Source organism: Magallana gigas, chromosome 5 (assembly GCF_963853765.1).
Source record: "Magallana gigas chromosome 5, xbMagGiga1.1, whole genome shotgun sequence".
NCBI classification, from domain to species: domain Eukaryota; kingdom Metazoa; phylum Mollusca; class Bivalvia; order Ostreida; family Ostreidae; genus Magallana; species Magallana gigas.
The window spans coordinates 53026978-53099066 of NC_088857.1; the positions used below are offsets into that span (position 1 = coordinate 53026978).

Consider the following 72089-nt stretch of genomic DNA (forward strand, 5'->3'; position numbering starts at 1 on the left):
GATTAGATAAAGATAATATCAATGAAATCAAATACAAGTCTGGCCCAAATATACCCAGTCACATAATTATCTTCTTCACCAAAAAAAAAAGGTTGCAAAGACATGTATAACAAACTCATTAAGGAGAAAAGAGAACCAATTACATCTGTAAATAAATGGCTAGAAAAGGGCTTTATTTTTAACAACAAAGAATGCAAAAAAAAATATTTGAACTTCCTTTTAAAACTACTACAGAGTCAAAACTACATTGGCTACAATTTCAAATTTTACACAGAACAATACCAACAAATGATTTTCTTCACAAGATAAAGGTTAAAGAATCCCCAGTCTGCTCCTTTTGTAAAAGAGTTAATGAGACTATTGAACACTTATTTGTAGATTGCTATTGTGTAAAAAAAAACTTTGGGAACTATGCGAGGAGTGGTTGTTAAGGAAATTGGAAATGCAAGTAACATTTGACAAAAAATCAATTCTATTAGGAAAAAATAAAGAGAGAAATTTGTATAAAGTACATAATCTTTTAATTCTAATAATCAAACAATACATATTTGTAAGTAGATATAAAGACGTTCCAAAGCTGAATTTTGGTGCACTCAAAAATATAATGAAAAACAGAGTATCCGTGGAGAAATATATTTTGCTTAAAAATTGTAGATTCTCAGAGTTTGAAAGGCACTGGCAAAAAATATGTGACTTACTATTATGATATACTAGCTATATTTATCAGACTCAATAGGTTATATAATGTACTACCCCCCCCCCCCCCAACCCGCACACAAACACTCTTCTTTCATCTTATTCTCACTTCCTATGTATCTTTTTCTGCTGTCTTTGTCTTTGTTAATAAATCTTGTAAAAAAAAAAGAAAGAAAAAAAAAGAAACCAAGTTCTTTGAAAATGCAATTAATATAATGTGCCTTACAAACAAAGACAATGTTGTTACTTGCCTTATCAACAGGGAGCAGTACATACTGATCGTGCAATCTATTTAGTTCTTCTCTCATTTCTGCTTTATTGAAAACAGAAGGAAAATTGGTTTTAATTTGACCTCTCGGACGTTTAATACGAGATTTTTATATACATCTGATGCTTTTAACCCACTCTGGCAAGGTATCAATGTCTTCTTTTTCAGATTTTGCCCATCGCTTGGCGTAATCTTCAACAGAATTCATGATATGTATAAAATTACAACGCAATGTGAAGGATCTCGGACCCCTAAATTTTTATCCTTTCATAATAATGAAATATGGGTACCCCGGGCCCAAAGTCAAAATAAGACCCTAGATTCCAGGAGAAGAGAGTGGGTCTATTTTCCTTTTTGTCATCTTTCATCTGACAACTGCATATCCAGTCAGTATTTGAAACTTTTCTATCTTACCTCCTAAAATATGATTTTAAAAGTTATTGAGCTAAATCAACTGACATGTAATTATCTAATCTAAATAGGTATTTCTGGTCTCAAGAGCTCTTGACAATAAACAGGTACGTATACATTCTTTATACTAAGAAAACGTCACTGCAGCAAATCCATCCTGTTGCTGCAATGTACATAATTGTAAAGAGCTGAATTTTTTTCTCTTCAAATATGCAATTACCGACTCACAAAAATTTACGTGTACACTTTAAACGTAGTCTTTAAAGCGCAAAACAGAAAGTGACTAGGTGACTAGGCATACACATAGATATGCTCGATTCGACGTTCCTCTGACCCAGTATTTTATCACATGTAAGCAATAAATGGTCTTACCTGCAAGTTTTTCCATCACTTAAACACTTTGTTTAGGAATGAATATGGATCTAGACGCATTGAAAGAGAAATTCCACGAACGATCTATTAAACCGGGCTACAGGTCTGATCACTCCATTGTTTTGCTTGAGTTAAAATTTAATCCTTTCACCAAAGGACGTGGGCTTTGGAAGTTTAATAATACTCTTTTGTCGGACAAAGAATATGTGGTAAAAGTAAAAGATATTATTCAGTCAGTCAGTAGCCAATATCTAGACAATGTAGAGAGTGGTAATTTTCAATGTAAAAGTGGTATTGACGAAAGTCTTTTCTTTGAGGTGTTAATGATGGAAATAAGGGGGGCAACTATTTCTTATTCAACATATAGAAAAAAGGTCAGAAACAACACTGAAGAAAAGCTTATTCAGGAGATAGAGTATATTGAATCAAATTCTACTGTTGATATTAATACTTTGGATGAAAAAAAAAGTGCTTTGGAAAAACTACGCAAGGAAAAGTTACTTGGGCATATGGTTAGGTCTCGTGCCCAATGGTTGGAGGAAGGCGAAAAACCTTCAAAATATTTTTGCAATTTGGAATCTAGAAATTATTTAAATAAAACAATAAAAAAAATTGAAGCTGAGGATATTGGAACGCTACATGAACAAGGAGAAATACTAGATTATGTTAAGAAGTACTATGAAAAATTATATGCAAGTGTGGATACAAATTTGGTAAAGATTGATTTAGATAATATTATTTCTAATTACAATTCACCCAAGTTAGAAAAGGAGTTGTCAAATGGTTTAGAAGAGGCTTTCTTAGAAAAAGAGGTATTGAATGTCATAAAACATATGAAGAACAACAAATCTCCTGGAAGTGATGGGTACACTGCTGAATTTTTTAATTTTTTTTGGAAAGATATTAAAAATTTTGTTGTACGAGCCATTAACTGTATATTTCTGAGGAAGGAACTCCCCATCTCACAGAGGCTTGGAATTATTTCATGCTTGCCTAAAGGTGATAAACCTAGACAGTTTTTAAAAAACTGGCGACCAATCACTCTTTTGAATGTTTTGTATAAGATTATTTCAGGGTGTGTTAGTTTCAGAATCAGGAAAGTTTTGGATTATTTAATATCTGATACACAGTCTGGATTTATCAAGGGAAGGTACATTGGAGAGAATACTAGATTTATATTTGACCTTTTATCTTATACTGAGTTCAAAAACATACCTGGTCTTTTAGTACTTATAGATTTTGAAAAGGCGTTTGATTCTATGTCGTGGTCATTCATATACCAAGTCCTTAAATATTTTGGCTTCGGGGAGAATATTATTCAGTGGATTAAGATTTTAAATACAAACTTCCATGCTGCTATTTTACAGTGCGGCCATTTATCACAACAGTTTGTTGTACAAAGGGGATGTAGGCAAGGAGACCCTGTTGCTCCATATTTATTCATCATGTGTGCAGAAATCCTAGCAATAATGATTAAACAAAACAAAGACATTAAAGGTTTATTTATTAACGATAATGAACATAAGATATCACAATATGCAGATGACACTTCACTAGCCCTTGATGGTTCACCCAAATCTCTTTTTGCAGCTTTAGAAACCATAGAATTTTTTTCTAGTTTTTCTGGTCTTAAAATAAATACATCTAAGACAAAGATTATTTGGATTGGATAAAAAAAAATTTCAGATCAGGTCTATCATCACACAAGATGGAAATTGGATTGGGGGTCAACAACATTTAACGCTTTAGGAATTCAGTTCTCGGTAGATCTTCATAATATTGTCGATATTAATTATAATTTACTAATTCCAAAAATTATAGCTATGGTCCAGCAATGGAAACGACGAGTTCTTACTCCCATTGGTAGAATTACTGTTATTAAAAGTTTGCTCATTCCAAAACTAAATCATTTATTTATATCACTACCAAATCCAAAGAAAGAAACAATTTCATACCTTAACAAAACTATTTTTGAATTTTTGTGGAAATCTAAGATTGATAAAGTTAAGAGGTCAGTCATTACTCAGGACTATTCGTCAGGAGGGTTAAAAATGGTTGACATTAACAATTTTATAACATCTCTTAAGTGTTCTTGGATTAAAAGGCTTACAAAAGCACACAAACCTTGGATGGATTTTTTATTTACCATTTATGGAAATGATTTATTACAGAAATTGTTTGATTTTGGTGATAGTTTTGTAATTGAATGCTTACACAAGGTAAACAATGTTTTTTGGAAAGATGTGTTAAATTCATGGTTATGTTTTATTACTACCTATAAGAATCACCCAAAGGTAAAAGATAATTTTTTAAATACTCCAGTGTGGTATAACTCAAATATACACATAGCAAATAAATATGGTTTTATTAAAGCCTGGTACAAGACCGGTGTAAAGGTTATTCAAGATTTTTATGATGAAAATTGTAATTTTTTAGATATTGAGGAATTTAAATGTAAATACAGTCTCAAAGTTATATGTACAATGCAATATAATAGTGTAAAAACAGCAATTTTTAAGTTTTTCAAAATGTCTAATATTGACAGGACTTCTGTTAAAAGAAATCCTAATCCATGTACACCATTTTTTTTTCCAAACAGTTATACCCCATGAAAAGTGTACAAAAATTATTTATAATGTTTTGAATGAAAATGTAGTTGTTCCAATTGCTGTAACCAAATGGAAAACAGATCTAACGGACTATAATGTTGAAGATCTTACTATATGTGACATTTTTAAGATTTGTTTTAATACTACCAAAGATTCTTCTGTACAATGGCTTCAATTTAGAATTTTACACAAAATTCTTCCAGTTGGCTTCTACCTTAAAAAAATTAATGTCAAAACTACTGACATATATGGGTTCTGTAAAAGTAATGTTGAAACTATTATACATGTTTTTATTTCTTGTGAGAAAATACATACCCTGTGGAGTGAACTTAGTTTATACATTTACAGAAAGACCTCTGAAAGAGTCGGATTTAATGTGTCTAATATTATACTTGGCCAACTTCCATTGTCGTTTCATAACAAAGTCATTAATTTTATAATTCTTTATATGAAACAATATATATTTTGTTGTCTTATGTCAAATAAGATTCCATGTTTAATTGGTTTCCTTTGTCATTTAAAACTAAAATACAATATTGAAAGATATGCTGCAGTACAAACTTGTAAATTACAATATTTTGAAAAATTATGGGATAGTTGGAAATGTATCTTTGATGCTGACATCTAATCTATTTTCATTATGACTATTTTTTCTATTTCTGTTTTGTCACTTAAACTTTTTTTTTTTCTTTTTTCTTTTCATGTAGGCAAGTAACCACTAAATAATACATTTAGGTGTTTTTTCATAAGTGTGGGTGTGTATGTGTGTGTGACTGAATGTCTTTTCTATATGTTTGTTCCTTGAAAAAGAAATAAATTATAAAAAAAAACAAAAAAACACTTTGTTCAACACCTGAAAAAACTAAACGCCTCGCGAATACTCGTGTGGCTACAATTTGTACCAAAACAAAACATTTCGCTTCAAACACTTTTAAATTTCTAGTACCTGTCTGTTTGTTATCTTCTTGAGCTACTCCAGAAGTGACGTATAAACGAGACTTTCTTGCCCTATTGTTCATTAAAATTGAAATGTATTTATAAAATTGTGTTTTAAAGAGTATAATATTTTTATTATGCATTCATAAAAAATATATCAGTTTTAAACATTATCATAAGCACTTCATACCTTATATCTTGATATTTTTTTTGGATGTTTCACTTATTTTTATTAGATCACCTGAGCAAACTCAGGTGACCTATTGCTATCCGTTTTCGTCCGTCGTCGTGCGTCGTGAGTTAACAATTATACATTTTTAACTTAAAAAAAAAAACTACAAAGCTGATAGTTATCATTTTTTGTGAGAGGCATTTCTATGGTAAGAGGAATATAAATTGTGAAATTCAAGGCTCTACCCCTCCCGGGGCGCCACATGTGGGACCAAATATGCCCCCAAAAAAGGAAAATTTTAAAAAATCTTCTTCTCTATTCCCACACAGGTGAGGAAAAAACTGGTTGCATAGTTATAATGTCCATGATGCCCTCTACCTAAATTGTGCAATTCATGGCCCCTGATCAGTGGTTCGGGCTCTACGGCGAGGCCAATATGGCCAAATAGTAAAAATGTATTAAATCTTAGAAAATCTTCTTCTCTTCTCCTATATATATATTTGTTAAAACCTAAATGCCTGGTTATTGATGTCCATGAAGCCCTCTACCTAAATTTTGAAATTCATGACCCCTAAGTCAGGGGTTTCAGCCTCTAGTGTGGGGTCAATATGGCCATATAGTTAAATTGTATTAAAGGGACTTGGACACGATTTGAGATCAAAAATTTTATTTTTATTTTTTATGTATAAAATGGTTTACTGGTGTATTTTAAATGATTGACCAAAATATTGAAAGTTACAGTCTAGTTACATGCGAGATACAGAGGTAACAATTGATTGTTATGTAAACAAAGTTCGAGTCTTATAGCTGTCTATAAAAAATGAAATGTAGAGAATAACCATTTCTTGGACAAATGATATGTAAAAAACAATTTAAACTAATTCAATATCTTCATAAATACTATTTTCAACAAAAGAAAGTTACATTTTATTAAAACTTACGCCGATACAACACATATGTAAAAATGACAATATTCAATCTATGTTTTCAAAACAAAGAATTAAGAACTCTGTTACTTGCTTATAACTTGACATTTGACTTTCAAATTTTGACATGATATTATTAACTTCTTTATTTATCAATATAAACATTGAAAATGGAAAAATAAAATTTGAAAATTTTAAGTCAAATCGTGTCCAAGTCCCTTTAAATCTTAAAAAATCTTCTTCTCTACTCCCATATATATTTGTTAAAAACTAAATGCCTAATTAATGTGTCCATGAAGCCCTCCACCTAAATTGTGAAACTCATGACCCTTTGGTCAGGGGTTCAGGCTTTATGGTGGGGCCAATATGGCATATAGTAAAAATGTATTAAATCTTAAAAATCATCTTCTCTACTCCCATATACATTTGTTAAAAACTAAATGCATGGTTATGATGTCCATGAGGCCCTCTACCAAAATTGTGAAAGTCATTGCCCCTTGGTCAGGGGTTCAGGCTCTAAGGTGGGTCCCCCCCCCCCCCCCAATGATGATTTGGAGTGCAAAAACCAAAGAAGGAGTTTTAGTGCCGTTTGGTTTGTGTAATGCACTCGCAACTTTCCAGCAAGTCATTGAACAAGCATTAAGTGGATTACAATGGCATATTACCGTTCTCTATCTTGATATTATTATTGTGTACAGTCGAACATTTGATGAACATCTTAAAAACCTTGGATTATATTGCTGCAAATTTAAAGCTGAAAGCGAAGAAGTGTAATTTCTTTAAAAAGGAAGTGACTTTCTTTGGACATGTTATATCCGAAAGAGGAGTTAAAACAGATCCAAGTAAAACTGATGCTGTTGAAAACAGGAAGACGCCAACAAATACAAGTGAACTTAGATATTTCCTAGGACTTGCGTCTCATTATCGGCGATTCATTAAAGACTTTGCAAAAATAGTCAAATGTTACCATGACCTAACCAGTAAAAATAAATAAAAAATGGATGTGGACGCTGGAATGTGACGAAGCCTTTATGTTGTTAAAATCTAAGCTTGTGATATCCAGACGTCAGTGGAGGAACTTTTATATTGGATACGGATACAAGAATAATACTATAGGAGCAGTGTTATCTCAGATTCAAAACGGACAGGAAAGAGTGATCGCCTGTGGAAGCCGAACATTGTCAACTGCAGAGAGAAATAACTGTGTGACTCGCAAGGAAATATTAGCACTTGTATTTTTTGTCAAACATTTCAAACATTGTTTACTTGGACGTGAATTTGCATTTAAAGGGTAGTGATTAGATCATCATATAAGATAATTAGCCACACGCCGTGATACAGTTGACCCGTTATCGGATTAATAGCCACCATGCCTTTCTGTGCTGCCTTTGGTTGTGCTAGTGTGCATAAAAAAGGATGTGGGGTGAGCTTTTTCAGCTTCCCCAAAGATTCGGCGATAAGGAAAAGATGGACGATATTCTGTCGACGAGATAAGTTTGTGCCAAAAAACCACAGTCGTTTGTGCTCCAAACATTTTTCTACGGACCAACTAGAAAGAGACCCCAATGTATTAGGGCGACTTGGATACGCAAATGCCAGAATTAGACTGAAAAGGGAATGCAGTTCCCGACGTGCCCCTTCGTGTACAAGCTGCGCCTCTCGTCCTACCACCACAGACTCGAGGAGCATTTGCTAAACGCAACAAGCCTTATGTAAGTCTCTCTTTTATATCTTATGATTTAAAAATATATTAACATATTCATTTTGAAAAATCCAATTTAAAAACGTAATATATGATTACTTATACTCAGGCAGCAAACAGGCAAATGGTGACATTTTAAAGTCGGCCATTTTCTCTTATCATTACATATAAACTTCATTTTATCAAGCGAACTGGAACTCAAACGCGATTCTGGAATTGTTTTATAAATGATGCAAATGACAATAAAATCATTATTACAAATAAAAATATAAATATTATATTGAGTACTCTCTCTCTCTCTCTCTCTCTCTCTCTCTCTCTCTCTCTCTCTCTCTCTCTCTCTCTCTCTCTCTCACATAAGAGGTTATTGATGTCTGACAAATTATATTTTTCGAGATCCTTTCATGTTTTATTGTCATATAGGTTGCCCACCCCCTTTGTTTCAATGACAGATAAAAACGGTATAACAGTGTCGAAGGGTGTGCAGTGCTCAAGTGTATTTGATGGAATGTTACTCTGGGAAGCTGCTGGATTGGTCCCATTAGCAGAGCCCAAACAGGAAGCTAACCAATTCATCTTGGATGAGGATACCCAGAGTGATGTTGAAGAAGATAAGGACCAGGCTGACTCAAACTATGATCCCTTTGAAGAGGAGGACGAAGAAAGCGAAGATCAGGTCTATGAAAACGGGATCCCTCTACGCACTGCTGTTCATCCAGAGAAAGAGCGGCAGTTCCTGGTTGCTGAGTCCTGTCTGGCCAAGCTTCTTGAAAAATGTGGGATTTGTGGCACTCCATGCATGTCGTCATTGAATTTTACAAGGGGAACTATGGTAGGGACAAGATCACAATGCACCTGTGGACATGTTTGTGAGTGGGAGAGCCAACAGTGTTTGAATGGGATGCCATGGTCTAACATTTTTGTTGCTGGAGCCATTGTGTTCAGTGGGTCAAATGCCGCAAAGTGTCTTCGACTGTTCCAGACACCTGAAACTGCAGATGATGTCAACCTCAACATTTAGTAGGATCCAATCTGCATATGTCATTTAATCTTGTATCTTTACATGGGATTACCATTTGGAAACCCTGCTTCAAGAATACCAAGGTCAAAGGTTAACATTAGGTGGTGATGCAAGATGTGATTCCCCTATTTATTCAGCAAAATATGGATCCTACACTTTGATGGATTTGGAGACGGGGAAAATTTTGGATTTTCAGTTAGTTCAGGTATATTTATGTTTTCAAATGTTTAACTTTTAATTTAAAACTTTAATACTTCATTGAAAAGTTTTTGTAAGTAATTGTAAAAATTGTAAAAAAACAAACAATAAAAACAAAACTCTTTTCCTACATGTAAATATATCCTGAACAAAAGCAAAAATATAAGACTTTTTACACAAATTTTAGAGCAATGAAGTCAAAAGCTCTGTACACATGGAGTTGGAGGGTCTGAAGAGGGGAATTCAGCAACTTGAAGATGCAGGCCTCCAGATTGACAACATCATTACTGACAGGCACGGGATGGTCGGAAAATTCATGCGCACAGAACATCCAGACAAACGCCATTACTTTGATGTTTGGCATGTAGCTAAAGGTAGGTACAATTTTAGATCTATCTATGAATAATGTGCAAAAAAAAGTTATGTGGCATTAAAATAAGATATTTAGTCTAAGATACAATATTTGTAAGTGATAATTTAAAATAATTATTAAATAGTTTATTTTTATCTAGGTATTTCAAAGAAGTTGGAGGCTGCTTCTGAGAAAAGGGACTGTGCAGACATCCGCCCCTGGATTAAAAGCTCGGTCAACCATTGCTATTGGGTTGCAGCTTCTTGTGGTGAAGATGGGTACTTGAAGGAGCAGAAGTGGTCTTCGCTTACGGAACATGTCACCAACAAGCATGAACACTGTGAGCACGGAGTGTTGGAGGAGGACAGGTTATGGATCAAAGAAGGTAATTTTAGATACTGATGATAAATAAATGTATATACAGTATTTTTCAGATAATAGTTCAAAATTAATATTTTTCTGATTTATCTCATTTACCGCAGGTTCTAGAGCTCATAAGCTGTTCCGTGATGTTGTTGATAGTAACTATCTGATGCGAGATATACCAAAGCTGTCACCACTACATCAGACCTATGGATTGGAAGTTTACCACAGTGTGGTAAAAAGTTTTGCTCCCAAGAACACCCACTTCTTTTATCCAGCTATGATGGCTAGGTAAGATTATTCAGCAAGTAAACTATTATATCAAGTGTCTCTGAAAAACAATTAAATTCAACATATCTTACTCTAACTATTTTATTTCAGGTTGTGTGTAGCAGCACTTCACTTTAATGAAAATGGAAGTCGCCATCAAGCCATGACCAGAGCTGGGGCTGCTAAGTGGCAGATTTGTTATCCAAAGGACAAAAGAGGTGACCATCCTGTTGCAAAACCCATTGAGACACCCATCACTTATGATAATTATTGTTTATTAAACAAATATCATATTACTAAAGTGTATTCTATGCTTATTTTAAAATGCATTACACAAAAGACTATAACAGTTCTTATGTATACATGTGAAATTTTAAACAAGTCGATTACTGTAATTCTCATGATATTGTAGAATACATCGACATCTTGCGCATCAATCTTGTTGAACGGAGGAGGCAGTTCCCTTCATACCAGACTGCAGGCCTGGATGCAGATAGACTCCTGGGGTACCAACCACCATCGTTGACCTCAAAATGGGAGCCGTATAACAAAGACCAACTCGTTGCAACACGACGGAGCAGGTTTGCACGACAGCGATCAAGTTGGTCGGGGATACCGAAAGCCAGTGTACTGCTCAGAGGGAAAGACACTGCAGATTTTGGTTACAACACAGGCTGGGATAATTTTGCGGTTTCCTCTTCCCAGGCGATGCCAGATCCAGAGGACAAAGCGTCTGTAGGCAATGTGTCTATAAACCCTGAAAGAGACAGTTGTTATTGAATTATTCATCAAATTCTTATTGTAATAGCATTTTGCAATTGTTAAATATGTGAATGATGTGATCACTTTGATGCAGTATTGGTACATTACATTTGTAGATGTTTTGTTTGATCTCATTTTAAAATTTGAAAAAATAAATGAATATCTTACAAAAGAAAATAAATGAACATCTGAAACTCTTACTCATTAATTGGCTCATTGTCATCAAGTGGACCCTCAGACTGGATGTACATGTACATGCTAACTTCTAGCACACGGATATTCAGACAGTTGTCAATGAAGGTCTGGTGTTGTGTGATGCACTCAATTTGACTACTTGCTCTGATCTCATCTATGAGAGGAATTTCTGCACAACAGATGCATTCTGGTACAGTGGTTATGTCTCACAGAGTCCACATTCACACCTTCAAAATTGTCACACAAATTAGTATTAATTGAAATCAAATTTGCATTGCACAAGTGACAAGTCAATAAACTAATCTATACGTTATATTTACAAATGAATATGTACATGTAGGCCTATATGTATACATGGTATATAAGCAAAGTCGCTTAAATTACCGGTATGCCATGTACATGTAATGACAACGGAGATACATCTTGAAATACTTTTGAATAGTTTTTGCTTTTATTTAAAAACATAAATTCTAAGCTGATATATAAATGCCGTTAGAAATTCCTCGAAAATCCACAACTAAATATCTTTGGTTTTTACGCCAATAAATAACATTATACCCCAATTTGTAACCATATAATTAAGTTTTGAACATATTCTGCACAAATAAACTCAATAAATAACCAATAAAATGACTCTATCTACCTTTATTAAGTATAACAACTGACCATATAGTGTTTAAAAGTCGACTTTCATCATCGTCATCGGAAGTACTTGTTTCGCTGTTCTCTTCTGAATTTTCCGTAGGTTCGGCTCTCGCTGGGGGTTCGAACATATACGGCTGAATTTCTACCCTCAAAGGAATGTCATCGATGTCATGAAACTCGTTTTCCATGTTTAATCAAAGAAATAAATCACGTAAAGTTTACGAAGTCACATCTATCACTAGTTCAGCAGTCAGAGCTTATTGCTTCTATGACGTCACGGCACCACGTGACACCCTATCTAATTAACTGGAGATTTCGATCGTCGGAGCTTTGAAATGAATCGTCTAGTTAAATAATTTGGGCCCTAATGTCGCATTTTTAGGGCCAATCATTAATGTTTACATAATAAGGAACATATATTGGTTTTTTTCTGAAAAGATTAAAACCCTTGATAATAGCCCTTTAAAACGAATCATGGATCATTAGTGTGGTTTCACAAATTCGAGGATCTAGATGAACAGATCGCAAGATGGCTACAGCAGTTAGCTGCATTTGTGTTTAAAATTCAGCATAAACCCGGTAAACATCATGGAAATGCTGACAGTCTAAGTAGAATGACAACACAAGAACTTACATGCAAACAATGTTAACTTGATCACAAAGGAGAACTCGGGACCAACATACCACCATGTTAGGGATTTAAGGACTTTAACCGTGAATGAAAATTCCGAAATGCCGGTACTTCCCATTCCTAACATGTTTAATGATTCCATAAATTCCGACAGTGTTGATACCATTGCTAACAGACCATCGCGAGCGCGACCAAAGAAACAACCCCAAGAGTCCTTAACATTAGAAAACATCAGAGAAGCTCAACTCAACGACAAGGAAATATGCAAATTCTTAAAATGGATACAAGATCCAGATTTTCAGGATTTGGATTTGAAAGTAAATTTCTATATTTGCGTTGGGAATTACTGACAGTAAAACAATGTTTTGTGTATTAAATGGATTGATAGTGATTGTGAGAGATTCAGAATTTATGTGCCGAAAATTCTGAGAGACAATGTGATGTTGAAGTTTCATGATGCACCAAACCGCTGGACATATGGGCGTAAGAATAACTCTAGATAAAGTGAATAAGAGTCAGTATTATTGGCCTCACTTCAGGAAAAGTGTACAGGATCATGTTTCTTTGTGTCACATTTGAGAAGAGCGGAAAAATCCTAGTAATAAGAAAAAAGGTTAATAGAAAATTCATCTCAGAGGAGTGAAATTCGAAAGAATAGCTATTGATATCATTGGCCCGTTTCCGAAAACAAATAACGAATTTGTGTACATTTGTGAAATATTTCCACTCCGAGACATTGGAGCTGAGACTGTAGCAAATACTATATTCCATGGATGGATAAAAAGTTATGGTTGCCCACAGGAATTACATTCAGACCAAAGAGTACAGTCTGAGAGCCGTCTGTTTTAAGAATTGCGTAAAATGTGACAAAAAACAAGACGCGCACAACAGCATATCATCCTCAGTCTTATGGAATGATAGAAAGACTGAACAGAACTGTTAAAGATGTGCTATCTAAATATATATCTGTACATCAAAATGACTGGGATAAATTCGTTGATGGAGTTGTGTTTGCTTATGATAGTACTGTGCATGACACGACAAGAATTACTCCGTACAGAATGGTATTCATTAAGGAAATGCAACTACCTGTAGAACTAGTGACTGGACACATGAATGACGAACGTCATAATACTCTACCTTCTGAATATGTGCGAACATTGGAAAATTCTTTAAGAAAACTATATCAATTTGTGCGAGATGAAACCGGAAATGATGCAGTTTGTCAAAAAAGTTACTACGACCGAAATGTGTGTGAGACAAATTACGAAGTTGGAGATTTAGTGCGGAGAAATCAACGCCCAAGTCTTAAAGGTATCAAAGCAAAACTCGTTAAAAAACGGACTGAACCATGAATTGTTGTGAAAAGACTTAGTGATGCTTTGTTGCAAATAAAACTGTAAAGAACTCTAAGCCAATAGTCGTACATTTCAACAATATAAAGCCGACCGAGGGAATAAATAGTACCCGTCGACAAGCGACCCCGAATATACAAGTGACCAGCTGCAGAGGAGATCCGTTGTGCATCGCCGCACATCAGCCAGAGGACGTAGACCTAACCGTTTGAAGATGCCGCGAACTTACCACCCGCCCCAGACAGCAAGTCCCCGGCCCCGACCACTAAGGATTTCAACCAATCAGAAGACGAGGTGAGGATGACCAGACGAGGAAGAGTACATAAGATACCAGCCAGATTCAGAGACTTACCACTTTTGAATTCTTTTTCTACGCGGATGGCTGTATGTGATGTTTGCTGTATACAACTTTGATCAGTTAGTGCCTTGAATCAACATTGCAGAGAGCAGCATACATCTTCAGTGAAAATTGTAAAATGTAGTTTTTGCCAGAGACCATTTAGCCGAATGTTTATTTACGAAGACATATTTGTAGTGTGCATAAAATCACAATAGACTGTGCGAAGTCAGAACTTGCCAAGTGCGAAAAAGCTGGTATAAGTCGAGAGGAATTCGCCGAGTAGAAGAAACCTGTGTACATTACGTTGATGGACAGTCAGTATACTGACATTTCTTTGGACGAGTTGGAATATGAAGATGTCTCGTCAGATGAAGACGCTTTAGAAGAAATGGAAACAGAAACACAACCACGTGGCACTTTTTCTGTGACCTCTCCATTTTTTGAACGATTGATTCGCGACAAACCTGTTGTGGATGATTTCGTGGGCAATCTTATTGCAGGACAGTGATATGGACTTGTCAAGTGAGAGTACAGATCGCGAGGATAGTGATATGGACACTAGTGAAGTTGCCCAATCGAATGCGTCGAGCTCGACTACGATCATATCACTAACCATGGTGAAGACAGAGACTACCTATCCGGACGGCCTGATGGAAACCGTAGAAATACAATTATTTCTCATTCCGACAACGTGGATCCTAACAATCTTGACTTGTCCAAGATCACTATGGAGATCCTGACCGAAGTGTAAACAGATAGACATGCTGTGACCTTGAATTGCTAGTATTACATAATGGTCACTATGACATTTATGTGTACCTAGATACTGCGCACTGAATGGTGTTAATGATAATTAACAGAATGAACTCTGTGACTCTTGTAGCAATGCGTAGTATTCCTAAATGATGTTATGAAACCAGGTGCATAATACGGGCTTAATAATATCCAAATTGAGAGTTTAACAACAAGTGACATATTTGGCAATTCTGTGTCTGCAACGATGCCTCTGGTACTTTATATTGAGTCATGTATTGTGTATTCTATATATTAACCTTTGTAACCTTTTATGCCATGTATGAATGAACGTATTATGAGTAAGTGATGCCTCATACTAGGTGGGGGACTCGGAGACCCAGGACTCGGAGACTCAAATCCTGCATCCATACTCTTTGATTGGCAGTTTTGACGGTTTTGTTACTTTATTTAGGAAAAAGCTATTAACCTTAATTTTGAACAATAAATGTTCACTCATGATCGTCGTAAATAGGCCGAACTAGTCAGAACTGTCCATCACAAGTAAAATGTTATATTTTGAGCTGCTTTTAATTGTTGTAACTATACGATCATGCTTAATAAAAACCGCTTGAGAAAGAAATACTGTACTTGTGACCACTAAGTTTGAGCTGACCCTCAATTGGATCCGTAAGACAGAAGACTTACAGAAGTCCCGAATTCAACAATCGGGATGTAAAAATATTGAACGAACTGTGATATGGACGTTATTGAGTGAACATTGTATTATATCTTGTAATATTTGACTGTTTAACATATGTTTGTATATTATTGTATATTATGTGTTTGTAAATTTTTGTTTAAAATTGTTTTAAAGCAATTTTTTTTAGTTACGTATGAGCTGAGTCAAAACTCTTAGGCGGGGGAAGTTGTAACACTTTAAAATTCCAGACTTATTTTTTTTACTCAATTATTTATTACTAAATTAGTAACCTATCATTTTCCCTATGTTCAGTCACCTGTGCTATTAGAATTGTTTATACCCAGTCACTCATAAGGAGTGATGCCCCATTGTTTATACCCGATCACTCATTAGGAGTGATGACAATATACTATATTTATAGAGCGATAATTTAATACGGTGCAGTACGTTTCTGACTCCGTTTGGACAACAATGTGATATTCTTTGAATTTATTGTTTATTATGAATTTTTTTGATTTTTATTTATTTATATCGAGATTTAACTATTCATAAAATGTGAACAAAAAATTGAACATTTCATTCCAAAGGAGGGAATTAATCGCCTATGGGCGATCATTGCCTAGATATTAAGAAGTTACTGGTTGGATAATTGATTTAATTAATTACATAAAAATTGGATAATTGCTCGGACTGCGTTACACAATTTTACTTCAATTTTGTTGATTTATTTACGTGTTGTTAAAGTGGAACTTCTTTAATTTTTGGTGATTGACCACGAAATGATTTAGTTTGGTTCCCGACTGTGATATCCCTCGAAGTACAAGTAATCAATATAATTTTTCGTAAAAGAGGTCGTTTTGGTTTTAGATTCTATTTGAAAGTTTTCCGCTTGTATCTAAAATAATTTACCGCATGTATGAGTAAGGACCGTTTAAGATATTGCTATCACGGAGTTTGGCGATAAGGTTAACGTTTCCCACTCAATGCTTGTATCTTCAACGAATTCGCAAAGAACGAAAAAGCTCAATGTTGTTTCCTTTCCAAAATTCAGAGTATTAAAATACATTTTTATTTTAGCATTCCATACTGTCTTTCATCTATCATTTTAAAGGACATTTATAAATCCTTGAATGTATGATATTGTTCAATTTGTACCTTATATATCTCAAACTGATAATTGAGAAACTGATATAGCAAAGTTTATACAAAAAATATTACGTTAAAGTTAATGATGATTTTTTTTTAAATGAACTTACTGTGAAGGCTAATAATTGTCAATGATGTTACCTGTCATGTTGCAGCTGACTTCATTACATTTACGACTTTCTATAACGTATACTGACTTCATTACATTTACGACTTTCTATAACATATACGCCGCAGCTTGTGCCCTGGGAGGACATTTTCGGGCCCCGGACTGGATCCCTGTGGCAGAGCTCCAATCATAGACCGTCCAAGTAGACCAATTAGTATAAAAAAAATTAAATATTTTTTTTGTTATTCCTTTATACTTTTCCATGGTAAATATTAATGATCACGGATGTTCAAAAAAAAAAGAAAGAAGAACCATGCCCTTTTTATGTAAAAGATGACGGCATATAAGTACGAGATTGTGTTGTGAAGCCAACAAGCGAGCTGATAGGAAGAATCATCAATGGGAGGGTCGGGGAAGGAGCCATCTTTGAAGAAGTACAGGTCAACATCGCTAAAGTTACCATAAAGTAGTATTTGAAGTTAACATTGAAGTTCTTTTGTGAATTGAGTTTGCTGTGAGGGTTCATAAAGAAAACCAATGTCCCTTCTCATGTTGCAGCTGAATTCATTACACCTACGACTTTCTACAACAGAGCGGCTGGAGTCCCGGAGACGGAAGGGGGGGGGGCATTTTCGGGCCCTGGACTGGATTCCCTAGTCACAAGTCTGATCACAGACTGTCCAAGTCGACCACTTAGTTTGCGCAAGGACGCCTAAGATTATAAATGCATGGTTGATTATTACAAGTAGTAGGCCGCAGTAAACTTGTTAAATTACTTGCTTTATTTAAAATGAACGTACACAACAAACTAAAATCAATGAATCGAAAAGTTTTTAAAGCAACAAAGTATCAGTGACCCTCACTTTTCCATCCCCACCCCTTAAAAATTAATAATAATAAAATTCCAAAGATGTAATATCCAATGATATATGATTAAAAAAGAAATTGTATTATCATGAAATCAACAAAAACATAAAGAAAAACGCATCAATTATACATCAAAATGCACAAGTTTATCGTTTTAAATTTATTTTTTAAATTACTTTTCAGTTAATAACAAAAAATCTTTTGCTATAAACAATTACTCTTTATACTTATGCATCATATTTTCAAATACCGACAACATCTACAAAGTCGCTTGCATTGTAAACAATTCCTTATATCGCGTGTTATGCAAAACTAAACTTACTTTGACAGAAATATTTTATTCCCATGCATTGAAATAATTATCCACTATGACTATCGCCCTTGTATTCGCCATTACGTAACCAGCCACCTGTTGACTCGGCGCGTGGTCAATGTTTGTTTAACAATTTCCGGTGTCAGAGGCATGCACCTGTCTCGTGTCGGACTTCAAAGGGGGATTTCAAGTGCAGAAAGCTTAGCAATTACTATGATTTGATGAAACATGTTTACTTTGTATCCAGTAATACAGTTACACGCTTTTATTTTACTGAGACACTGTTAGAATAGATCGATCATTTGTACGACTTGATAATGACGATAAACGACATACATACGTTTCCTAAATTTTTTTTATAAAGAATTGGACAATAATTAATTAATGAACTATAATCACTCTTATAACGGTACTCTTTAAGTACATAGGGAGTGAAAATGCCGTAGAGATGTCATCCTTAGCAAGATTATTATCACAACCGGGATCAGTCTACCGTATAAACAATAGAGTTGATAATTGCCGATTACGTATTTTAAGATTGATTTTGACCATAAAATATTTCTTATTTATTCTTTCCACTAACAACTCTTTACTAATAAAATAATGAAACTTTGAAACATTCCCCGGACCTACTGCTATTTTTTTCCATCCAAGTTTGGTTTCAATTTTACTGCGCAATATCATCTTTCCACTATAGTTATATATGGAATCATGTGACAATGTGTTTATAAAAACGGAATGGTAAAACTTTTAATTGATTAAAGACAATGCACCATTGTTCAATAACTGTTATTAATATGTACTCTAGTGTTAACAGATGAGTGAAAATGATAATAATTAAAGATGAACATTGAATTCAACAACGTCAATAACACAGCCAGCTCAAGATGATTAAAACCAAGGTTTTTAATACTATTTTTCACAATTTTCTGACCTCAAGCCTTAGACAAGTCGATCAGACGATCAGTCGAGTGCTCTGCTTCAGAGGAAAAAAATACCGACTTATCGTCGCGAAAATACGGTATTTAAAGAAAGTGTTTTCAATTTTTTCATTTTTATTTTCTCTTGCATTGAACATATTGAAGCAATTGACTATGGAAGGGCAGATCACTCTTACTGCATAAGAGTACCATGAATTTTTTTAATTCTTCAGGGTGCAGTTTTAAAGTGGTATAAACACGTCTTAATTTAAGATATCAAATATAAAGAATATCTTATATAAAAAAAAAATGATTCTTGATGTGTTGTTCCTTTTGTGAAAAATAGTTGTTGGTTAAAATTGGAGAGTAACGCTGTGTTTCAGACCAGTCAGCCTCAGCCTCCCGTGCAGCCTGCTATGCCAAGGTATATTCCCAGCCAGCTAACTAACGTGTTTGTCCAGCAAACCCAGCTCACCTGTACAGTCATATCACACAACCAGCAGCCATCTCCTCAGGTAAATCAGACCAAGTACACCTATTCCATCATATCTCATAACAAGCAGCCCTTTCCTCAGGTAAATCAGACCTAACTTACCTGTTTAGTCATATTTCACAACCAGCAGCCCTATCCTCAAATAAACCAGACATGTGCCATCCACAAATGTCATACTCGTTGCAATATATCTTGGGTTGTCTAACTATTAGTTATCGATTGAGATTTGTGTGCTTTTTTCATTGAATCATAGTTATTGTGACAATTCTCTCTCTCTCTCTCTCTCTCTCTCTCTCTCTCTCTCTCTCTCTCTCTCTCTCTCTCTCTCTCTCTCTCTCTCTCTCTCTCTCTCTCTCTCTCTCCTTTGCTGACTGCCATGTAATATCTAGAGCATTTATAACAGGGAGACATGATCATGGACCTGAATGATGAGACCTACTCCAACTCTCAGATAGACATCTGTAGCCCCCCGGAACCCTCCCATTCTGCCATGGACTCGGACTATGTACCCGACCCCGAGCAGTATCAGCTCAACAAGTCAACTAACTCATTTGGGTAAGTTTGTGCATCATATTACTTAATTATTGTATAACCTTGAAGGACTGATGCAGAATTGATCAATAATTATCATTAAAAAAGCATGCATTTCTGCCATCTAATTACTATTAGAAATGTATTTGCTGTAATAAATTGTATTCAATTCATATATCAAAATATGTCAAGAATCACTTTCAAATTATCTGGAGGAAAACTACCATTTCTTGATGTGATATATTTGTATTTCCTGGCTGTTACAGATGCTAACTTGTAGAGTAACAGACTCAATAGGCCCCCTAGGCAAGTGGTATAATTAATCCAGCATCTGTCGGACTTGTTTGGGTTCATTTCATCTAATCTCACCTTGTCAGTCATGCTACTATTCTGTACATGAGTATGTACCACGTGAAGCAGTGTGAGCCTTTACATTGAGTTAGCTGTACATCTAATCTCACCTTGTCAGTCATGCTACTATTCTGTACATGAGTATGAAACACGTGAAGCAGTGTGAGCCTTTACATTGAGTTAGCTGTACATCTAATCTCACCTTGTCAGTCATGCTACTATTCTGTACATGAGTATGAAGCAGTGTGAGCCGTTACATTGAGCTAGCTGTACATTGGCTGATTTGATTTTCTTATATTTTGCTAATCAAGGGAGGTAAAAATTTAAATTCTCTGGAATGTATTTTTATAGTTGACACTATTACTTAACCACCGTTTCTCCAATCTCCAATTAATAATTTGAAGTTTGAAAAATGATATATTGCACACTTTTAAAGAGTACATCTTCAATAATCTTTTCAGCTTGATTTCCAAAGTATGAGAAATGAATTTAAACCCTTTCATTGGGGGACCTAAGGGGAAACCTATAGTATACTACTGTATTATGTAGAACATGTAGTGATCTAAGATTGTAATGTGGATACATATTAGTTTATCGATGAGATTTTGAATGCGTTTTCCCTTTTAAATTCATAACTTCCTAAAAGCATGCCAAGGATAGGAGTTTGACTTCAATATCCTTAGTGTTGGAATGTTTGTGGATATCTATACCATTAAGTGCTGCTTAATACATGAAATTTTGATAATTTTCAATTGGGAGGTCAATGTAATGTGTCAAAATCCCAGACTGCCCATTAGATATAAAGGATTTGAGTTTTACCCCATTGTTAATTATTGTTCTGACTTAAAGGGACCAGGGGTCAAAGATTGATGGGATATTAATTAACAATTGGAAATCTCTTTAAGTTCTGACATCTAAACCATTGTTATTATGTGTCACAGCATTTATTAATCAGAAATTAGACCACGCACATACCCTTTTAACAAGTTATTTGTGAATGGATTAACTAGATGTTTTGTAATGAATATTCATTATTATAATCAATTTTTTATATTTATATATTATAATACTGCTTATATGAATTATTGATAACAGCTAGTTCTGATGTAGATTTTATACAAATCTGTACTTGATGTAGATATTTGTACTTGAAGTTTATATGTACTATACACATCTTATGCTCAAAATTTTTTCTCAAATAAAGTTAAATCAATTTCAATGTCTAAATTTTACTTAATGATTGAATCAATTCATACCTGTTTTTGTTTGGAGGTTCAAATATGAATAAATCGTAAGATCTACTGTTTTTGAATTTATGAAAACTTTTAATTCTTTTGATAGTATTCATGTTTGTAAAATGTAGTTGTTAAATATTCTGAACATTTCTCTCTAGTTGCAGGGATGGTAGCTCTCCCAATAACTACAGTGCAAACAGTCCAGTCAAGAGTTACTGTCGCCCGTACTGGGACAATCAGGACCTCCGGCCATACATATCGGACTACTACTAGAATCTCACACACAGTACTGAATCTCTCAAAGAATGCCCATCGATCAAGCCAAATGCATCTTGCTACTTATCAAATAAGTTTTTATCTACTTTTAGTATTTTTTATTGTATTCTTGCAGGTTTTTTGTTGACTTGTTTTGTATTTTTTTTAAATTAAAAAAGACATTATTTTTTACCTACCCTGTAAAATGTAAATATATGTAACACATTTGTACATAAATCATTAGCCTGAATATGAATGTGTTTTGAGGTGTTCGATACCATTGTTGCAACCACTATTGAAATAAAACCACTCTTGAAATAAATTATTTCAATAGTGGTTGGGAATGTATTTCATTAGAAAAATCACCTTGCAACCACTATTGAAATAAAACCACTATTGAAATAAATTATTTCAATAGTGGTTGGGGACGTATTTCATTAGAAAAATCACTTTGCAACCACTATTGAAATACAACCAAGTAATGATTTTAATAGAGGTTGGGGATGTATTTCATGATAAACACTACTTTACAGACACCATTAAAGTTCAACTACTATTCAATTTATTATTTTTAATCGTAGATGGGAATGAATTACTAATAAATATAACTATGTAATCACTATTTTGTAACACATTTGGAAAGAAAACAGTTTTATATCATATTTGCAAACTATTTAATATCAAATACACAATTATGTTACAATTTTCACTGCTGTGTAGAAGTAAATAACCAATTATCGCAGATAAACATGCATATACATTTTTTTTTATCTAAAAAACAATTCAAATACACAATTAAGGTACTAAAGGCTTGCATATTTACGGTAATAGTAATGAAGACTATGTATAAATGTAATCATTTTAGGATGTTCACTGTTGTGCAGAAATAACCCATCCTCGCAGATTAACATATAGAATTGTTTTCACATTTTTTCTTTACCTTTCTCTTTCTATAGATATATCATGTTTTATGGAAATTGTAAATTATTTCTACTAGAAGACAACGTTGTAAATTGCCAGAACTTCTATTTTAAACCCCTGTATTTTAAAAAATAATGTATAGCTTATATATCATTATAGATTTATGTAATAATGAATATCACTATTAAGATGAATAATTTCAATAATGGTTGGGGATGTACTTCATTAAGACCGATATTGAATGAAATAAATTATTTCAATAGTGGTTGGATATGCGTTTCATTATAACCACTATTGAAATAAATTATTTCAATAGTGGTTAAGTATGCATTTCATTACAACCACTATTGAAATAATTTATTTCAATTGTGGTTAAGGATGCGGTTCATTGCAACCTTTATTGAAATAAAATATTTCAATAGTGGCAGGATGTTATTTTAATGCCTATTATTCCGACTGTGTATAACACTTTCGGTTCCAGATGACAGGTGGTATTGGAAACATGACCATATAGAGGTAAATCAAAGAACATCATAATAAAAAAGAAATTCATCATCTCATAACACATACTTCTTTTCTTAAGAAACTCCCCTAGCAGAGTGGAATATGTAACAAACAGACATAATAATAGACATAAAACTGAAATGCATCATCAACCACTATTGATATACTTTATTTCAATAGTGGTTGAAATGAAAGGTATCCCCAACCACTATTGAAATAAATTATTTCAATAGTGGTTGAAATGAATCGCACCCTTAACCACTATTGAAATAATATATTTCAATAGTGGTCGTAGTGAAGTACACCCCAACCCCTATTGAAAAAAAATATATTAATAGTGATATTTATAATAATATTTATCAATAAATAATTATTCAATATACAGGGAGTTTGAATAGAAGCTCTGGCAATTTAAAAGATGTTCACAATAATATCATAGGACATGATATGTTTGTAGAAATAGAAATCTAAAGAAAAAATTATAAATTTTCAAAGAAATATTAATAAAGAAATTCATTCTAAGCTACGATTGAAAAAAAACCTTTTAATTGTAGTTGTACTTCAACAGTGTATGTAAATTGATTTTCAAAATGGAATACATCCCTGAACACTATTTAAATATTTTATTTTAATAGTGGATGTATTTCAATAGTAGTTGTAAAGTGATTCTTCAAATGAAATACATTCCCAACCAGTATTGAAATAATTTATTTCAATAGTGGTTTTATTTCAATAGTGGTTGCAAAGTGATTTTTCTCATGAAATGTATTCCCAACCACTATTGAAATAATTTATTTCAATAGTGGTTTTATTTCAATAGTGGTTGCAACATACCATGTATAATTGTGTCCTAATAATCTGGAGTAACATATATCAGTGTCGGTCAGGCATTTGGGTATCACTTGGGTAGAACTTGATGTACACCATGTATCGGTGTATTTATTTGCTGTCTCTGTGTCTCTACATACATGTACAATAGTTTATTACGAGAAGTAACCCAAAGATCCTCTAGGGTTTTTGTAAAGACAGATACATGTACATGACTTCACTGTACTATATTTTACAATATGTCTACATTTTATTTTGTTGTTGTTTACAATCTTGTTAAGAATCTTTTAATCGTAACTTACAGGTCTGATTTAAAACTGTACTGCAATCAACTTATTGAACAAGATGAGTTGTGAACAGACTGTGCAGGGTTTGTTGCTGGACTGTACAGGGACAGGGTAACACCGTGTGCATGAACTATATGAAAGATATAAAGGGTATTTATATGTGACACCTCAGTAGAAAAAGGAAAAAGTTCAGTTTGTACTTGTTAATTTAGATAAACTTGCCTACATAATGATCTGATCAACAGATTTTGGTTTACTTTTGTTTTAATTTGATTGGTTGTATAAAAGTAAGTTATCATAACTTTTCTACAATATTAATAAAATGCAATATTTTGCAATTAATGTTGTTTCCTTCATTTTTTAAGAAGATAATTTATGTACTTTTCTTTCTGTAGAAAACTGTGGCCCTGCTCTCTCTGAGGTACTTAAATATTAATAATTTTGGATACCTTTTAAATGAATTCACATCTTGATAGTGTTGCCGGTTTATCACAACCGTCACACCAGAGAGGTTTGTAATTGAAGATGTATAGCCCCTTGCTTCAAGGGGAAAGTAATATTTTTTTAAAACATGTCAAATGAAAGGCAAAGCTTTAATTATTCAGCTTGGAATAAAATCCTGGACAATGGGGCCATGTACTCAAGAAATGCTTAAATGCAGAATTCTGTAAATTAATGCATGTTTAAAAAAATTTAAGGCTCCGAAAAAAAAAAATTTCACACAAAAATAAATTTTATAAGGTAATAATTCATACTTTCTGTATTTATATTTCGACCACAAAATAAAAAAAAAAACATCTGCGTTAACAAGAAACAGTTTTCTCATTTGTCTCGTCAGTAAATGAGACGATGTAAAAAATAAAATGTTATATATAAAACAATTTTGCTGAATTTACATGTATGACAACTCATTTTACAAAAATAATCTCGTCTATCTCATTAAAATCATTTTTGAGCGAATAGGAAGGGCATGAAAGCTAAAGTTAAAAGAAAAAACGAAAACGCGGGAAGTTGGCCATGCGCACACTAAACGACCCTTCTTGCAATCAAATATTAGCGTCATATGATAAGTGGTTTTTATTATCATACAAAATTCCTGTATTATCCCCTTTGTTTATCCTCATTACTCAAACACTAAATGGGTAGGTATGAATACATCAGTGACATGATATGGTTAACAAATCTATAAATAGACCTGACGATCTGAGTCAATGTTTGTAAACATTCACTTTCAAGTTTGAACATGAACACAGCCATACTATCATGTTTAATTAGAGTTCCCATCTTCCAAGCGTTCACGATTCACTCTGCTCCTCTACACCCTCGGCTTGCGAAGATGAACACATATTAATTCATCCAGTCTTCTTTAGGTCACGATCCTTCAAGATTTCCTAAACTATCAATGCATCGATATTTTTCCAATGAGCAAATATAAATAATTAAACCGGTATATACAAGTACAGGTACAGAGCATTATTAATTAAACGAGGAAAACTTCGGTGTGTGTTGATAAGACTTGTATCTCTGTAAAAACCTTTCATATCTTCTGATGTATTCTGAAGAAGGATACATATACAACTCCCCTGGTAAAGAATTAAATATAAAATATATAGTTTACACGTGCGTACATCCAGTGATGTGACATTAGATCGATACATTTTAATGTGATATAAGTGCACGTTAACACTTAAACTTGTTTATTATAAAGTTTTAGCAATGTCAAAGAATTGTGTTATTTGGGGAAAAATATATAGAATGTCCTTACATTTAGATGTATGTACGAAAGCCGAATAGGGCCACTTTAAAAAATATTTTTATCTCGTAATTACGAGAAAAGATCTCGTTATAACGAGTTAATTATCTCGTTATTACGAGAAAAGATCTCGTAATTACGAGTTAATTATCTCGTAATTACGAGAAAAGATCTCGTTAAAACGAGAAAAGATATCGTTATTTTGAGATAATTATCTCGTTATTACGAGAAAAGATCTCGTTATTACGAGATAATTTTCTCGTTATTACGAGAAAAGATCTCGTTATTACGAGTTAATTATCTCGATATTACGAGAAAGGATCTCGTAATTACGAGAAAATATCTCGTTATAACGAGATAATTAACTCATTATAACGAGATAATTAACTCGTAATAACAAGATTTTTCTCGTAATTACGAGATAAAAATATTTTTTTAAGTGGCCCTATTCGTCTTTCGTATGTATGTCTTCAACTGTGATTTTGAAAAAAAAAATTCCTTTTTCCATTTTATTTTTGGTGGTAATTTCATTCTCTGTTAAAAGGAGCGTCAAATGTATTATATTTTTCATTTTGTAATAACTATTATATATTTATATAATACAATATGAACGCGCGGATCCAGAATTCTGTCTACAGCATATTTTAGATAATTTTATAGTGTAAAGATCCGATCCGCGCTTGACATGAACCATTTTATATCAAATATCTTATTGAATTAAAACAATTTAAATTGACTGAACACGCTCTTTCTTTGTTTATTAAATACGTTAAAGAAAAATGTTAACATCCAATCTATTTGATAATACACTTGTACATGTTTTAATTGTTTGATTTTGCCACGTAAAAAGTAAAGAAACCACACAGGTATGCCAACGAAGTAAGCAATGTCAAATTTTATTATTTTATCCTACATGATATAATACGTTTAAAATATTTTGATACCACTTTTATGCTTTAATTTGCGGGAAATGTCTTTCCTGTTATAACGTATATTACCGGTACAATGTAACTTAACCGTGATATACATGTAGTTTTATTAATGATTGTGGACATTGAACGCTGCCATTTACTCGTGTGTACATTGAACTAGCTGTTAACGGTTCAGCATGGACCATCCCTTAAGTATATTACTAAATAGGCGTCGAATATTTAAACACCGTTAGTAAAAACCTCATTAATTAAAAATACAAACATGATCTTTATTTGTTTTAACCATTAATCACTTGAATAATTGCATAAAAAAAGAAGTAAAAAAGAGAAATAAAACAATCCTTCGGGAAGTTTTGGTGATGTATTTTTCCACGTGATCCTTTCATGTAGAAAAAGGCATGGTTTGCGAATTTAGTATTACAATTATTAGTAAATAATCTATACGAAATCAAGTATTTTTTCCTTTTATTTACCTTATTTTAGAATATTCCCATTACCAGACACAAAGTGAATAGATATAAATATATCAGGGACTTATTATTTGGTTATAAAATTTATAAATATAGACCTGACTAGATGAGTCATTGTTTGTAAACATTGGGTTTTAAACGTGAACATTGCCAGGCTGTAATATTGTCGATCATGGTTTTAAATAGTTCTACCATTGACTCATGCTGTTTTACCTACATAAGGTTTCTTAACGCATAGAACAACTTATTCGGTTCCTAAACTATCAGTGCAGCGGTATTTCCTTCAGTGAGCTAGATTAACCTGTCCGTCGGCTATTTACACCGGTATATATAAACAAAGACATTGCATCACATTTGGAGTGTACAATAAAGCGATGAAAACTTCAAAGTGCACTCATAAAACTTGTGATCACTGTAAAAACCTCTCCATCCTCCAAATTATTCGGAAGACGAATACGATTACTTAGCAAAAGGTAGGTTTAATTGTAGATGAAAAATATTTTTTATTCGCGTGTCCAGTGTAAATACAACGCGATAAAATCTTTTATTGCTATATTTTGAAGTGTTTTCAAACAATTGTGTAACTTAGAAACTTCAAATGAATTGAAATTCTAAGATATTTGTATTCCATTTGTTTTTTTTATGTTGTTTTTAAAATACAATTCTTTAAAATACTTGTATTGCTTTTCAAGATGTGCATCTTTTTGTTTTCATTTTTTTCTACTTTAATTTTTTACTTTTTTAAATAAGTTGACATGTGTTAATAAAATGTAAGATTGGCTAAGTATGCGCGAAAGAGAATTTCATTATTGCAAATAAAAGTCTCTTTTTATTAAATTTCTGTTTCACATTGAAATTCAAATATAGATTATCATTATATTTGGTTGCAAGAATATGTTTGTTTTTACATGCAACCAGCATTACAATATTGTGCAGTTTGTACATAAAACAAGACTTTCAATTGTTACTAATCTTTCTGTTAAAAGTACAAAGATATCAGATTCATTAGAAACAATCTTCAAATTTGCACCATAATTATTTTACAAACTAACATTAAAAATAATGACCAATTGTTTAAACGTCTGCTTTACAGAAAGAGCATGACAACGAATCGATTAATTTTATCTTAAATAGGCATTGATTAGTTAATAAATTTGATTAATTTTGTAATTTTTATCATTATGCAGTTGTGTTGACTGGGGACAGCGGTGTAGGAAAAACCAATCTTCTGTCCAGGTTCACCCGGAATGAGTTTAGCTTGGAGAGCAGAAGTACAATTGGGGTGGAATTTGCTACCAGGTTAATATGAATACTATTGAGATATAAAATTAACAATGGATCGTCCTTTCTTATGCTGCGGAATATGCCGTTTCTGATGCTGGTTTGTTTTCTGGCTAAGGTCAAGCGACGCAGATAATGTAAACATAAAAGGTTAAGATACGGATTATGTTTTACTAAAATAAAGTGACGCAATATGCTCACGGAAAACAAAGAACCCAATGACATTTATATACATGTAAAATTTCACGCCATTGTTTCGTTGATTCTCAGATGTTCTAAGTGGAATCTTTGTTCTTTGCCAAAAAAAGAAGTCCGAAATTCAACTTTAAGCATACGGTTGCTTAACTATATCTCCTCCTAATTTACAGAAGCGTTCATATAGACGGAAAGACATTGAAGGCCCAGATCTGGGACACAGCAGGTCAAGACCGGTACAGAGCTATCACTAATGCGTAAGTCCCATCCAATAATTAAGACTCATCAAACACTAAGTCTCATCAAACAATAAGTCTCATCCAGCAATAAGTCTCATCCAACAATAAGTCTCATCCAACTATAAGTCTCATCCAGCAATAAGTCTCATCAAACAATGTCTTATCCAAATATGTCTCATCCAGCAATAAGTCTCATCCAGCAATAAGTCTCATCCAACTATAAATTTCATCCAGCAAAAAGAGTCTTATCCAACATTAAGTCTCATCAAACAATAGGTCTCATCCAACTATGTCTCATCCAGCAATAAGTCTCATCCAGCAATAAGTCTCATCCAACTATGTCTCATCCAGCAATAAGTCTCATCCAACTATGTCTCATCCAGCAATAAGTCTCATCCAACTATGTCTCATCCAGCAATAAGTCTCATCAAACAATGTCTTATCCAACTATGTCTCATCAAGCAATAAGTCTCATCCTACAATAAGACTCATCCAACAATAAGTCTCATCCAGCAATAAGTCTCATCAAACAATAAGTCTCATCCAGCAATTAGTCTCATCAAACAATGTCTTATCCAACTATGTCTCATCCAGCAATAAGTCTCATCCAACAATAAGACTCATCCAACAATAAGTCTCATCCAGCAATAAGTCTCATCCAACAATAAGTCTCATCCAGCAATAAGTCTCATCCAGCAATACGTCTCATCAAACAATAAGTCTCATCCAGCAATTAGTCTCATCCAGCAATAAGTCTCATCCAACTATGTCTCATCCAGCAATAAGTCTCATCCAGCAATAAGTATCATCAAACAATGTCTTATCCAACTATGTCTCATCCAGCAATAAGTCTCATCCAGCAATAAATCTCATCCAGCAATAAGTCTCATCCAACTATAAGTCTCATCCAGCAATTAGTCTCATCTAACAATAAGTCTCATCAAACAATAAGTCTCATCCAACTATGTCTCATCCAGCAATAAGTCTCATCCAGCAATAAGTCTCATCCAACTATGTCTCATCCAGCAATAAGTCTCATCCAGCAATAAGTCTCATCCAGCAATAAGTCTCATCCAACAATAAGTCTCATGAAACAATAATTTGTAATACTCATCGAACAATGCATGCCTCTTTAAAAAATTCGCAAGTCTTGCCAAACTATTCGTAAGTCTTGCAAAACAATTCGTAAGTCTTGCCAAACAATACGTAAGTCTTGCCAAACAATTCGTAAGTCTTGCCAAACAATTCGAAAGTCTCACTCAACAGTGCGTAAGTCTTACTGATCATACAGTGTTTTATGAAACAAGTGCAAGTCTAAACAACCGATCCGTCTAACCAAACATTGTACTTGTATGAAGGAGCTACTGCCCCGGACACACATTATCTTTATCATATAGTGCTTGTTTAAAATTGTTGTTAAGGTCAATATCTAATAATGAAATTGCCTACAAGTTTATATAATTCAAGATAGAAATTATTTCGATGATGCTTCATAACAACAGCTTTGTTTAAATGGTGTACTGGGGCTTTAATTGCGGGTTAACAAAACGAAAAATCATGTTTTAAACTGTCATTTTTCATGAAATATGAAGGAAATAAGTAAATATTTGACTAACGAAATATATTAAGAATGCCTACAGTCTCTCCAAAAACGGCCTGAAACAAGCTTTTGACGTCCTCTTTAAGACGGTATCTAATTGAATATAGGTATCGGAATTATTTTTCCCGTGATTTGATATAGAATATCAAGAAACTGTTTTATTTTCAATTCTTTTAAAGTTGTAAAGTATACGGGATAAAGATTATTCGAATCAATTATGACGTCGTAATGATGCTAGGTACAAAAGACACCCAGTAGTCATTTACTAGATCTTGATCATAATTTTGTGCAATAAATTAACCTAGTATGCATCTATCACTCCTACAGATATTACAGAAAAGCTGTGGGTGTGGTCTTCGTCTATGATATTGCAAAACGACTAACTTTCGACAACATAGATAAATGGTTGAAAGAGGCACGCAACTTTACGGACGATGACGTCATTTTGATGTTAGTCGGAAATAAAACCGATCTACGTCACTTGCGAGCCGTGTCATCACAGGAAGCCCGGAGTTACGCAGGTATACTTTGGGTACATGTATATCATTGTTTACAAGAAATCATATTGACGCAAGCGTCAAATGGGCCGCAAAATAAATAATTGTTGTATGAATCATTGGTTGTTTACAGAAAAACACACCACATAGAGGAAAATAAGAATTGGTTGTACTAATTTTTATGGTAAATTTTAATATACTTTCTGCAACTTGTTTTGAAGTTTAACATTTTACTATTATCACAAAGAATCGATTTCGTTACTGTAAGCATTTCTAACGGAAATTGTATGATCATTGCCATAGTATGAAGTAGTGGAGAACACAATGATTTGTACATTACTCTAAAACAAAGTTCAACTCATCATTTAAAATTTCTCTTGGAGATTATGTATTTCAAACCATTTTGGGTTTTTTGTTGTTGCATTGTATTGAATGAAAACTTAATGCATTAGCTAAATATATGATTTCAAGGGACCTCATAATAAAATAAAAATGGATAAATTCAAATTTTCCAGTGAATTCAAATTTTCATTTCTGTCATATTCTTGCGTAAATAATTAATATAATGTCATTTCATGATATTTTCTACCACATTTTACATGGAAATATAATAAATACAAAAGTCATTTTATTTGACACGACACATAGAAATTAAAATATATCATTTATATAAAATTTAATGACATTCAGGTCTTTAGTATTTCAGGTCTTTAGTATGTCCCGCATACCGTTTTGAAAAGAATGAAAAACTCCGAAATTTTCCGAATAGATTATAGTCTCGATAAAAACGCGCCAAATACGACAATCTACTAAGTATGACCTACTTTTCATTTACGAGTAAGACAAAAAATATGTGATATTTTCTAAAAGGCATAAAACATATTTCTACATACAAATTTACTTTTAATTCATAAAAATAAGCATAGTATTAATTCTACTAAAAATGAACTATCCCGCAGAAACGCAGTAACAATATTTAAATGTGTATCAAATAACGGACCGCCTTCCGGCGGCCCGTAATGAGTGTTGAGATTGAATTTATATGTATCGAATTCAAAGATGTAACATTCCCTATTATTCAGATATATATCTTTGTTCTTGTTATTTTTACGTTTTATAAATTTTGTAGAGAAAAACAACATGTCGTTTATCGAGACATCGGCACTGGACTGTACCCACGTTGACCTGGCTTTTCAGAGTATTCTAAAAGGTCAGTGTTTGATTACATGTATTTAAAAACTTTTTAGCTAGAAATGTCATCGTAAAATAAAAGACACATTTATATTTATATCACTCCAAGTCTAGAAAACGTTGAATGCCATTAATATGCGTTTTTAAAAACAATACTTTACAATCAATTTACATTGCATGCAATTTAATTATTCTACCATTAATCATATTTTTGTATACTTTTTGGTGATACAATGATATAAAGGTAGAGAGTGACTTGTGATCATACAGTTATACTACTATATACTGTTTATCATTGATCAGATTAAAATAAAATAAAGGGAGACATTTTATTGTTGAAGCTCTATGAATTGCTTATTATATAATAGCGATCAACATAGAATGTGACAAGCGTTGGTGAGCTGAAGGATATTGTGTTATTTGAATCTGCTCTGATAAATGTCATTTTTCTTCCAGAAATTTACTCGACGATTTCACGGAAGGGACTAAAAGATGATACAGGTGGATTTAATCTGCCCAGTGTTGTGGATTCCATAGACATAGGAATCACAGAAACTGAAGAGAAGCGGAAGTGTTGTGTTGTCATGTGATCAAATACATCATACTTTACTTAACCGACATAACCGCCATTACCGTCAACATCATTATCATCACCGTCATCATCATCCACATCATCATCTTTGCATTCCAATTTAATTTGTTTTCATTATATAGATATGATTTGAAGCTTATTGTTGTGTTTTTAGATGATCATTACATTATACAGTTTATGATCTGCATGTACATGTAGCTTTAAAGTTTTGAATGAAACATTCATGTTGACTTATTGTTATTTCGTAGTTGTGTTTGTGATATTTCGAAAGGAAATATCTTCTTTGCTAATAAAAGGCTTTATCAAGACTGATAACGTTTGTTGTGATTCTTAAAAAACAGAACAAAACAAAAACCCGGAAAGAAAAGTAAAGAGAAAACCCGAAACAATCAAATCGTAAGATGGAAAGATATGACCATAGTTCACAGATCGTTTCAACAAGAGGCCCATGGGCCACATCGCTCACCTGAGTAACAATAGGTATGGTAAAATCATCGTAATGCAGTCATAATGTAAACTATCTGGACAATGCAGTATAATACATGTAGATCCTGTAGAAATAAAAATCCATTTTCCCCCTGAATATTCTTATGATTTTATTAAAGTCTTTTTTTAACTGGATGATTTTAAAGTGATATCTTATGTTGAGCTTTGCAGTTCTATAAAGATTTTGCACAATTGTCTATATATGGAATATAAACCTACATCACACTCTGAACCCCTTGTGAGGCCCAAAAATCGTCCAGAGACCAAAGTCTTAACAATTTTAAAGAATCAGCAATATATCAAAATGCTTGCATATAAGTAAAACCATATATTAAAACGTTTATGTTTTTGTAAATAAAATATTTTCCTTTGATAAAGTGGATCCCCAATGTGGCCGCGCCCTACTCCTCAGAATTTTGATTTGAAATTTTCTAGGATGCTTTCACTAAAGTTACAGCATTTTTAAGCAAGTAGAAGCTAACGGCCAGTAAGAAAAAAATGTCAAAGTACTGAGAGTACTCGATCAGAAGATATATTTTACGTAATTATCGTCGACATACTTTAATTAATACCAAAGTTATTAATGCATCAATAGTTTGTAGGTGCATTGAAAACTTCGGAGGCAGTAAAGATCGTGTGATTTAAATCAAGGGAGATATAAACCCCTCGGAACCACCTGATGGTACCCGTACAGACCACATTGAAGACCTGGAAATGATAGTCCTATATGTCTAATCAAGCAATAAGTCTCATCAAACAATAAGTCTCATCAATATATAAGTCTCACCCAACAATAAGTCTCCTCAATCAATATGTCTCATAAAGCAATAAGTCTCATCCAGCAATAAGTCTCATCAAGGAATACGTCCCATCAAGCAATAATTATGCCTCATCAAACAATAACTACACTGGCACTGTACCAGTTATTGGCTAAAATTTAACGTTTTCGTTTTGTATTTCCTTATTTCTTGATAGTTTTGGATAAAACTTAACATACTTTAAATGGTGAAGTCCTTGTTTATCTATCTGTTAAATTATATCACTATTTTGACCCAAAGCATCTTGTTTTGTGCTTTTTAGCCCGCCCCGAATTTCCTGCATTTTTACGATTTACTGTACCAGTTTTCGGCTTTGTGATAAAAACATAGTAAAATCCATGTACATGTTGATTTTATACTCTGCTAAATGTAATTTGAATTATGTCCCTTGTGGGGTCAGACTTAGGTCGTCGGGGTTATGATATATTATAACCAATATTATATGTCAAATCAAAGAGGGGATAAAATGATGACACAGGTGGATTTAATCTGCCCAGTGTTGTGGATTCCATGGACATAGGAAACACAGACACTAAAGAGAAGCGGAAGTGTTGTGTTGTCATGTGATCAAATACATCGTACTTTACTTAACCGACATAACCGCACATTACCGTCATTATCATCATTATCATCATCATTGCATTTTGATATGATTTATTTTCATTTGATTTGAAGCTTATTGATATCTTTTATATAATTGACACTTTTATACAGTTTATGATCTGCATGTAGCTTTAAAGTTTTGAATGAAACATTCATATTGACTAATTGTTATTTCGTAGTTGTGTTTGTGATATTTCGAAAGGAAATATCTTCTTTGCTAATAAAAGGCTTTATCAAGACTGATTACGTTTGTTGTGAACAGAGGAAAACAAAAAGAAAAAGACAATCAAATTGTATGGTGGAAAGAAATGATCATAATACACAGTTCATTTAAACAAAGACATTTTTCATGTAAAGTGTCTGCTGTCCTCCCGTTTGTAAGAGGGTTAATAAAACAAATACGAAGACTTTTACCGAGGCCGTGTTACTTAACGTCATATTTTTATTAAATTTAGCAATAGTTTTATAGAATTTGAAATCCCAAAAGTAAGTTAATATATACCTTTATTTCAAAGAATTCCTGCAAAAATGAGGTCAAGTCGCACGGTCAATTTTTGTGTTATGTCAACAATAAACCATATTATGTTGAACGTAATATCTCTAGAAATTGGGCTAAAATCCAAATGATATTGATACCTCGAATAAAGAATTGTCATAATATTTTATGTACCAAATAACGACGGGATATAAAGTGTTGTTAAACAGATATCAGTAATTAGAGACAGATAGTCCTCTTTAAAATTTACTAAAAACATTGACGTCGCCGGAAAGCCGCATTGTAATTTACCCTCGTATTAAGCAAGCGTGAGAAGAACGGCGAAAAGAATATTTAAAACTGAAAAGATCGAATTTTTGCAGGAAATGAAAATTGTATGGACATAGTTGTGTTCACCAGCCTATTGATTTTTGAAAACGATTATACACAATGCCTTTATTTCACAAATTACTTTTTATTAAATGTTGACGTCAAGTCAGATAAGAAAGATGAGAAAACTATAAATAGTCCCGTTGCTGCAAGTTCCATGTCCACTTCAATCCCAACAAGTACTCCAACTTCCTCAACATCATCGGTGGCTATGCGTCCGTCAGTTTCTGAAAGTAAGCATATCCATACAGATTCTCAGGCCGAATTTCCTCCGCTGCGCTCAAGCCAATCGCCAAAATTACATGAACTAGACTAACACTTTCAAACATGGCCATCCACTCCAACGCACCTCACACCTCAGGCTTTTCAATCAACTCAAATGCACAATATCAAAGCTCAACAACACCCAATATGGATGAAGGCACCTCCATTTATTAACTTTATCCCAGTGGCCAGCAGCAGAACACCTTTACCGGCACACAGTGGCATGCAGATCCCTGCACCGTGGTTATCTGTCATAACAAATCGCCTCATCATTATAGACGAGAAACTTGATAAGATGGACAATTAAGAACAAAGCGTTAAATATCTGCACACAATTTTAGCAGACCTGGAGAAGCGAGTCAAAACCATTGAAATTGTTAAGGAAGATCAACAGACAGCATCTGTTGTGAATCCTCCAAAGATAAACAGCGAAGTTGAGCGATTGAATAAGATGAATAAAGATCTTGTTGAACAGATGTCTGATTTAAAACTCAGGAACATGAGGGACAACTTGTTATTCTTTGGGCTGAAGGAACCAAGTGATACCTCAAATGAAGATTGCGTTTCCAAGATAGTACAGTTCTGTGAAAATGACCTTGGTATTTGCAATGTTGATGAAAAAATTGACAGAGCACATAGACTTGGTAAACGGGACCAAGGGTCAAGTAAAGTTCGGCCCATTGTTGTCAAATTTATTAACTATCAGACAAGGGAATCCATTCGCCGAAAAGCATATACGCTCAAAACACCCCGTTTGGTATTGGTGAACAATATCCCAGAGACGTGTTGGAAAAAAGAAAGAAACTTTTCCCAATAATAGAAGCAGCAAGAAAAGATGGGAAGCGAGCAAAGCTAGTCAAGGACAAATTAATTATAGATGGAGTATTGTACAATCCACCCCTACATGCCCTGACACATAGGAACGCGAGGAGAATAACATTAGTGGAAACACACTCAAAGTTATATTTTGGAATATTAATGGTGTCTTTTTAAGAAAAATTCAAGAAAAATCCTGTTAACCTATGGCATCATATTGTTAACTGAGTGTTGGCTCCAAAATGAGGCAGAACTATTGGTCAGCGGGTATGTAGTGAGACTTCTTCTAAGGAAGAAAGCTAGATGCACCCAAGGTGGAGGCATTGCAGTGTTAATTAGAGAAGAAATATGTCATTTTGTTAGTATCTGTGACGTTTGTGAAGATACTATTCTCTGGTTGAAAATTTCATCTGTAAACAATGAAGATACTTACATCTGCCGTTTCTATATACCTCCATCTTGCTCATCTTATTATCACTTATATGACTGTGATTTATTTAGTGACATCGAACAACAGATATATAAGTACAGTGATTTAGGAAGGATTTTCCTCATCGGGGATTCTAATGCCCGCACCGGGGATAAAAATGATTTCATTAGTGATGATACCTTGCATAACTCTCTGAACGAAAAACTTAGTAACTTACTTGACTACAGCAGTGATCAAAACGAACTTCTCCCAACCAGAATCAACCCTGACACCGAGGTGAATGATTTAGGCTACAAGCTTATCAACCTGTGCAAATCAAGTGGAGTACGCATAGTCAATGGTCGACATCCAGATGGTTACTCGGACAGTTTTACGTTTCATAATAGAAGAGAAATGACATGTATTGACTATCTATTAACTAGAAGTGATATGTTTAAGTTTGTCCAAAAATTTATTGTTTGTAATTTCAACCAATTCTCAGACCATGCTCCATTACACCTTCAAATACGTTTACCTGGACAGCAGTGCGAAAAACTCGGACAAGATGCCTCAAGTGGAAGTTTATGCGCACCACCCCTTAAGTGGAACAGTGAAAAGATTCATGAGGGTCGTTTAGCACTTGAGCAAAATAACCAGCCACATCTTCTCCTGTCCCTACGACACGGCAGAAAATATTGACTTATGTGTTAAACTCTTTACTAATGATTTAAAGAAAGTTTTGACTCCACATCTAGAATTTAAAGTCTGACATCCAACCAGACCGCCCCAGCGTAGACGAAACACTCCAGCATCAGATATCCATAGGATCTATACAGAAGATAAACTCTGGTTCACAAACACATGTATACGAAAATACCAAGATTATATTTGCGCTCAATTCAATAAGAACAAATCTGATTATAATAGGTTTAACCTCCATGCTGTTAAACATATCTACAAAAAGTACGAGACCCGCGCAAATCGTCAATATTTACAACAGGAGGGAGACATGCTTTGTGCTCTAAGAAAATCAAACCCAAAACTGTTTTACAAAACGTTTCCCAAACACAAATCATTGAGACCCGCTGTGACGGCTAACAACTTTCTTGAGTATTTCAAAATCCTAGAGGGAACCACTTTACCAGAAGACCCGTACCCGGAACTGGATGAAGAATCAATATTTGAAGAGCTGGGCAATGAAATCGTATTCGAGGAAATTCGAAGCGCAGTCAAAACACGAAAAACGAAAAGTCTTGTGGCCCTGACTTGATGTTTAATGAAACTTTTAAATATTACATAGATTTGCTGTTGCCATCCCTACATTTTTTATTCAACAACATTTTAAACAATGGTTTTCTTCCCCATCTCTGTGGTCCAGAGCTTTCATCGTACTGATCCATGAAAAGGGCGACATCTCCGATCCGAACAACTATCGTGGTATCAGCCTGACCAGCAACCTTGGAAAATTTTTCTCGTCTATTCTGAACTCTAGATTATTAAAATGGTTTTGTGAAAATAATGTTATATCTGATGCTCAACTTGGCTTTAAACCCATGTCAGGGACAGCAGGTGCTATTTTTAGACTATACTCAATTATTAATTCTACCCTAAGCCAAAGAAAAAGGTTATATTGTTGTTTTATTATCATCAGAAAGCGTTTGACTCGGTAGATAGGTATTATTTGTGGTACAAACTTTCAAAACTTGGAATACGTGGTAAACTGCTGTCAGTAATTAAATCTTTGTATGCTAATGTCAGAGCATCAGTACTTGTTAATGGTTTTATTACAGAAGACTTTGAAAAAATGTAGGTTTGATGCAAGGCGGTCCGGAAGTTCTTTCACCTATTTTGTTTTCTCTTTATGTCAATGATTTTGAAAATGAATTTTTCTGTAGTGACACTATCCCAAAGGAAATTCAAGATTTAAACCTGTTTGTACTACTAAATGCAGATGACATGGTTATTTTCTCATAAGCTGTAGATGGTTTACAAAACATGTTAGATATTTTATATGAATACACTACTAAGTGGCATCTTACTGTAAATGTGGCAAAAACTAAAATTGTTGTTTTCAGAAAGGGGGTAAAACTACACACAAATGAACAATGGACATACAACGGACAGTAACTAGATATAGTCGATAGCTTAACTTACCTTGGTGTCATATTTAAGTACAATTGTAAATTCTTAGAAACTGAAAAAAAAGTTGGCTGAACAAGGACAAAAGTGTCTTTATACCATGCTTTCTAGAACAAAATATTTGAATAACGAAACAATGTTGGCATTGTTCGAAACATACGTAAAAAACATTTTATGTTATGGTTGTGAAGTCTGGGGATCACACAAGACAAAAGATATTGACAAAGTTTTTATGAAGTTTTGTAAGCGTTTATTAGGAGTGAAATCAAATTGTGATAATGCTATGGTTTACATTGAATTGGGATGTTTCCCATTAAGGTGTGTGAGAATTATTAGAATGATAAAGTACTGGTTTAAACTTCTTGGAACCACAAACTGTATATTAAAATCCTGTTATGTAAATCTTACCATAGACTGTAAAGCCAAAAGGTCATGCTCCAATTGGGCAGCATTTATTAGATCAGAATTGTATAGTATTGGTCTTGGTGAATTATGAGAACACCAAGAATACCTTGTGTTCCAAAAACATTTTCCAATTATAAAGAAAAGAATAATATATGTTCATTGTCAGGAATTGGATGCTGTTATCAATAACTCTCCAAAATGTTATATTTTTTCACATTTGATAAATTTTTTTGCATGCAGTCTTATTTACTCAAACCAATACCTAAGAAATTTAGAAGATGCATTACAAAGTATAGATTAGAATCTCATTGATTAGCAGTTGAGTCTGGAAGGTATAAAAACATTGCCAGAAATGTAAGAAAATGTATTTTTCACTTAGATTTTGTGAGGTTAAGAACGATGTAGCGACCTTGACCTCTTGTTGCGACCGACACATTCCCCGTTGCTAGATATCACGTACATATTGGTTAAATATAATGTTGAAAATTTCACATTATTTTATGTCATTATTTTCGAATAACTAGTTTACTATTTACCAAGGTAAACACTTTCATGAGTTTTGTTGTTGTTGTTGTTATAAAAAAGTGGATCAGTCATAATCTTGGAACCAATATTTAAACTTGCAGATAAATGATATGTCATGAAGAGCTTTTAATGTACATGTTTAAAAAAGCAAGTAGAGTGAGTGTTTTGTTTGTTACAGATCATAATTACTTTCTTCCTTTATAGAATTTGAAAGTCTTTTCATCTCTACAGCTTCTTTAACTTCATATAACAAGACAGTCCCGTCCATACAAGCCACTACAATCCGTCCTTGCTTATCAACAGATATAGCCACAGGTTTGCTGACATCCTCCATACTGTATTCTCTGTGGCTTATTTGTCTGGGCTTAAAATTGACAAGGTGGATCTTTCTGCCAGCGCTGTTACCAACAAATACCTCACGACTCCCTTCCTGTTTGGTAATGGCACATTTTGATGGTGTAAAAGATTTTTCGTTGCTGACTGCCCAACCAGGACTGTCTGAACCACTTTCCCCCTTTTCCAGTCGCTTCAAACCCATCTCTTTGTCTGAGATTATCAAAAATATCTTGCCGCTTAGAATTTGAGCTGATACATACATAGGTTCTTTGAGAACATTTTGTTCTTTGTATATTTTGACTATTTTCCCTTTGAAGTCTTTACATATCTGATACTCTGTCATTCTATGACTTTGGGGCTCACATACGTACACTTTTCCAGCATACACACACACACCTCGGGGTTGTACACACTCATTCGTAAACCGGGTTAAATGTGTGTATCTGTCGTTCTTCTTCCGCAAGTAAACCATCACTGTGCTTTTGGAATCATCTACCCCAAAATAAAAAAAAAAACAATACCCACACGTAAGTTAGTTCATTATTAGCATAAACGTAAAAATTTTTTAAATTGTCTTTTAATTTCAATACTTTGAAAGGTCTTAACGATACATCTTTAAAAAAAAAACATATGTAAAAAAATAAAAAAGGAAATGTCTGGCAACTTTGTTCATGGTAACACCGGCACTTTATCTTGCAATTTGATTAAAAACAATCAATTTCTTTGAATTAAACTATATTATGTCTTAAAAAAACCCCAAACAAACAAACGTAAATCTATTTGAAAATTCAAATAAATTTGGTTTTTTAACCAAAATAGACTCCAAATGACATAAACAGTAGCAAGCTGTTTAAGATTAAATGATAAACAGCTTTTTATGATAACGTTTTAACTCACCTGTTTTGCCAGGGTCTGTGATGAATAATAATTGTTCCCCATTGTCAGATCGATATGAATCCAAATCGAAAGGACCGTTCAATTTATCAGTTATTGTCCATTTCCGTTGTCCAGAAAGCTCATACCCTGCACACAACCCCGCACTTCGGCTTGTTATCATTATTGTATCATCCAACAAAGTCATTCCTGAAATATTCCAGTTAAGGTAAGTCATCATTTGTATTAATGAAGATGATGCATTAGTTTACATGATTAACTTTCCTTTTTACCTGTTATTCGGATTTCCGTATCAAACTCACGGAACTTCTCGGTTATTTCCATAGAGGTGTCATTAAGTGGTTTTCTCAGTTGTACTTCTATTTCATCATACGGTAGCTGCAATATTTTGTAGTTAATGAAAACATTGTTTCAAATCCTAAAACTTTAGAAATATATGTACAGTTTTTTGAACTGCCCATTTCGAATTTCAATTGTTTTATCTACTTTTGATTAGTATTCCATGAATGATTGGTTTTTGACTTAAATCTTAATCTCAAATTGTTTTTTAATATGTTCCAACAAATACACCTACCTCGTTCATGTATATGTTTTCCTCATTTTGTGGTATCACTACAGCCTCTCTCTTTTTTTTTTGTGATCCAACATCGAACATTTCATTTTGATAATCTAGCGCAACTGCTGTATCTATTGAATTGTCTGAGGCTACACTCTGTCTTTCATCCAAAACCGATGAATGAGGATTTGAGCTGGAAGATCGATCGCTGGAAATTGAGGATTGTGGTCTTGGTTCAATACTTTTCAGCGCTTTTCGAAGGTTTTCATGTTGAATAACGAAAAATTTTATAGCCGTGAGCAGTTCAATATCTCCCCCAAATGCAAGTATTTTCTTTATTTCATCACGAAGGTACAGACACTGGAGATAAACATCGTCGACCGAGCCTTTCATGACGTTGAATCTTAGTGCTGCAGATGCAAAACTTGAAAAATGGTCGTCATCATTCTGAGATTTTATTTTCTTCTCACTTTCATTTATAATCTTTAGTTGAAATTCTATATCTGGCAGACTATTTTCGATCTCTCTTTGCAATCCTCTGATTTTGTCTTCTTCAACTTTTGCAGCTTTTGAAACGTCAACAAGACGATGGTCACATGGGCAACAGTCAGTACACGCTGGAAGTTTGCATTCGGAACACCAAAATATGATTCTCTTGCCATCATGATATTTACAAATGTTTTCCATATCAATAATAATTTTTTCTTGTTCTCCATTATTTGACAAATACAGTTCATGCTTTTTAGCCCCTGAAACTTTATCATGTAACGATTTGCATCTTTCACAAAGTTGCAATTTACACATAGCACATATAGCTGATGCTACAACAGCAACCCTGTGCTCATCAAAATTACACGAAGGATTAGATAGCAGCTTAGCAGTGAATTTGCGACATCGAGCAACATCTGCTAATCTTTGTAGAAATGAATTTTCAGGAAATGATTGTGCCTGTCCATTGAAATACTGTTTACAGACTGGACATTTTCCAAACGGTTTTTGTTTGTGTACACATCGTTTATCAATTGTATGACCACACGGGAGATACACAGGGTTAACAAATCTTTTATTACAGCAATGACACATAAGTTCCAAAATTGGTTCTTTTAATATCCTTGTCTTGTTTCTGTAAATACAGAATAAAATATAATTACATTTAATACACGTAAAGAAATAAAGAAATGCTGACATTTAAATACAAAATCAGTTTATATTTACATCTACCAAGTATTAGTCCCACAATTTCTTACGGAAACTTTTAGCTAATTTATAGCTCTATAGAAACAGCCAGACTGAAATCTACACGGCTCGTTTATCGATTAATCGAAATCTACAGCTGCTGAAACTGACAAGAAAGTGACAGGACTGAAATTGACACTCTGTTTATCGATTAGTGGAGATATACAGCGAACTAAGAAAAATCATGGATTGCACGAAAAAATCATGATGATGTCAGACACAAAGACTCACACGAGATAATTTCGCTGTTTCTTTTATCTAAAGCCCCTTTCACAATTGGCGCACGAGCAGAAGCGACCAAATATTCGTGCGACCAAAAAAATTAGATAGGGTTCGCAAACTGTTGCCAAAATAATCGCATATGAAAAAGTACTCGTACGAAACTCGCACAATATAAGCAAGCGTTGTGCAATGTAAACGCATTAAATCTTGCGATATATCTTGCGTCTATATGCGACTGATGTACAATGAAAGCGAGTGTTGAAAGATAATGCGATAGGATCGCGCGAGAGACGAAGTGATCGGACGATTGAACGTGCGCCAATGCGATTGGACGGACGGCGCTCGTCCGATCATGCGTTCCATTGTACTAATGCTCGTACGAGTCAGAGCGGGTATATATATATACGGCCCGTATTCGACGGTTTTTATTAGACATTGTTGAATGCGAGGGAAGATGCCGCCGATGAAAATGACCAAAAACAGCATTCTCTCTCTATCTCCGTCATCAATTTGTGTTATTGGCCAAATACTGTAGTAACATGCGCCTTTCAATCCATGGCTTGACCCACCAACGTCTTCTTTGTCTTTCATACCTTTGTCGACGACGAATAAGTAACGCTAGCACGGCCATATGTCTTTGCTGGAGTTCTTGGAGTTGTGCTCGGACATTTAGCAAACCTAGCAAACGGCGGGGAGGTATTGGTGCAGCAGCATCCATGGTCAATAAAGGTCTAAAACAAATATGACTTATAAATCGTGCAATGATAGTAAAACGTTGCAAGATTACATGAGACACGTTGAGCAACAGTCTCACGGTCGCAAAACAGACGCATAAACACCAGCGATTTATCTACCGATATTTATAAATCGTGCATCACCCTTGCGAGTAACCAAAACGTTGTAAAACGTTCGTACTAATGTTCGTGCGTTGCACTGCGAAAATTTGGATCGCATTCGGTCGAGTCTGAATAGTGTGCATGTCTACTATTCAGAGGAGACTTGATGCGACCAGTAAACATATGCAACGAATGCGACAGCTCGTGCAACGTAAGCGAGGGCTCGTGCAACGCATGCGAGAGCTCGTGGGAAGCTAAAAAATTTCGATCGCAAAGTGGTGTAAAGTGGTCGTACGCCAATTGTGAAAGGGGCTTTACGTACTTATGTACATTAACAGTTATTTAGTGAATTTTACTTACTTTTACAATTACCGTTAGAAATGCTTACAGCACTGGCGTCGGAAGCAAATTGAAAGTGTATGGGGGGGGGGGGCTAGACTGATCCTCAGAAATATTGAGAGAAAAAAACTAATTCCAAAAATCATGAAAATCCTAATCCGTAGGGGGGGGGGGGCTATACTTTCAAAACAAAAAATCTTTTCGGCCATAACAATTTCCCCAAATCATCAAAATCCTAATCCGGGGGGGGGGGGGTATACATATAGTTCCAGTAAAAAAAATCTTACCTTCCTTTTTTTTTTCAAAAATAACAAAATTCCTAATCCGTGGGGGAGGGGGGGGGGGCTGGGGGTGGGCTAGTATGCCTTTGACTCCAACTTCTCAATCTTTTAAACGTTTATTACGGAACAATTATGTTTCCTGTGAAAAAAAAGTGGGGGGGGGGGGCTGAATCCTCTATTCTGCTATATGCCTAATGGTTAGGTCTAACTTAGCCTAGCCCCCCCCCCCCCCCCCCCCCCGGTTCCGACGCCTATGTACAGTAACAAACTCCAATCTTAATAATAACAATAAAATTTTAAACTTCAAAATGTTGCTGAAAATATATCAAAATTAACCATCAAAATTAGTTTAACCGACTCGAGAGTCTGCAAAAATAACAAATTAGCCGATCACCCAATGAATAATCAGTATGTTTTTCAAAACCCATTGATAGAGTCAAAAAATTAATTTTATGAAAATAGTTTGCTTATCAACGCTATTTTGTATATTTCAAAAATAGGTAGTGACGACAGGTGTATCAAGTTGATTAAAAGCATAATTAAGAATTTGAAACATTTGACTAGAAATACGCATGCATAGAATCAAGGTTGTTGAATTATGTGAAATAAAAAACTTGGTAGTTGCTAAAAAATACCAAAAAAAATGTAGAATGAAATGTGGTGATCACGAATATTTTTATACTTGGCTTTCTTCCTAAACTATAAAACTTAATTAATGAAATGTCAAAACCCGGAAGTTTGAAACATTTATTATGTTTTATAATAAAACCATTAAGTGAATGATTTACGGTGGTCTAGGTCACTGTAAAGGACCATTAAGTTCATTATAAAGGATAAGTATACAAAATGTTAAGGAGGAATAAACACATAAACATTGTGGCTTGTTATACATGTATGTATATTAAAAGTTTTCTCTAAAGTAATTCAAATTGTGAAAAAAAAATTTCAAGCACATGCCATATGAATAATTGCTAGATGATTGTATGTTTGTCATCGATCTAAATATAGCCAAGGATATTCTAGTGTTAATTGATTTGACGCGCAGCAATATCACATTACTAGGGATATATGGAATGAGATTTAAATAAATCATAGATTGACCAGTGGCTTTCATGAATTTTTTATGCAATTACATAATTGCATGTATGAAGTTTTAGCATTTTGAATAAGTTTATTAATATGAAAACCAAATAGACCCATAGATATATATAAAACATAGATTTTGAGAATCTATTTTTGTTACAAACAACACTTCTGAAAGCAGAGGTGAATAATCAAAAGAATGGATTCTATTCATCCAGTTAAATTAATAAAGTACAAAGTTAAACGTATAGTCAATCAACATTCCCATGTTCATTTTGTTATTTAAAACAACTGATATTATTAAAAATTCATGTTATATATTAAAATCTGATTGGTTTAGACGCAGTTTATATTCCGTTTCATTACCCTCAGCGTTAGCAACACACTTGGCAACGGGTAACACAACGAATTGTTACCGCGTAAAATTCATCTCATTCCTTTATAAAAGCAGTAAAGTTTTGTTTAAAATCAATACATTCAGTGTTTCAACATTGAATATGAATCTATGTAGTTGTCTAACAATACCTCAGTACAGATATCTCCCAGATCTACCATAAACCGTCACTTACACTTAAAATGTTCGCCCTCGTGAACACGAAAAACGCATTCATTGATTTGATTTGCACATATTCTATTGTGTAAATTACACACGAGGATTGGAAACAAGTTCTTGTAATTTACATGTTACAGAGTATTCAACTGATTATGAATTCGACCGACACCTACTCGTCGCACAATCACAAAAGCTATGCAATGAAATAACTTTAATGTGAAAGAGAATAACACCTAGATTAATATGTTTGGAGTTCCACCATAACCATAAACAAAGCAGCAAACGAAATTGATGACAGTTGTAGTACAAATTCAATTTCTTTTGGATATTCAGTGCAACTAAGAATTGATATTTGTTAATTGTAACGATAAAGTAATCATGATAATCATAGTTATTTTTGATAAATTCGCATCCTACCTTTTCACCGGTGGTTTTTCTTCCGCCATCTTAAAACATATGTTAACAGGTCAAGTGTATGTCACGCATTAATCTGTCTTGTAAACATAATAAAGCAAAGTGTTTGAATTTAAATGGCATTGAGAAGATTGTTTTAGAACATAGTATGCAGTGACACATTTTATTAGATTCTTATATATATATATATATATATATATATATATATATATATATATATATATATATATATATATATATATATATATATATATATATATATATATATATATATATATATATATGCACTTGCATTTTTATGTAGGCCATGCATGCTGCGTCAACTGAATTTCCTTGTATGACGTTGCACGTTCATCCAACATTATAAGTGGGTTTTTTTTTAAACTTTCTGAATTGTTCGTTGTTGTTTTTTTATAATCATCTGTATAGTATACTTTGAGTCAGTGTAAAAGTACTTAAGAATTGTATGAGTGTTGGCATTCTAAAATACGATGACTCTCCGTGCAGATAAATGACTTGAAAGTAGCAAAGACTATACCAATTGATCTTAAAATAGGTCACCCAAGATTAACTCAAATAATTAAAAGGACTATATTTAATATGGCCTATTTTTTTTTTGGCCAAGTTTTAGTTAAAACTGGAACAGTTCCTTTATCGTGGTCATCCAACTACAAAATCTGACAGGGAAATACATGTGTAACCCCAAACTTATTTAACACTTAAACACACAAGCACCGATTACGGCTGTCCAAAATCTTTTTTTTTTGTTTGGTACATACGAGGCAGAATAAACACGGTAATAAATAGAAAAGTTTCTAATCTCAACCTGCTATTTTCATTTCATAGAATAAGTAATATCAATATTGCAAAATATACGTTTGAAATGATATAATATTGCAAAACCAATTATATTTTTAAAAAATGAATAACTACAGTACCGATCAGACCCAACCTAACAGAAAGTAAACCCCAACTTAACCCTGGGTTTATTTTCTAGGTTTACTCCGGGTTTACTAGAGTGGACCTAGAGTAGTAAACCCAGAGTACACCCGAAGTAAACGCAGAGTGGACATACATGTACATGTATGGAGTAAACCCCGATCAGAAGTATACCCCTGAAAGCAGACGCTACATGTGTATTCGGAATATACAAGGGACAGGAATTACAGGCAGTTAGATGGTAAGATAAAATACAGCAGGCATGTTCACGAAAATTTCCTAAGATATGACCTAAGTGTGTTCCTAAGATATGACTTAGGAAAAAAGTTAGGAACATCCTAAGATCAACTTACGACACGTCTTAAGATGTAGCTCGACGGTAACTTAGGAACATCTTAAGTTAGGATATCCTAACCTTCTACAACCATTCTTATTTTTCACATTTATTCATTCAGATCGAATTTGAGAGACTTGTGTAGGGATGAATCATTAAACATTTTGCCAGAAAATTGTACGTCTCGGTAGTTAACACAATAGGCCTAAAACCAGTAATTTTAATGTACCGGTATACATTTTAGAAATTTACATTTACCTAAATAAATATCAGTGACCAATAACAATTTAGTTTGGTTTTTTTTAAACGAATCACTCCCCCCCCCCCCCCCCCAAAAAAAAAATATATTGAAATATATATATCACACGCCCCAAAAATATATATATCACACGCCCCAAAAAATTAAAATAACTGTTCTTTTTTTAAAAGAAAATATGTATCAGGCCAGAATTGGCTTACAAGCTGATAACTATGTAAACAACACGTGTGTATTGTCATTAGATAATTAACATTTGAGAATATATGTAATGTACATAAACTCGCAATTTTCATAGAATTTGAAACGTTACATGAGGAAACACATGGACCCTTACAAACACAGCCAATTTCCCTTTAATCTGCAATATATAGAATACACGAACATGTTAAATAAGAAATAAGTTGTAAAATATTTCGAAAATATATAAATACAGTTCATTCAACATAACAATTTTTTTTAAAGATTTTTTTTTTCAGAATAAAGTGATAAAAATTAGAAAAGATCACGCATGGCTTATATATACTTTTTAGCAAAGGACAATTAAATAATTATTATCAAAAATTATTAAAATCAAAACAATGAATGTAACGCATAAAGTGTACAGTGTAAATAAAAAAACATAAGTGAATCATTTTCATTCGTCAAACAGAGATAGTATTTGCAAAAAAAAATTCTTATAAATGTGTCAGCTCCTAGGCAGGCATGTAGTAACGGGGAAGTGGTGAGAGTTCGGGGTCCCCCTCCACGTCATTTTGTTAAAATGAACACACATGATAGAATAAATGACTATGCCCCCCCCCCCCCTCCCGGATTAGGAATTTGATTTTGTCGAAAATGCTGGAACTGTGGAAAATATTGCTTTATTATACCGGTCTTAAGAAAAGGCTTCACAACATCCCATTCCCCAAAAACGTGATTTTATAGCTTTAGGATGGTCTTAGGACAAGATAGGTGTTGTCCTAAAGTTAGGACAAAGTTACGGCGGTTCCTAAATTTAGGAGAGCTTCGAGAAACAGACTTAAGACTAAGACGTATCCTAAGATGTACTTTGGACACACCATTCTCCTAAGACACCTTCGTGAACATGCCTGCAGGTCTGCTTCACACCTCAGTGCGTTCAGTTGACCCTAAAAGCAATTCCTGAGTAAACCCAAAGAAAACCCAAATTAAACCCCGACTGGACCCAAATTTTCAAAAAGTAAACCCGGAGTAAACCCAAAGTAAACCCAGAAAGTTAACTCGAGATTTAGTTGGGGTTTACTCTGGTGTTAGGTTGAGTCTGATCGGTACCGTAAATCATGAGAAGTTTAAAAAAATATTAAAAATTTCAAAGATACAAAGAGTGCAGTAATAACACTTGATTTGAAATAAAAATAATATCAAACTTTTTATAAATGCAGCGCAGTTTCTCTAAATGTTTCCTGGGTGAGTATTTGACAAAATAAAACATGAACGTCAGTGATGTTTTTTTTATTTTGAAATAAAGCTTTTCAGATAAAATTCTTATAAATTTGTTAACATTACAAAAATTAAAACGTTTTCTATACATGTTGCACAAACGAATTCTTTAGTATTGATTTATAGATATACAACTGGTTCGATATAGTATGTTTAAAAAATATCATATCAAAAATTTGCGTACATGAAGATATAATATGAAACACGCTATTTTTGTTAAATAATTTTCTCAGCAGTAGCACATAGCACTAGGGGGACCAGGGGGCAGCCCCCCCCCCCCTTTTTGCGCAGCAAAGATTTTTCTTAAATTAACATACAAAAAATTGAATTAATATGGAGTTGCCCCCCCCCCTTTATGGGACCATTTAAAAAAATGAACGGAAAATAATGATGAAAGAAACAGTGGAATTGAAGTTAAAAGAATACTTGCCCTTACAGGATTTTGTAAAGTAACTTTTTTTAATTTTTTTATTTAGCTTGTCAAGATTTTTTTGATGAGTCTGCCCCCCCCCCCCACATTTAAAAAAAACCCGATGCTACAAATACGTGCCTGCGGAGCATAATTTATGTTATTGTCCCATGAAAAACCTTCCGTGCGAAGAATTCGATATATAGGACTTACCTGTTAATTAATTTTTTATTAATTAATGAACTTTGTTTAATAATGAAGTAAAAATCATTCTTTGCTAAATAATAAAGATATATTTATACTTATTTTAAAAAATGATCGTGTGCGTTTCGAATTGAAACGTCAGAAATGAGATATCATAAAGAAAACGTATTATGCATCTTCAATAAACTTTTGAAGAAAAAAAAATTTTAGACTGGGAAATGTCAATCATTTTCAATTAAGCGTGGGTCGTTTTTTTTCTTCAATTTTATAAAGTTTCTTTTAAAACCAAATCTAATGTAATGTAGTGTTTAATAAGACCGTAGAACATTAACTGGCAAGATTGCAAATATACAGATTACGTCAATTTCACCTGTTACAGTCAAAACATTTGAAATGGGCGGGAACAAATTAATGCAGACGTCTGAGAAAATAATGGATTGAAACTGTAAAAATAGGGAATGTATTTTCAATCCACCGCAGTATTTCTAAAGCAATTGAAAACATTTGTTATCAACAAAGCGCTTAATAAACATTTTATTTAATCAATAAGTATATAATCAGCAAATATGGGAAGATCATAATTCGAAAGTGATTATAATAAACTAAAGGCAAAGCATTGTCCGATGACTTCAGAGAATCAGTCGTACATGTTACTAGTCTGAAATCAAGTGGGACCATTGTTGAACCGGGGTTTATTCCCCAAGGCGGATAATTCAAATTTCGATTGAATAATTTCAAATTTTATACAGATAATTATATTTTTCCGCTAAGTTAATGTATACGAATAGATATACGCGTTCATTGTTTATCTAGCTAAACGCTAACTTGTGACGACTGATTTTCTAAAGTCACCGGGCAAAGTTTTAATTTGCCTTGTGTATGATATCTCCCATATTAGGATCTTCTCATATATATTTGCTTATTATATTCTTATTCATGACATAACATGTTTATCAATCGCCTTGCTGATACTAAAAAAAACCCCGATCGCTTTGAGTCATATACCTAAGAAATTTAGAAACGCTGAGGTGGATTGAAAATACACTTCCTATAACTACAGTTTCAATCCAATGTTTTCTCAGACGTCCGCTTCAATTTCCCCCCGCCCATTTCAAATGTTTTGACTATAACGGGTGAAATTAACGTACATGAAAGCTGTATATTTCCAATCTTGTCAGTTAATGTTCCGCGGTCTTATTATAGTCGTTAGTGTAGCCATTAGTGAGTGGATGATTCAGGGTTAAAAAACTTGTAAATTTGTAAGTCATCAAAAGACAATTTTAAACTTCCTGCTAAAACGATTGTAAAAATGAAATTGTTCATTTCATCATAATATCATTTTACCAAGTCAAATTATATAAACAGAAGGTTTGTGAGTTAGCATTTGGAAAACAATTATTTCTATCTTCATATCGATATACATGTATTTACGTTTTCCAGTGTCTTTGCCTATGATAACACTACGTATCGATTTTGTACTATATAACCCATAATACAAATGACGCCAAATTGAGGCGCCAGCGGGGTTTACTTCTTTATATCTAAATATTCATATATCTAAATATTTAATCGTACGATGGCCTAAAATTATATAAATATAAGTAATAAGGAATCATTCTTTGAATATTATGAGGTGATAATTTCGGTCAGGGCGTGATCAAATCTATCATAAAGCCCTTCGGGCTTTATTGGATTTGATCACGCCCCGACCAAAATTAATACCTCATAATACTCAAAGAATGATTCCTTATTCCTTATACATTATCATAGAAAACTCACTCGCTTTATTTCTTGGTACAGACTCTTAAGTTGTTATGGCAAATACGACATATCTGTAATTAAGCTATGTACGAATTCCTCGATTTCCTTTAATAATCGTCCTATAACAAGCATGAAAAAACCCATTATGAAATATCTTATTAGTCATGACTCATGTGAAAAAATGTTCACACATGTAATCAAGAAATAAAGTGATTCATATGGATATGATTAAGGAAGAGGTGTATGATGTTAACCCAGATGTACTGTATAAGATTTAATTTAAATGTAGATTACGCACGTAACAATAAGTCGGTAATCCTTCAATTTATGGTGTTATTTCTTTCTAATGATAATTTTATACATGTTTAATTATGATGAAAAAATGACAATTACAAACACTAATGCATATGTAAATAAAACATGTGTGGGTTGTCTACTTCACTTGGAGATTTGATTAGGTAAACAAACGAACCAATTTCGTAGCTTTTAATGATTACACCATTACCATTGTCTTAAACTTATCTAGTAATTCATATTTTGTAAGAATACAATCATTTAAAATTAAGAGCGTAACCGTGTGATTATTGAACATATACATTGAATATAAGCTGGTGTAATTGATACGTTAAAAACTCAGGCAGAACTGAAATATATTTATGTAATATTGGTGATCTGGCTGGGACTTTCAAGAACATAACACATATTTGAGTGAATATTGTCAATTTATTTGACAGTAAAGAAAAACAGACTAAAGGGGAGGTCTTCACAATAGTGAGATCATCCGACAATGGATGTAAGATCAAATAAAGTACGAAATGTGATCTCCCCTGCACACAACTAAAATGTATAATTTATATTATAAACAACATATGCATACAACCAAATATTCAGACTCTGATCCATGATTATGGATATTGCTTTTCATCGGCTTTTTAAGCCGACACAAACAGAAAATTCTGCTCATGCACCACGTTATTTATTCAAACTGCAGTATGCCAACAAGGGAATCGATGCCGTTAATATAAGCAATATTCTTAATCACAAAAAAGTTCAGTCCTGCATTCCGCCATATTTCAAGATAAAATCAACCCCTTGTATTTCCTACAATTATACTTCAAACATTGCTTCTAATTAAAACTCTTTAATTACAAACAAGACCTTAATATCGACCATCTGAAAGATAATCCTCCAACGTGTTCATGTTCTTCTTCACCCTACAACTATAGTCCTGCCGGACGTACACGTCATTACTGGTGATGTTAATTTAGTTAACAACGAAGACTATGAAAGGACCAAAATTTAGGGAACCTAAATCCTTTACATGGCGTCGTAATTTTACACATATCATTAATTCTGTTGAAGATTACGCCAAGCGATGGGCAAAATCTAAAAAAGAAGACCTTGATACCTTGTCAGAGTGGGTTAAAAGCATCAGATGTATATTAAAATCTCGTATTAAACGACAGCTAGAGAGGTCACATGAAAACCAAATATCCTTCTGTTTTCAATAAAACAGAAGTGAGAAAAGAACTTGATAGATTGCACGATCAGTATGTACTGGTCCCTGCGGATAAGTCAAGTAACAACATTGTCTTTGTTTGTAAGGCACATTATATTAATTGCATTTTCAAAGAACTAGGTTTCGAAAATACTGATAAAACCAAAAACAAGTATTCCTTGTAAAGGAATGATCGGCAATAGTGATATATTGATAGCTAGAAGCAATCAACATGATCAGTTTGATGTAAAATAATTAAAAAAGTACTGTATTTTTACAAAATTGGAATATTTTGAATCTGCATGTACACCATAATTTCATCATTATAAACCGTCAACAAATTTAATTTTGAAATAAATTTGGGGAAAGCCGTTCGTAAACTCTTTGTCTAGTTTTATATTTTTAACGTAATTATTAAATGTTAATGTATCTTCTTCTTCTTCTTCTTCAGAATACTGAGTAGGGCTCTTCAAAGAGCATTAACACGTATACAAAGAAAGAGTTGCATTAAAACAATTTAATGCGACTGAAAAACATTGAATGCCATCATAACTTGCAATTGAGGTCGCATTATAACGTAACCTTGTTTATAAATCAAGCCGTCTTCCTAGCTACTATAATGCAACATCAATAGATCGAGGTCAGTTCATGGAGCATCTTCTTATGATTGAGGTCCTTTCATCGAGGTCAACTGCATTACTGAATGAAACTTTCGATCGAAATTCTTACGCGTGAGACAAAATGTGAATTCTTGAATTAACAGGTCGAACCGTATTTTATGTATGTTTGCATCTTTTAAGGTATATGAATTGAAATAAAACTAAGTAAAATGTTATATAAATACTAAACCAAACTTCAAGTTTTTATAAGAACTACTTATGCAAGCGGAATGTGTGCGCACGTGGAAGCATTTGCCGGATGTCTCATATGGACACAACAGTGATCGGCCGAAGCCGATCACAAAAAAACCCCGGCTAAAACAGAAATTTAGCAGCTATTATTCTCGCTACACTGTAGGTGATGAAAGGGAAGGAGGGTGTGTAGATGTTAAAGAACTGATCCTCCGTTTACAAAAAGTTTTTTAAGTGGCGCTAAATATACATCACGTGACATATTCGCACGTTCTGATTGGTTTATCCATATAAATAACAAAAGGTAATACTAAAAACCCAAATGTATGGTCGAAATTTTCAAAATATTCAAAAATACCTCAAATATCGTTTGGACAAAACATATCACAAAATTATATAAATGCTATTATTTACAATAATGCTGCATGTAATTATACGTTCATAAAGGGACAGATATTTGCACATGTAAAACATGGAGATCAGTATTAGTCACCCTTGGTTATTACTTAACACAGTTATTGAAAATAAATGTGTAATGGAGAAATATAAGTACAAAATGTCATCAGGTAATTCTCCCGATTAAGACAAAGAGCACATGGCGGGTGCTCACTCCTTCATGGCATCTGACCTCGAGGTTATAAAACTTTCTTGAGTACGATCTTATATGCTCCAAATCGTACTCCGTACTCAATATTTTGAGGTTAAAACCTTTTCATACTCATACTCGTACTCCGACTGAGTACAAAACGGCGATTTTCTGAGTAAGCCATGGAGTTTTCTCAAAGCCGTACACAAAACATTTAATCTATATAAAATATAGTGCAAACTTTTTATATTGTCACATATTGTAATGTTGCTTTATCATACGCTATAATTTAATCATGATTATATATACATGTATATATAAATTAAATAAATTAAAAATGGAAATTTTATCAATGAAATATCTAGATAAAATCGACGTGAATCTAAGAGTAAGGGAGAGTTGCAACCAAAATTAACCAAACAACTTTTAGATATTTCGCTTCATTAATTAATGTACATATGAACGTAAATGTACGTACAATTGATTTAGTTTCATTTTAATAGCTCGACTTTCTAAGAATTCTGCTTTTAGTCAAATACGGCCCATACTCTCCATCATTTAAAATCAAGAAATCAAGGTACATATATCGCTATTAATCAATATTAATCAGATGCACTTGCAGGGTCCCTTCTTTGATTTTAGTGAGAATGTAGGTTAGTTCTACACATTATTAATCATTTATCATTTATGTTATATGCCACAAACCTTGGAAAGGAAAAAAATATAGAATAAGCGGTAAATCAGAGGCGGATTCATAAGGGGCGCACCAGGCTCCCCCTTATAAATTATAATTTAAAAATAAAGTTAAATCATACTCCTTCTGGCGAAGAAAATGTTCAACTTGCGAATCTTAATTTTTTTTTATTTTGAAAGTCATGGGATTTTTCTATATTAGACTGATTTTAATGGTGCAGTATGAAGAAAACTCGTAGGTTTAACGTACATAGAAAATCCATTGTGGCTACGCTGTCCTTGGTTTTAAATGTGACCAGTCACCGACCTTTAAGTAACTAGTTATTCTTGCTAGTGTTTTAACGACTCTTCCATATTTTGTACAACACAAGCTCATGCGCGGATCTAGAGGGGGGGTCGGGGGGGTCGGGGGGGTCCCGACCCCCCCTGGAAAATGAAAATTTATTAAATTTACATAGTAAAATTATCGCGAAAATATGCCTCGGACCCCCCCTGGCAAACACAATTATCCTTCGGACCCCCCCTGGAAAAAATTTCTGGATCCGCGCATGCAAGCTGACATGGTTATTTTTTTTAAACTTCATTAACATCGTCCCATTGAACTTGATTTTTATACTGATTAATTTACAGCCAGCCATTCGAAAGAAAAAAAAATATAAGAAAATGTTTCTCATATTTCTGCAAGACAGAGGGTTTTAATGAGATTACTGCACGTCTTAAATCTACATACTTTTAAACATTGTAAATAATTTTATTACTTCTAGTATAATCACGAGAAGAAATATCACAAAAGTCTGAATTTGAAGAATTTATTTTTACCCTACAAAATCTCTAGAATGCAGGAGCTTTCGTGGGTTCCGCCTGGACCACCAACAGGCCCTGGACCCACTGGGGGCCTCAAGGCGGCCCCCAGACCCCCTGTTTTTCACTGGCGCCCCCGTCGAACTTCAAATCCTGGATCTGTCCCTGGTACTAAATATTTCAAAGAGAAGTTGGAGTGTGTGTGTGTGGGGGGGGGGGGGTCGAATCCTACCTTCTGTGGCATATCTATATGATTGTTTTTAAAAATTTCTTAATTATACTTTTAATGTTTATAGAGCATCTACTGTCCGTCGAAATAATTGGCTTTTAAAAATCGCTTTTCCTCTAAAGTGTCAAAAATGCTTTGAAATGTGATAATTTTGAATAAGGTTCATTTCATTTTTTCGAAATTATTTATTTTTACCCTACAAAAGTTGGAAATGTCAAAACCGTTAAAATATTAAAAACCTATTCTAAAAGTTAACAAAAAACAATCTTACTTAGAACTATAGAAACTAATCAAGAATCAGCAGTAAGTAATTAAAAAGGACATTAGAAATGAATTAAATAAAAGATTGCAGAATGTCTAAGTAGCGTAGTGTACAATGCACTCGTTTCTCACCGCTGCGACCCGAGTTCGATCGATCCCTTGTGGCTGTATATGAAAGTGTATGGTGGTCTCCCGCTTGAACACGTGGGCTTTCTCCGGGCACTCCGGTGTGAAGTAGAATAACGACTCTCGTAGAATAATGACCGGGGCTCTTTTTTCGACGTAGAATAATGATCCTCCTGAAAATGATAGCCTTATATAGGTCTCCTGCACTGCCCTATAATTCGTTTGATGTACAGTTTAAAGAAAAGGAAGATAACGGCCCACTATTCACCTCAATATCGTTGTGAGGAGGTTAAAAATGATTAATAGACACGTTTAGATCTAATAGAAGCCCTCAGACCCTTCTTATAGATATTTAGAAACTTCCTCTACCTAACTCCTGTGTTTCTAAGATCGTGTGATCATAATCAAGGGGGATAAACACTCCTGAAATGAACCCGAACCCCTTTTCAACGCTTTTAGAAATAATATCTTCTTATTATATTCGATCAGTGTTTATTATCTACTAGTATTTAAGGGTGTTGTTTACTCAGGGTTTGAGTTCTCAAATTCGGATTGTTAAAAAGTTCCAAGTCATGGGTAAAATTTGTTTTAAACACAATAAAGTATTTGTGAAATGAATTATTATTGACATAACATTCGATATTTCTTCTATAATATGGAATTAGTCTCCAACTAAAACACTTTTAGCCAAACAGAGGAAATTCGGACTAGATTTTGCAGATTTTGTTCTCCGCTAAAACATTTTTGGCACTACTCTAATATCAAAAGTTAAGATTTATTATTTTAGTCTATATCATTTTGCATATTTTCTGTAAGTTTTATCTCACTTATTCATTAAAATAATCTTATGGCTCGAATTTCAAAAATATTGAAAAACGCTTAAAAAAGATAAAATATACCATTTCTCAAAATTTTGAACATTGACTTCACATAAATTATATGTCAACAGAATAAGATCAATATACGTAGTTTAATACTATTAATGTTTTCATTTTTTGTAAAATTGGATCAAAAATTGGTAAAGATTTGAAAAGTGATAGAGGAAATTCGGACTGGAAAATTGTGAGCTAAAACTTAATGCTTTGTGTGTATTTAGTGTCACTGCCATTCATGTATTTCATTTTTAAAAGTGTTGAGTAATTTGTATTATTTTCCCAATTAAGAAAATTTCAATCATAGTGTAAAATTTTAAGGGATTTTCTTTAATTTTCCAAAAATATTCAATGGCCATAATTAACTCAAAATGTAGGTCATTGTCCTACTTTTTTTTAAAGTAAAAAATAACACTACAATAGAGGATCTATAACACAAAATAGTTGGTTTTTCATTACCATCAGTGTAGTTTTTTTTTCATTCTGAGTAAACGTCATCCTTAAGATTTACTATAGTCAGGTACTCTTTACACATTTGCTCTATAAAATAAAGTATATATATTCATGATCACTAATACAACATTATTACAAACTAAATGTTTGAAAAATTCGATGTACAGTGGGGCTTCATATATCCGGACGCCAGAGATCCGGACGCTTCAGTCAACGGAGGATTTTATTGGGAAACAGATTTCTATATACCGGTAGTACTGTCCTGTCTGACATATATTATTTTTCATATTGCAGATATTATTTGAAAAGTAATATATGTGCGAAAGGAGTCAAAGGACAGTACGTTATTTTGTCCAATTTATCCGGAATTTCGCGTTCCGGACCCGGACGGCCTTTTTTCACCATAAAACACTAAAACTTTTGCTTCATTTAACCGGACGGTAAACTTAAATTGTACTCCGATTAATACATGTACAATAGAAAGATTACGCCTCTGACTTACCAAATCACTTTCAAATATTACCGACATTGTTGGTTAGACAGGATTAGTCATACCTCGCTGCAAGTGGCTTTGGTATCTTTACACTGTGCATCTGTCAAGTGACACCACTTTTTAAAACACTCCCCTACTTCGAAGGAAGAATGTGCGTAATAAATCTGGAAGGATTTTCATAGCGTTGTGGTATTCATATTAAAAAATAATAATAATTTATCCGAAGTGTTTCATTAATGCCTTGTCAGATTAAGCCAAAACCAGATGTATAAGAAGAAAACAAGAAGGAAAGTATTTCAATTGATTGGAAGTGCATTGGTGGGAAATGGACGTGTCAAGATATAGATTGTTAAACACCCAACGTAAATAATAGCATTTATTTTCTTCCATAGAAAATAGGTGCATTTATTTCACGAGAAAATATTTGAATTACTGTATATTGTATGCAAAACATAAATTAAGTCGGGATCGGTTGGGGGTCCCCCCCCCCTCCCCACTGCACTTCTGCACTTTACAACTTATTGGGATCGGGTTCGTCCTTTCAAATCATCACTCTTGGATGAAAACATCCAAAAAAGGTTGGCAATGTATTTTCAAAAAAATTAAGCTAATTTTATGCATCTGTAAAAATCCCAAACTTCCTTCCCTGACAGTCATATTCTTCCCTTTTCTGCTGTTGTGTTCTTTATGTATATCAGGTCATAAATGAGGACGAAGATGTTAAAGCTATACACGCTATAATTTACGTCAATTTTGAATGACAGTGAAAACGCATGTGTTTGTCTACTTATAAAAGTTATCCTTAATCTGAAAATTACAATGGTGAATTCCATCTCGTTACAAAGATATAGATTTTTAATTGTTTATTTTCCTGCCGGGAAAATATACCTTTTCATGAATATTGATGAAGGAAAAGCGAAACCGACCTCATTGCGCATGTCTGCGGAGAACTAGGTGGTCGTTATTGTTTGCCTAATTAAATATCCAACTTGATTTTTAATATGCTTAACAGTTGTTAATTTGAAATACATACATGTATAATGAGTAAAATACGTTTGTCATTCACGATACCCTTACTTCTGCATTAACACTTATAGGATCTATAAAAAAAAACATTGTAACAATTGAGTTGTGCATGTGAAGTTGCTGAACTGTTGAACCAGTGAATTGTGTAAAGTTGTACTTGTCTTATTATATAATTTTCATTTAACAATAATTCAACATATTATTAAATAAGTTTAAAGTACTTAAATATGTGACCATCCGCGGTAAACCCGGGGTGATCAATTTCAAACTATAATATTGATGATGTGTTGGTTGTTGATGAATATTTGTTGTGACTTTTGTTTGAGTGGGTTTGCCCAGATGTTGTCAATGGCATCCCACATTTCATTTTATGCCACGGCCAATACTCGCCAAATAAATCTTTAAACATAATATGTTTTTGGGGTAATTTTTCTCTGTGTAAATAAGCTCATTTAATACTTAGCTACATTTTCTTTTATTATAGCTTGCATATTATTCCCTGACTAAAAGCAATATAAAGCAGGGTGTCCTTGTATTTAAAACAGGTGAATATCTAATGAAAAATATAAACTTTTGCAATTTACATTGTAGTATGAAAGGCTAAACAACAACATAAAAACTCATTAAAACATAAATAATCATTTATGACAAAATTGATTCATTTCGGATATCCAGAAGCCTTACCTATCCTGATGATTCGACCGGGGAACGAAATAGTCCAGATAAATGAGGCTTCACTGTATATGTAATACATAGAAGAAAGTAAACGTAAAATGTTTTGTTTAAAAATCACTTTCCCCCAGAAATATAAATAAATAAAAAGTATTCATTTTTCTTCGTTACCTGCCTCTTTGGTCTTTTTCACGAAAATATATATCATTCTTTGACAATTCATTCACCAATGAATATTGCTTATATTATTACAACAATTATTCTTTCATGATTGTTGTTCGTTAATTACCACACAGTTTCCTCATTGTGTATGAATTTGTTATTATTTTCTTTTCTTTCTTTTTTTTTACAATATAATTACGGAATTGCTTTGCAACATTTTGAACACACAATTGTAGACCTGGCAATTTGTAATTGCGATAAAATAAAGTTTAGCAAGCTGTGCAAAAATTTGTAAATCGAATTTTGTTTTTAGATATAAGAGTTATACAAAATGTTGTTAAGAATTATTCATGGTAAAGTATTAAGTATATATAGTTTAGCAGATTTCTACACAAGTGCAGCATCATTTCCCGCCATATGTTTGATTTGATTTGAACATATTTTATTGTGTAAACAACACAAAAGGATTGGAAACAAGTTTTTACAACTTACAAGTTCCTCTCCTAATGATAATACATACAATATATACAATTGTCATAGTACATGTAATATTACATGTTACTTATAGTTATTGACTTTATAATAATTAAATTCATAGACATACATTTACAAAGTAATTGCAAATATATAGTAGATAACGTTAATATACAGTATACAAAGTAAAAGCAAAAAGGAATATAATTATTAAATCTTCCAGACTCTATTAAAAAGTAATTCAAAAAATTGTTTCTTGCATTTACATAATTCTTGCATACAAAGAAAAAGTGATAAACATCCTCCTTTTGACCACAAATACAATTGGGCGATTCAATAATGTTTCTTCTATACAGATCATAATTCAAAATACAGTTGTGTCTCAACTTGGTATGTAAAATATTAATAGTGCGTTTACCAAATGAAAAATATTTTGGAGGTTGAGGAATACTTTCAGTAATGTTTTTCTTGAATATGTTGAGAGACGTTGCTTCCCTAACTTCTAATTTGAGAGAATTCCATTTCCGAATGGTGTCAGGTACAAAAGATGTTTTGTAAAGTTCTAATCTGCTGATTGGAACACTATAATTTTCGCTATTTCTTGTGTGATATATTGAGACATTTTTTGTTACGAGAGGAATAATGTTGCTCAAGTACTCAGGTACTTGATTTGTATGAATTTTAAACATAGTTGTTAATTTAGCCTTATTTCGTCGACTGACCAGATATTCCCAGCCAGTTTCTGTGTAGAGAGATTCTGTAGATGCTAAAATGGGTAAACCAGTAACAATCCTTGCAGCACTTAATTGAACTTTTTCTAATCTCTCCATGTCAAACATATTGCAACCGTCCCATACTACAGAAGCATATTCAAGAACTGGTCTAATAAACGTGATATACATTTTTGATAAATTAGTTCTACCTAGAGTAAACTTAAGTTTTTTCAAAAGTCCTATTTTTTTGTATGCACTGTTTACTATATTATTAATATATTGAGACCAACTTAAATCATTAAAAAAAAGTAAACCAAGATGACTGTGGGTTGAAACATAGTCCAGTTGACATCCTTGAAAAAATAACTTAGGAAATTCTTTTACATGTTTCTTAGTGAAAAAAAACAGCTTTTGTTTTAGACGGATTAAATTTCAATAACCACTTGTCAGACCAATCGCTGAGAATTTTCAGATCATGGTTCAATACAACCTTTTCAACGTTTTTAGTATATAAATCACAATGCTGTAATGAATTATCATCAGCATAAAGTCTACAAAATGATAACATCTTCGTTGCTAATAAGAAATAAAAGTGGTCCTAATACTGACCCTTGTGGAACACCAGCATTGATACATAACGTTGATGATAACTTGTTTTTGTACATTACCCTTTGTGTTCTATCACTAAAGTAACTGTTAAACCATTGTAAAAGATGCCCACTTATACCATAAGTTTGAAGTTTAAAAATTAGGGCTTCGTGCCACACCCTGTCAAAAGCTTTCGACAAATCACAAAAAATTATACAACACATTTTCCCATCTTCTATACTTTTGACAATGCTATGATATGTTTCTAATAGTTGGAATACCGTGGAATGGCCAGGCAAAAAACCCGCCTGGTATTAATAGAATAAATTATTTTCGTGAAATGAATTGTAAACGTGCTTCAAAATTATCCTTTCCATAATTTTGCTGACACAGCTTAGCAGGGGCACAGGTCTGTAGTTACTTGCAACAGATGGATCATCTTTCTTAAAGAGAGGTAGAACATGAGCTATTTTCCAATGATTTGGAAATGAATTTTCAACAAGTGATTTGTTAAAAGGCATACATAAAGGTTTTGAAATGGAAATTTTTGTATATTTCAACATTCTATGACTTATATTATCAGGGCCAATGGCCTTATTAACGGGCGAGATTGATATAATGTCAAAAACTTCTTGAACCTCTATGTGAATATCTGAAATTTTTTTATTACACATATAGTATAAATTTGGTAATGTACGATACAGATTCAATATTTGAAATTGATGAAAAATATTTGTTCAAAGTTTCTATTTTATCAATATCTGAAAAAGCTAATGTAGGTTGTCCATTTTCAAGGAATTGCAATGGGGGTATTTCAGTTGTTGCTTTAACTTTGAATAAATCTTTCATCAACTTCCAATATATTTTACCATTCCTACTACTGTCATACAATGCAGATTCGATATTATCGTAATAATTAGTTATAGAGTGTTTTTTCATATTATTTACTTTATTGTGAACGTGTCGGAATTTTGTCCAGTCGGCATCATTATTGGTTCTTAAAGCTTTGTTTCGTAAGCGGTCCCTAATCCTCATAGTTTTACGAAGCAGCGAGTCGTACCACGGTTTATCGCGGGGGCGTATAGTTATAGTTTTTTCGGGTACACATTCACGAACATATGCCATAAATCTTGAAGTGAACTGTGCAACTGCCGCAACAATATTTGGAGCGCTGTAAATTGTAATATCCCAATCGCAGTTTGAAATTAGAGAGTTTAATTTTTCAAAATCTGCATCTTTATATACCCAAATATTACGCTCGTATGCACGATTAAGTTCAATGTCGATGGAGAAGGAAATTTAAATAGCCTTGTGGTCGCTAACGGACGAGTCTATGTTAAGTACGCCGGACTCGTATACCTTTACAGCCGGTCTTGACAAAACTAGGTCAATGAGTGTGCTCGAAGTGTTTGTGACACGGGTGGGTTCATTGATATTGTTAACAAAGTTTCTGTTGGACATAATATCGTGAATTACATGAGTTTGTGGAATACTTAACAAATCAACATTATGATCGCCTATTATAATGATATTGTCTGTGATTTCCCCGACCTATTCAATGCTCCAAGAAAGACTGGTCCACAAATTTCCATCGGAATTTGGGGGTCGATACACGCAACATAAAAAATAACTACAGGTATGGCTTTCAATTTCTATCCATATGCTTTCATTACATGTTGTTTCGAATTCAGGACGCCTTATTGCTCGTAATAAATCTGATAAATATATCATTATCCCTCCCCCTTCAGAATTTCTGTCCTTGCGATAAATAGTGTTAAATCCATCTAACATTAAGCTTTCGTTAGTAACATTACAATCTAGATGTGTTTCGGTAAAACAAATTATATCAAAATCATGTTCTATTGTATTAAGATTCGCGACTTTGTTTCTAATACTGCGAATGTTCAAATGTAAAATGTAAAGGATTTTGGTCATAATAGGTCCCGGGTTGACTTCAATATCACCGCAGAGAAGAAAAAGAAACATGAAAAATTGTAGATAGAAATTATAAACGACAATGTGTCGGCTTAAATGGTGTATAGCTATTTTTACCATGAAAACATGTTATCAATCCAGAAAAAATGGCGTTTCAAACGGACATCAAATAGGTTGTGACAATAAATTTCAATTTGACGTAAAATATTTGGTATAGTAATTCCCTTCGGAAACGCTCTTATCTCTAAGTATCAATATTTCAACCCTTATATATCCTGATACACATGAATACAAAGGAATAAGTACCCCTCTGTTATGAATTTATACCCCCAGATTATTCCAATAAATATCAATTTGACGTTAAATATAGGGCATACTAAATCCCTTCGGGAACCCTTTAATCTTTAAATACCAATATTTCAACCCTTATTTACCTTAATACACATGAATACCAAGGAAAAAGGACCCAGTTAAAAGAATTACCCCTCTGTTATGAATTTATACCCACCTAAATGAACCTATAATTTTCAATTTACTGGAAATAATATGGTACAATGTATACTAAATCCATTCTGATCCCTACTAAATCTCTAAGTATGAACAATTCAACCCTAATGTATCCTAATAAACATTAAAAGAAAGGAATAAGGACCACTAGATCAAAGGATTACCTGACTTATAAAATCCATGAAATAAGAATATCTTCTCTTTGATTTTTATGACAATATAATTAGTATATCTACAGACTACATACAAACTTGCTAAAAATGATTTTAATTTTTTTTAATTTTGATTTTACAAACACCATCGACACGGTTAATCTTCGAGTTTGTATCATATTTCGACGGCAGCAATTTCACAAGCCTTTGGTGTGGATCTCGTAAATGGTTAGTCAAAAACGTTTTTGTGTAAAATTCATAATAACTTGATATTTCATTTTTTAAAAATGTAAAGGTACAAGGATACTTATAAGGTTTAAATATTCTTTTAAAGAAATGTTCAAGATCAAATGAATACATTTTTGATCATAAGTCGGACACTTTATCTACTCGGCTATGGAGTAAGTTAAATGTTTCATTCCATAAAATCCTTTTAATAAAACGAAATGTCGTTTCGATTAGCGGTCAGCCGTTTTGTGATGATGTGTTATTCCACCTTAATTAAACACAATTTTGCATCCGTGTAACCTAAATTAAATTGCAGACACACCTTATTCAATCCTGATTTTTTTTTATTTAAAGCATCAAAAAAATAAGAATTATCCTAAATTTAATAAAGATGTAGACTCCTTATATAAACTAGACATTTAAATTTCAGTACATGTTACCTAAAAAATGGGCTTTAGGATGTCATTTGCATTATTCTGCTTTTTAAGTAAGCAGTCTAAGTTTAAGTTCTAATTAAGTTAAAATCTTCAAGTCATTGAAAAGGGCTTAATTTATTGTTAAAATGTATTATGAATTGCCAAAAATATGGGCAATTAGATATTATACATCTATTTTAGATAAAGGATTGTTTTTGTAATTGAATCCAAAGTCTAAGAGGGGAATAAAAAACACAAAACATTTCTTTTAAATGAGTGGATGCAATATCGAGTTGCGAGTGCACATGCTGGAGGAGTGTATTGAACCCAAAAGTCAATAACAGCAATTTTACATGATTAAGATTTCACGGCCAAAATTTTTAGAATACATATCATCCAAGGTTTTCAGTGAGAAAATAGTTTGATAGATAAAGAATTAAAACGACAGGTTAAGTTCTACAAATGGTTTCACAAAATCAGGTTAGCAAGTACGCTATGAGAAATCCTGTACACCTTCAAAATAGTTTAATAGTAAAAAAAAAGAATGGTAGTCAAAAGGTGTTTGTCGATTACACTGCACTGGAAAAGAGCCAATTACTCCTTTTCTTGTGATCTTTAGGATTCGTTGAGCACCATTATCGTGGATTTCGTTGATGAGTGGATCCACACCAATGCAATTTTAAATAACATATTGTATTGATTTAACCTATCAATAATATTGGTACTTTCAATAAATAAGCGGAATTGAAATAAATGGATTAAAAGTGATGCAGAAAAATCCTCCCTTTTCACAAATTTCCCAATGCATCGTATATTTTTTTTTTTTTAAATCTGTATTCAAATTAAAAATTATGCAGTTACAGTCAGTTATCAGCAAAGTGTCTATCTAGGTCAAATTCAAAAGTCAAATCAGGGATCATTAGAAACTTAATAGTAGTTATACAAAATACAGAGTTTGTATTATCGAAACACAGTGAGTAATTTTGCTACTAGTATATCAAGGATTTGGTAGTGGTGATATGGTGATAAAAATTTCATGTAAATCGAAAAAAAACAACTTTTTAGATGTTTAATCACAAACAATCCCTTTAATGATCAGAATTAAGAATATGATGTGATGATATTATTGAGAGTTCCAATAGTAAGTACTCTAAAGTTTACACACTGTTTTAACCAGGAAGTTTTACGTTAGCTTATTAATGACTTATTATTTTGCAAAATTGAGTTTATTTCGACAGAACGTTTACCATCAACTCAAATATTGTTACATAAAGCTATGATGTTTTAGTAACAAACTACAAAACAAAAAAGCGAATATTTTACGAAAAAAAAGAAACCAATGTGAATGAAAACATGGCCATGCCTTGTTTAGATTATTTATGAAATGAAAATAACAAAAGATGAATCAATCCACAACCTTATACCTGAAGAGAAATTGACTTTAAATCTGAAGTGTATTTCTATGTTGAATTAATGAAAATGGAAAAAATAGCATTGTTCTTAAAACTCTTGCAAATGGAGAGAGGTTTATGACATAATAATAATTATAATTTCAAACATATTCCAATGAGGATCTTAATAAAGAATACATCGTCTTCAGATAATTTTGGTTCTATATCAGTGAACAAACAATTTCTTATCTCTGATTTATTAGAATTAGAAAAAAAATCCCGAATTAAATCAAATTGATCAATAACAGTACAAACTATTCCCCCAGGCAGAATCAAATACTTTTGTTAAATGTTCTGTTTTAAATGTTTCCAATTTATTGTCATCGAATAGTCCAATACCTATAACTATCCCGTATTCTTTATCTATGAAGTATATTAATTGGACTGTTTCAAAATCAGTCATAAGATCTTGCATATATGAAAACATTAAATACATTTTCCGTGCAAGGACAGACATTCTTTCTTTTATTCGCCTTGTATGCTTGATTTTGGAACACCAACCATAAATGTCGTTGTTTATATAGTCAGAACGTTTTAAGGTCGCATGGTCACGATTGATTTTTAATATGTTTTCCCCATTTTTGATAGTTACTAAAATGCCAAATTAAGCTTAGCTAATGTTCAATCAAAATATGAATGCAAAGAAAATGGCTCAGAGAGGGGTCGTAATTGTTATGCCATAATCCAAAGGTTGGTGGTTTGATTCCTTATGTGGTCACTTGATGCTATAGTTGTTTCTTTATCTGAATTGTCTTAATCAACCCTGATACAATTGGATTTCTGCTTAAACTGGGCGGGGGGGGGGGGGGGGCGCGACACTGCTATTTACTTACGTCTAATACGATTAATACTACGCCAACCGTATATAGGAACCGGCTCTATGTACATCTACTTCCATGACTCGGAGAAGGATTTAACTTTCAACTAAAAATTTAAGTAGAATTTTGTCGAGCTTCAAGTTAGAAACAAATTCACAGTTCTTTGTTTTGTATACATCGACCGTGTAATCGTTTTGTTTACATTTAGGTTCTATGATAAAAAATATCCTATTCAAAGCAGTAAGTTGAAGTTTTGTATATTCTGCCAATATACAGCCGATATAATAAGAAAACAGGTACGAGCTTTGTTTACATATCAAATGGCTGTGATCAGTCTGTATTACTTATATCACGACAGCCTACATTTAAAGGTTACCCATGAAAGTACCCCAGTCTTTATTGTATTATTAATAATGAAACTAGAAAATACTCATCTCAATTTGCGACCATGTCTGTTTAAAGAGGCACAGGTAGCAAATGCATAAAGAGTTACTTTTCATAAGTCTAAGAAGATATGTACGCGTAAGTTGGATGAATTGACCAAGTAAACATTGGCATATCATACAGGATCTAAAAATAAATGCTTTCAATACTTTTATGCTTCGATAAAAATAAATGTGTCACATGATGATTTGTACTTACGAAATTCGAAACTATCTAAACTAGGAAGTTTTATTAGAAATTTCTCCTAATCTTTTAAGCGTTTATCTACGCTCTAACATTGCGGAAGGGGTATCCCATTTTAAAGGGTAGGATGTATGAGATTTGTTTTATCAAAATATTATTATTACGCTTACTTTTTGTAAAACTGTAAAATTGTCTTTAAAAAGACCATTGACCTGTTTAGAAGGGAACATCTGACTTCAATCAAAGTTTTTAATCTTTTCACATAAGATAAATGTTTTATATACATTTATCTTATATATTTACATATGTTTTATGATATTCTTCAAGCATCAATTGATGGCTTGCCTTTCTTAAACAAAGATTAAAAGTCTACCTAGATCTTGTTATTTTTTCTATATCAGATTCTAACGATAACTTGTTTCCCAAATTTACAATATTACCTAAATCAATAGATCCATTCCGGTCATCAGTGTTTATTTAGTTATTCGATAGTAGTGACGTGGTTCGTTATTTGTTGTTTCTATATTTTTATACTTGGGAAATCCAGAGAATGTTGTTGATGTACGTATCAAAGATATAATCAAAGTCAAGATAAAAATTAAATATCCACCGTTTATCATTTCAAATATTTTGAAATGCCCAACATATAGCTGCCGCGTTTTGTTTTGGTTTGTTGTTGTTTTTTACGCTAGATTTTTACTTTTGTTTTCGTGTTTTCTATGTACCTGCAGGAACGACAACTCTAAGGGTGTACACAATATAACATTTGCGAGCATTTTTCATGGATTGTACTAAGTTGTCTTGATATAGACGAAAATTGATGAATAAGTATAACGGACTGTAACACATTAGGCATTTCGGGGGGGGGGGGGGGGGGGGGGGGGTTAGCATCGAATGACGAAAATGAGGAATTTTATCTAGATATTTGTTTGTTTTTACAATTCATTGGATATATTTAATTTATGCTGCCAAATTTTAGAGTGTGGTGGCGCAAATATGAGATTTAAACTAAGTGTCTTTTGTAGTATCTTATATAGGCAATGACATGCTATGAACGAGAATTTAAACAACTAAATGATCCTTCCATCGGTTAAAAATCGGTTTTAAAAACTTATGAAAAGCTCAGTCGGGTTAATTCAAGCCCTTCTTCTCTTTACACTTTTGACGAGTATCAGGAGAATGGGAATGGCTTGAATAATTAGTAAGAATGAAAATAGCTAAGCTTTTATAACATTCATTCTAATTAGGTCTTTCTACTTTTCAGATAAAAGACCTTTTGTATTCTTATGTTTTTTTTTCCTTCTCTTTTTTCCAGGATCAGATTTTTTATTTCTAGAGATAATAAAAAAAATTATTCTCTATGTTATTGACCATAAAAAGTTATGGTACCAAATGATCCTTTCCTTGATAATTCCTAGAAATGCTTGTTATCGCTACTCCTCTAAATCCATAAGAGAGAAATACTTAGAACTTTTACCTATGTCTTCAGTACAGTTGTAGGGTTTTTAGTGATCGGCTTCGGCCGATCACTGTTGTGTCCATATGAGGCATCCGGCAAATGCTTCCACGTGCGCACACATTCCGCTTGCATAAGTAGTTCTTATAAAAACTTGAAGTTTGGTTTAGTATTTATACAACATTTTACTCAGCTTTATTTCAATTCATTTACCTTAAGCAAACACACATAAAAAACAGTTCAATTCAAAAATGCACATTTTGTCTCACGCGTAAGAATTTCGATCGAAAGATTCATTCAGTAATGCAGTTGATCTCGATGAACTGACCTCAATCATTAGAAGATGCTCCATGAACTGACCTCGATCTATTGATGTTGCATAATATAAGTTAGGAAGACGGCTTGATTTATAAACAAGGTTACGTTATAATGCGACCTCAATAGCAAGTTATGATGGCATTCAATGTTTTTCAGTCGCATTAAATTATTTTGATATAACTCTTTCTTTGTATATGTATATACGTGTTAATGCTCTTTGAAGAGCCCTACTCAGTATTCTGAAGAAGAAGAAGAAGAAGAAGAAGAAGAAGAAGAAGAAGAAGAAGATACATTAACATTTAATAATTACATTAAAAATATAAAACTAGACAAGGAGTTCATCAGTGACTATTTTAATATTGAATTGTTCAAAAGCTAAAAACTATATAAATAGAGTAATGACACATCATTCTTTGAATGTTATGAGGTGATCAAATATGGTCGAGCGTGATCAATTCTTTACTTGGTTTGAACACACCCGATCGTATATAATCGCCTCATAACACTCAAAGAATGTTTCCTTCTTCCTTTATACTTAAATACGGTTGTTTTTTTTTAAATTTTATAAATGAAAACATTACTTTTATTATAAGGAAATAGTTTGATTATTCCGTTTGATTTTAAAATTCACACTCTTTTAGACGTCAAATTGAGAGACATGTGTCAAGAATAATAATTTCAGAAGAATAAAGTTGAGACAAAATAAGTTTATCAAATCAGTGATAATGACAAATTGCATTTTTCTGACCCTTATACAAACAAATATTTGCATGTCAGGTTGAACAGTTTATATGTATTTAAAAGTTTGATCCATTGATTTTTTTGTATAAAACCAATTACATCGATTATAACTTTTTAACACTGATAGAGTGAGAAAATGTATTACCGGTACTCAATAGATCTGGTTTCATTTCATGGTTTCAACCGGTTTTCGGACATTGCAATTAAATACACGTATAGCATATATTGTTTACATTACAAGCATTACAAAGAATTGTGAGTTCTGTATCTTTCTTTAAACAGGATAACTGACGTTAAATTTCAGTTGCTCATTAGATATACTGTGGTAC

At 33.2% G+C, this 72089-nt stretch overlaps 5 protein-coding genes across 6 annotated transcripts in view; 4 read left to right on the forward strand and 1 right to left on the reverse strand.

Moving 5' to 3' along the window:
• The first annotated feature begins 9504 nt into the window (after positions 1 to 9504).
• Positions 9505 to 11102, forward strand: LOC117680627 (uncharacterized). The gene is made up of 5 exons (XM_066085296.1): positions 9505 to 9685; positions 9824 to 10048; positions 10146 to 10317; positions 10408 to 10514; positions 10709 to 11102. Exons 1-5 carry the CDS (start codon positions 9526 to 9528, stop codon positions 11074 to 11076), a joined length of 1032 nt encoding a protein of 343 aa, XP_065941368.1. The 5' UTR covers positions 9505 to 9525; the 3' UTR covers positions 11077 to 11102.
• Positions 11103 to 12630: 1528 nt separating this feature from the next.
• LOC136275643 (uncharacterized) lies at positions 12631 to 21958 on the forward strand. The gene is made up of 6 exons (XM_066085272.1): positions 12631 to 12846; positions 14725 to 14883; positions 19248 to 19264; positions 19361 to 19529; positions 19911 to 20062; positions 21783 to 21958. The coding sequence occupies exons 1-6, from the start codon at positions 12631 to 12633 to the stop codon at positions 21895 to 21897; spliced, it is 828 nt and encodes a 275-aa protein (XP_065941344.1). The 3' UTR covers positions 21898 to 21958.
• A 6034-nt stretch (positions 21959 to 27992) lies between these two features.
• LOC136275644 (ras-related protein Rab-11A-like) lies at positions 27993 to 33477 on the forward strand (the record flags this gene model as incomplete). The annotated part of the gene is made up of 6 exons (XM_066085273.1): positions 27993 to 28047; positions 28762 to 28873; positions 29224 to 29307; positions 31217 to 31410; positions 32516 to 32596; positions 33034 to 33477. Coding segments are annotated over 6 exons (660 nt in total), but the record flags the coding sequence as incomplete, so codon positions are not given.
• Positions 33478 to 39537: 6060 nt separating this feature from the next.
• On the reverse strand, positions 39538 to 47390 carry LOC117687422 (E3 ubiquitin-protein ligase TRIM36-like). Its single transcript, XM_034463897.2, has 5 exons — positions 47253 to 47390; positions 42304 to 43408; positions 42002 to 42107; positions 41733 to 41918; positions 39538 to 41327 (listed from the first exon to the last, which is right to left on the reverse strand). Exons 1-5 carry the CDS (start codon positions 47279 to 47281, stop codon positions 40672 to 40674), a joined length of 2082 nt encoding a protein of 693 aa, XP_034319788.2. The 5' UTR covers positions 47282 to 47390; the 3' UTR covers positions 39538 to 40671.
• A 17119-nt stretch (positions 47391 to 64509) lies between these two features.
• LOC105341929 (uncharacterized) overlaps positions 64510 to 72089 on the forward strand; it is a 12536-nt gene continuing 4956 nt past the window's right edge. The window contains exon 1 of one of the 2 annotated variants that reach the window (XM_066086400.1): positions 64510 to 64747. The gene's annotated coding sequence lies outside the window, so the exon portion shown is untranslated. Of the gene's footprint in view, positions 64748 to 69263; positions 69368 to 72089 lie in introns of those variants that run through there. The other variant, XM_011448690.4, reaches the window with a different exon arrangement.

What these genes read in the sequence shown, in the direction of transcription:
- LOC117680627 (XM_066085296.1), top strand. Translation starts at nt 9,526, where the DNA reads ATGGAGTTGGAGGGTCTGAAGAGGGGAATTCAGCAACTTGAAGATGCA. An exon ending in CAGGTTATGGATCAAAGAAG is followed by an intron (nt 10,049 to 10,145) that starts GTAATTTTAGAT and finishes CATTTACCGCAG; the next exon opens with GTTCTAGAGCTCATAAGCTG. An exon ending in TATCCAGCTATGATGGCTAG is followed by an intron (nt 10,318 to 10,407) that starts GTAAGATTATTC and finishes ATTTTATTTCAG; the next exon opens with GTTGTGTGTAGCAGCACTTC.
- LOC136275643 (XM_066085272.1), top strand. Translation starts at nt 12,631, where the DNA reads ATGCCGGTACTTCCCATTCCTAACATGTTTAATGATTCCATAAATTCC. An exon ending in TTCAGGATTTGGATTTGAAA is followed by an intron (nt 12,847 to 14,724) that starts GTAAATTTCTAT and finishes ATCTTATTGCAG; the next exon opens with GACAGTGATATGGACTTGTC. An exon ending in AAGTCAACTAACTCATTTGG is followed by an intron (nt 20,063 to 21,782) that starts GTAAGTTTGTGC and finishes ATTTCTCTCTAG; the next exon opens with TTGCAGGGATGGTAGCTCTC.
- LOC117687422 (XM_034463897.2), bottom strand. Translation starts at nt 47,281, where the DNA reads ATGGCGGAAGAAAAACCACCGGTGAAAAG. An exon ending in GAAAAACCACCGGTGAAAAG is followed by an intron (nt 43,409 to 47,252) that starts GTAGGATGCGAA and finishes CTGTATTTACAG; the next exon opens with AAACAAGACAAGGATATTAA. An exon ending in TACGGAAATCCGAATAACAG is followed by an intron (nt 41,919 to 42,001) that starts GTAAAAAGGAAA and finishes GGAATATTTCAG; the next exon opens with GAATGACTTTGTTGGATGAT.